General features: G+C 39.9%; 1 protein-coding gene and 1 long non-coding RNA gene across 4 annotated transcripts; both read left to right on the plus strand.

The window, feature by feature from the left end:
- Positions 1-7,649: 7,649 nt before the first annotated feature.
- On the plus strand, positions 7,650-19,172 carry LOC307002139 (piggyBac transposable element-derived protein 3-like). 3 transcript variants are annotated; one of them, XM_079619438.1, is made up of 5 exons: positions 7,650-7,761; positions 9,390-9,522; positions 14,006-15,073; positions 15,188-15,907; positions 17,220-19,172. In XM_079619438.1, the coding sequence occupies exons 2-4, from the start codon at positions 9,438-9,440 to the stop codon at positions 15,898-15,900; spliced, it is 1,866 nt and encodes a 621-aa protein (XP_079475564.1). In that variant the 5' UTR covers positions 7,650-7,761; positions 9,390-9,437; the 3' UTR covers positions 15,901-15,907; positions 17,220-19,172. The 3 variants fall into 3 exon arrangements, with proteins under 3 accessions (XP_079475564.1, XP_079475565.1, XP_079475566.1); XM_079619439.1 differs by lacking the exon at positions 7,650-7,761 and adding an exon at positions 8,484-8,541; XM_079619440.1 differs by lacking the exons at positions 7,650-7,761; positions 9,390-9,522 and adding an exon at positions 12,591-12,993.
- A 2,920-nt stretch (positions 19,173-22,092) lies between these two features.
- LOC307002162 lies at positions 22,093-28,803 on the plus strand. The gene is made up of 3 exons (XR_013798430.1): positions 22,093-22,149; positions 25,227-25,359; positions 28,694-28,803. It is a non-coding gene; the product is annotated as an uncharacterized lncRNA (long non-coding RNA).
- Positions 28,804-56,269: the final 27,466 nt, after the last annotated feature.

Raw genomic sequence — 56,269 nt, forward strand, 5'->3', positions numbered from 1 at the left:
GGGCAATAACGTAACTCCGCTTTGACTGTCGAGAAGAAGTCTGCTTTAGAGCTTGCATCAGTGTGGGTTCTGCAAAAGTGCACATCGAGGGCACATATAAACCACAAAGTATGCGTGAGCACCCTTCTGAAACCTAAAATGAAAAATTAGACACCCTACAGTCTCATGGACTTAACGGACACATGAAATCAGCAGCCATTGTAAGTACACAACACCGAAAATTCCTATGAAGTGTGGTATATATATTCATTAAAAAATTACTGTACTTTAAAACACTTGTTTAAAAGAAAAAAAACACATGTATACATAGTATAAAACACTAGATGGCACAATATACCTATTTTTAATAGAGTCTTTATGCCCCCCTCCCCACACACACAGACAGGGGAAGCTGTCTGTGTGTGTGCCCTGCCTCCCCTCCCACACACACACACACACACACACACACACACACACACACACACACACACACACACAGAATGGCAGGAGGAACTCTGGCAGAGAGAGACAAAACCACATTCAAACCAAAATATCTGACTTCCTGTTGGTCGGAGCTAATGACTGTAAATTAGAAAGTTGTCCAGCTCGATGTGCACAATATGCATACCAAGTTTTGTGACTGTAGGTAAAACTAACCCCCCCACTTTTGTCAAAAGTAATACACTTCCTGCTGCCAGTTGGTGGCGCTATAACTATGACTCACATTAGTTATATCCATGTGATCGACCTCTTACAACAAACACGCTACTGAAGTTTCATCAAGATCAATTAATGTATGAAGACGTTATAACACATCGTGTTTCTCTTTTCTCACCATAATTTCGTTTCCTCGCCACGGCCAAACCGTTCGAGATATCAAAAATCCGTCCACAATTTAGTATCCTCAATGTCTTGACTTCATGCTGACCGAGTTTGGTGGCGATAGGATCATTTTTCTAGGAGGAGTATATAAAATTCCAGGGACATGCGTTTTCATACAACCCATAATAGCCGACTTCCTGTTGGACTGGCGTAAAACTTAGAGCACGAAAGTTGTTCGGCCCGATGAGATCTATATGTGTACCGAGTTTCATATTATTACATGCAAGCGTTTTTGATATACGGACAAGTGTTCGAATCCCATTCCAGGGGGCGCTGTCGAGCCCCCCTGCCACGCCCGGGTACCAGCTTCAGCCTGGCCCTGATGGCCGCGGGTTCTGACCTGTGTGCAAAATTTCAAGAGTTTTCGAGCATGTTAAGGCCCTCAAAAGTGCCAGAGATTTTGTACACAGCAGAGAAAGGGTTAAACTAAAGCCCCCCCTCCTCTCACACACACACACAGAGACGCAGAGGGAAAATGCTCCGAAAAGTACACATTCAAACCAAAATATCTGACTTCCTGTTGGTCGGAGCTAATGACTGTAAATTAGAAAGTTGTCCGGATCGAAGAGAAGAATATACGTACCGAGTTTGGTTACTGTAGGTAAAACTAATACCCCATTTTTGACTAAAGGTGGCGCTACTGAGCCCCTTACCACGCCCGTTTCTGAAACTTTGCACAAGTGTACTAGGCAATAAATGTGATATGCATGTTGAGTTTCATTCAATTTGAAGCATGTTAAGAGCCTCAAATGCATCCAAAAAGAATATAAAAGTTTAAAGCGTTGCCATGGCGACAGTATTAAAGATATCAATAATCCTTTCCCAGGTCTACATCTGTCGTGTGTTTACATTATACAGATGAAGTTTGAAGCAAATCGGGTAAAAATAAGAGGGTGAATTCAAAGCATTTTGAAAGTGACACACTTCCTGCTGCCAGTTGGTGGCGCTATAACTTTGACTCACAATAGTCACATCCATGTGATGGGCCTCTTACAGCGAACACACTGCTGAAGTTTCATCAAGATCAGTTAATGTATGAGGATGTTATAACACACTTCCTGTTTTCAATATTCGCCATAAATTCGTTTCCTCACCACGGCCAAACCGTTCGAGATATCAAAAATCCCCTCGCAATTTATCATCCTCCATGTCTTGACTTCATGCACACCGAGTTTCGTGGCGAGTGGTTGAATCGTCTAGGAGGAGTATTTTAAATTCCATTGAATGCGTTTTTCTAACTACCCCAAATAGCCGACTTCCTGTTGGGCTGGGGTAAAAAGTCAGAGCATGAAGTATATATGAACCGGTGAGATCTATAAGTGTACCGAGTTTCATATTATTTCATGCAAGCGTGTTTGATTTATGGACCAAGTTTTCGGACCCCGTTCCAGGGGGCGCTGCCGAGCCCCCCTGCCACGCCCGGGTACCAGCTTTAGTCCGGCTCTAATGGCCGCGGGTTCTGACCCGTGTGCAAAGTTTCAAGAGTTTTTGAGCACGTTAAGGCCCCCAAAAGTGCCCGAATAGTCGTAAGAAAAATAATAATAAATATAGCTGCAAGCAGCGATTACGGGCCCAAGCCGGTGGCACCGCCACCCTGGTGCCTTTAGTTACAGTAAAGGCACCGGGCTGGCGCTGCCACCGGCTTGGGCCCTCCATCGCTGCTTGCAGCTATATTTATTTATATATATATATATATATATAAAAAGCCGCCACCCCCGTTGCCTTTCGGTTTCCTGTGCACGACGGGCAATAACGTAACCCCGCTTTGACTGTCGAGAAGAAGTCTGCTTTAGAGCTTGCATCAGTGTGAGTCTTTCTGCTCCCCTCCAAACACACACAGAAAAGGGGGGGGCTGTCTGTGTGTGTGCCCTCCCTCCGCAATTTAGCGTCCTCAATGTCTTGACTTCATGCTGACCGAGTTTGGTGGCGATAGGATAATTTTTCTTGGACGAGTATATCAAATTCCAGGGGCATGCATTTTCATACAGCCCATAATAGCCGACTTCCTGTTGGACTGGCGTAAAACTTAGAGCACGAAAGTTGTTCGGCCCGATTAAATCTATATGTGTACCGAGTTTCATATTATTACATGCAAACGTGTTTGATATATGGACCAAGTTTTTCGGACCACGTTCAAGGGGGCGCTGTTGAGCTCCCCTGCCACGCCCGGATACCAGCTTCAGCCCAGCCCTGATGGCCGCAGGTTCTGACCTGTGTGCAAAGTTTCAAGAGTTTTCGAGCACGTTAAGGGCCCCAAAAGTGCCCGAGAAGTCCCACACAGCAGAGAAAGGGTTAAAATAAAGCCCCCCTCCTCTCTCACACACACAGACACTGAGAGAGACTGGCAAAATTCCACATCAAATCACATTCAAACCAAAATATCTGACTTCCTGTTGGTCGGAGCTAATGACTGTAAATTAGAAAGTTGTCCGGCTCGGGGAGATAAATATAAATACCGATTTTTGTTACTGTAGGTAAAACTAATACCCCATTTTTGACTAAAGGTGGCGCTACTGAGCCCCTCCACCGCGCCCGTTTCTGAAACTTCACACATGCCTAGTACCTAATAAATCTGATATGCATGTTGAGTTTCATGCAATTTGAAGCATGTTAAGAGCCTCAAATGCACCCAAAAAGAATATAAAAGTTTAAAGCGTTGCCATGGCAACAGTATTTAAGATATCAATAATTCTTTCACATGTCTACATCTGCCGTGTGTTTACATTATACACATAAAGTTTGAAGCAAATCGGGTAAAAATAAGAGGGTGAATTCAAAGCATTTTGAAAGTGACACACTTCCTGCTGCCAGTTGGTGGCGCTATAACTTTGACTCACAATAGTCACATCCATGTGATCGGCCTCTTACAACGAACACACTGCTGAAGTTTCATCAAGATCAATTAATGTATGAGGATGTTATAACACACTTCCTGTTTCCAATATTCGCCATAAATTTGTTTCCTCGCCACGGCCAAAGCGTTCGAGATATCAAAAATCCCCTGGCAATTTTTCATCCTCCATGTCTTGACTTCATGACCACCGAGTTTCGTGGTGATTGGTTGAATCGTCTAGGAGGAGTATTTTAAATTCCATTGCATGTGTTTTTTAAACTACGCCAAATAGCCGACTTCCTGTTGGGCTGGGGTAAAAAGTCAGAGCACGAAGGATATATGAACCGATGAGATCTATAAGTGTACCGAGTTTCATATTATTCCACGCAAGCGTGTTTGATTTATGGACCAAGTTTTCGGACCGCGTTCCAGGGGGCGCTGTCGAGCCCCCCTGCCACGCCCGGGTCCCAGCTTCAGTCCGGCTCTAATGGCCGCGGGTTCTGACATTTGTGCAAAGTTTCAAGAGTTTTTGAGCACGTTAAGGCCCCCAAAAGTGCCCAAAAGGTAGTAATATAATAATAATAATAAATAATAAAATATAGCTGCAAGCAGCGATTACGGGCCCAAGCCGGTGGCACCGCCACCCTGGTGCCTTTAGTTACACTAAAGGCACCGGGCTGGCGCTGCCACCGGCTTGGGCCCTCCATCGCTGCTTGCAGCTATATTTATGTAATAAAGTCCCTTGTTTGTGGGTGTGAGAAGGAAGGAGACCGGGGTCGGCTGACTGAGGATCGTGGGTATTTATTAAATAAACTCAAATCACAATCGTGCCACATGCACGTCAAACTCAAAACTCAAAACTCAATACTCATTCCACTATTCAAATTACTCGGCAGCATTAGTCTTCCTTAAGCAGAGTTCTCTTTTCACGGTCCCACGAGTCCTCAGTCCTCTCTCCCTGTTGCATGTTCCAGTCTGGCTTAAATATGGTCTCCCCAAGCCAATTACTGTAACGAGACACAGGTGTAAGTCATTTTGCAATTAACCCACTTACCACCGCTCGTCTCTCCACTCTCTCTCCCGTCGCAGACCTCGCTAGACCACGCCTCCCCCGCCACAATTTATATATATATATATATATATATATATATATATATATATATATATATATCCCCCCCCCACCCCCCACCCCCCACACACACACACACAGAGAGAGACAAAACCACATTCAAACCAAAATATCTGACTTCCTGTTGGTCGGAGCTAATGACTGTAAATGAGAAAGTTGTCCGGATCGATAAGCACAATATACAGACCGAGTTTTGTGACTGTAGGTAAAAATAACCCCCCCACTTTAGTCAAAAGTATCTTGAAAGTGACACACTTCCTGCTGCCAGTTGGTGGCGCTATAACTTTGACTCACAATAGTCACATCCATGTGATCGCCCTCTTACAACAAACACACTGCTGAAGTTTCATCAAGATCAATAAATGTATGAAGACGTTATAACACATTGTGATTTTCTTTTCTCGCCATAACTTCGTTTCCTCGCCACGGCCAAACCGTTCGAGATATCAAAAATCCATCCGCAATTTAGCGTCCCTTAATGTCTTTACTTCATGTTGACCGAGTTTGGTGGCGATAGGATAATTTTTCTTGGAGGAGTATATAAAATTCCAGGGGGATTAGTTTTTAAACAACCCATAATAGCCGACTTCCTGTTGGACTGGCGTAAAACTTAGAGCACGAAAGTTGTTCGGCCCGATTAAATCTATATGTGTACCGAGTTTCATATTATTACATGCAAACGTGTTTGATATATGGACCAAGTTTTCGGACCACGTTCAAGGGGGCGCTGTTGAGCTCCCCTGCCACGCCCGGGTACCAGCTTCAGGCCGGCCCTGATGGCCGCAGGTTCTGACCTGTGTGCAAAGTTTCAAGAGTTTTCGAGCACGTTAAGGGCCCCAAAAGTGCCCAAGAAGTCCCACACAGCAGAGAAAGGGTTAAAATAAAGCCCCCCTCCTCTCTCACACACACAGACACTGAGAGAGACTGGCAAAATTCCCATCAAATCACATTCAAACCAAAATATCTGACTTCCTGTTGATCGGAGCTAATGACTGTAAATTAGAAAGTTGTCCGGCTCGTGGAGATAAATATAGATACCGATTTTTGTTACTGTAGGTAAAACTAATACCCCATTTTTGACTAAAGGTGGCGCTACTGAGCCCCTTACCACGCCCGTTTCTGAAACTTTGCACAAGTGTACTAGGCAATAAATGTAAAGTGTCTTTAGAGTTTCATGCAATTTCAAGTATGCTAAGAGTCTCAAAAACTTAAAAAAAGAATATTAAAGTTTGATGCGTTGCCATGGCAACAGTATTTAAGATATCAATAATCCTTTCACAGGTCTACATCTGCCGTGTGTTTACATTATACAGATGAAGTTTGAAGCAAATCGGGTAAAAATAAGAGGGTGATTTTAAAGCATTTTGAAAGTGACACACTTCCTGCTGCCAGTTGGTGGCGCTATAACTTTGACTCACAATAGTCACATCCATGTGATCGGCCTCTTACAGCGAACACACTGCTGAAGTTTCATCAAGATCAGTTAATGTATGAGGATGTTATAACACACTTCCTGTTTCCAATATTCGCCATAAATTCGTTTCCTCGCCACGGCCAAACCGTTCGAGATATCAAAAATCCCCTCGCAATTTATCATCCTCAATGTCTTGAGTTCATGCACACCGAGTTTCGTGGTGATTGGTTGAATTTTCTAGGAGGAGTATTTTAAATTCCATTGCATGTGTTTTTTAAACTACGCCAAATAGCCGACTTCCTGTTGGGCTGGGGTAAAAAGTCAGAGCACGAAGGATATATGAACCGATGAGATCTATAAGTGTACCGAGTTTCATATTATTACACGCAAGCGTGTTTGATTTATGGACCAAGTTTTCGGACCGCGTTCCAGGGGGCGCTGCCGAGCCCCCCTGTCACGCCCGGGTACCAGCTTCAGTCCGGCTCTAATGGCCGCGGGTTCTGACATTTGTGCAAAGTTTCAAGAGTTTTTGAGCACGTTAAGGCCCCCAAAAGTGCCCGAATAGTCGTAAGAAAAATAATAATAATAATAATAATAATAATAATAATAATAATAATAATCCGAAGGAAAACAATAGGGCCTTCGCCTTTTCAAGGCTTGGGCCCTAATAATCCGGAGGAAAACAATAGGGCCTTCGCCTTTTCAAGGCTTGGGCCCTAATAATAGAGAAGAATAATCCGGAGGAAAACAATAGGGCCTTCGCCTTTTCAAGGCTTGGGCCCTAATAAATACAGTAACAAATGTATTGCTCATTGTTAGTTTATGTTAGTTAGTAGGCCTACATTAACTAATGTTAACTAACGAACCTTATTGTAAAGTGTTACCGATAATATAGTAATGAAGTTAATTATGCTAATAACAACACATTATGCTTATGTTAGACTTTGATGTAATGTTGTGTTTAGCGTTCAGCAGATGTGTGATGACGTCATGAACCGCGTGTGTGTGTGCGTGTGTGTGTTCAGATGTATTGTTTGTTGCTAGGTTGCAAAGCTGTGTATGACAGTTGCAGAGACGGACTTGAACACGGTCTTTCTGTTTTCTGTGTTTGATGACTGGACTAGTAAAATGTTTTGAAATATGTCACTGGCTCTGTTCCTTCATATACTCTTGATTAAGATTGTTTATAATTTGTCATTTAAGAGCAAAAATATGCACTAACTAAATGCAGTGATGTTAACTGCTGAAATCAGGTAGTGCGGACTGATTTGACCTTTTCAAATAATAAACTTACATTAAACGATCAGTCTGTCTCTGTTTTATATTGTTATCATCAATGGACAGCATGTATTTAAACATATATTTCACGTCTTTACTTGTATGTGTTTTTGTATGTAGTCTAAATTTCTGGGCACTTCATAGTGATTTTAGCCTGTGACCAGGACTTTTATTTTGGTGTGCTGGTGTGACGTCATAAGGCCGCGCCGCGCTATGTTGCCTCTGGTGTGAATCTGCTGAAGAAAGGTTTGTGTTTTTTAAACATTTAATGTTTTCAAATAGATATAGTCCGTTTAGACCATTTTATTTATTTCAAAAGCACTGTGAATGTATTATTTAATGTAATATAATGCTTTATATGAAACTTGTATGAGCGTTATTTCTGTAAGTAAACACACACGAGTAACAGAAAAGGTGCGTCTCATTGGCGCTCTTTATTCGGTCTCTAGTAAAAGTTGTGATGGAGAAACTCAGTCAATTGAACCAAATGCACATCGAAATGATTCTCTGAGTGTTTCGCAGCTCTTGAAAAGAGTTCATGATCCTGCAATACCAGAGGCTGCAGTTTCAGGACCGCATCTGTAAAACACTATCAGTTGTATAGATTTACTGTTTCAATTGCTTAACCCTCCTGGTATATTTAACCTAATTTGTTTCGATATAATCTGTTTTTAAAGTGCTCATGGTTTATCTAATATCCCCTTTCCTGCAGTGTAATAGAGCTGTTAGTGAATGTAGCCTTTAAATGTCCTGCAAAGTTAAAGTCAAAAGTGCACGATAAATAAAGTTATTGTCTCCCAAAAGAAAGAATCGACTGAACCGTCTCAACGAGTCGTTTGTTTCTCGAATCACACTGCTTTGGGTTCTAAGTCACTAGAAAATACATTTGCATATAATGCCCACCTATGTTGTACGGTATCCGCCCATGAACAACTTGACCAGCCCACAACACGTCACATTACTGACGACGACAACTCGCATCTCGGAGTTCAACGCATTCGCAAAACGCTCGCTCTAGAATGATGGGTCAGTTCCCAGTTTATCTGGACCATCTTGCTCCTCCGAATCACAACCTGTGAGACTGTATTTCTACCGGGTGTTCAAAATATGTAGTTTTGTGTTTTACATCGTGTAGGTCTCCGGCTAACTCACGTTATCACTGTCTTACTGAAATACTTCTGATCAGCTGTGGGTCACTATTACATAAAACTGTGTTCAAAGTTCACTTTAGCCTACGCGAAGGTCTGCAGTCAGTGCATGTGAACTCCAGAACAATACTGTATCACGTGCCGCCCATTTGTAGAAATTTGTATCGCTCATAACTTCTGGAGAAAAATAGCGCAGACACTGGACAAAGATGAAACTCTCTAGAGCGCATGTGTCCGACCGCCTGTGTTCACACACACTATAAAATGCAGTATACTTTGAAAGACGATGCATTCGACTGTACATGTGAAAAACGAAGTATACTTTGGGCTTGATGTGGAAAGATAAAACTGAAACTGCAGCCTCTGGTATTGCAGGATTATATTATTGTGACCTTCATCTGCTGGTCAAATGAGTGTAAATGCAGCGGAAACACAAACACACTTTTTACAAACCAACTGCAATGTTTTCATGAAAGTTTTATCCATTTAATTTAGTCTATAAATCATATGTGTAAGTATGATTTCATTATTTTATAAAACTTTAGTTCTCAATGTTTTTTGTCTAATCAGTTGATGTAAGTCCATTGACTCTCAGTCTGACTGACTCCCTCACCAGTGCGCTGAACTACTGAACTAGAGCTGATTGAGACACACACTTTACTGTCGATTTATTTTTCTTTCTGTTAATTATTCTGATCTTAAACATGACTTTGTCCAAACTCACAGGAAAACTCCCGGAGAAACATCTGAGATCCACGTGACACTATTATAAAGATGGCGTTTATTAAAGAGGAGAGTGAAGATATAAAGATCGAAGAAGTGTTCAACGTGAAACATGAAGACACTGAGGAACAAACAGGTTAGTTTCATTCGGTCCTTATTCATACAATTCTACATGTGGACAGACATGTTTTTTGGGATCAAATGATCAGACAAATACTAATGCTGCTTCAAGAGCATCTGAGAAACTCCTACTTCCATGTTGGGCATTCATTACTATGACATGATGTAGCACATTAAATTAGGAAAATAATATGGAAGTAGCCTAAACAAAACGTCTCCGGTTACTATCGTAACCTCGGTTCCCTGAGAGGCGGGAACAAGACATTATGTCAGTTGAGACGTATATGGGAACTCCTCCCTTCTCCACTTTTGCTGAAATCTTATGGGCTAACGCCAGCTGGGGACAGCTGGCCAATGGACGCGAAGTATGCAAATACGGATTAGGGATGGCGAAAACTAAAAAAATTCTTGACCGACCACCGAGCCTCATTAGCCGGTTGTAACCGGTTAACCGATTAGTTGAAAATATGCTACGCTATTTGAAATAACAGCCATTTCGAGCCGCGCCTGCAATTTCGCAACTCTGTCGCATCTTCTCTGCCGCATCTTCTCTGCGATTTAAAATCCCCAACAGCGCGAAAGTCCCGCAAACGCGGCGCCGATGAGCTTGTATGTAATCGGCGGACAAATGGCTCCTTAGTTTCGAAATGGTTAGGGTACAAGCTGATCGCGTTGAAAATAAACGCCACATTTGAAACATTGCCGCGGCTCATTTAAGAAAATGACAGCTCTGAACCGAAGAGACGCCGCTTTAGTTTGAGGTAGTGCTAACAATAATAAAGAAAGATGATGATCATCATCACCTTATCTGTTACCACTGAAATGTAGATGTAATTTATTTTCATATTTAAGCGCTGTATCACACAACTTACATCTGTGTCATTCCGTTTGGTGAAATGGTCCCACACACTACTCTTCTCTGCACGCTTCCTCCTGTCGTCTGCCCTGGCTCTAACCTCGAGTGTGTTAGCCTGTAGCCTTTACTGTTCACAAACCTTGTGAGCGCGTGAACCCAAACGCTGTGACCTCGCGCCAAATGTTTTTATTGGTTTATTAAGTACAAACGGGCGAGTTATGAAAAATTGAGTGAGAGGGATTTGTTCACTTCACACAAAAATATCTTGGAATGAGATGGCTAACTGTAGTAGCGTTTAGTCCACTGTCTATAATAGACTAATTTAGAGTTTTTTTTTTTAACCGACTATCAACAACTTTGATCGGTTAACGTTGATACGGTCAACCATCGGTCAAACGGTCATCGGTTAACATCCCTAATACGGACAGGTTCGCGGGCAGTATAAATTGCATGGGCGCGACAATTACGTCAAAATCACGACTGAACGCTAGCACAGCTGATCAAACAGCGACCACAGCGGCTGACGTAATGTCTCGTTCCTGCCTCTCATACCCCTTTTCCACCAACAAGAACCAGGTGCTGGTTCAGAGCTAGAGCTATTGCCGGTTCGGAGTTGGTTCTACTGACGGGTCTTCTAAGAACCGGTTTGCCTTTCCACAGGCTAGAGAGCCACAACAGAGCCAGATCTTACGTCACTGTATACATCTCATGTTGCCCAGCAACGCTAGCGCGGCAGCGCCAAACACAAACACACCAGGCTTGTTCGAGATGGTTCGGCTTCTCGCAGACCGATCGCCGCGTGACATCAAAGCACTGCGACAGCGATCCAAAAGCACAAGGAGTCATATGCTCTCCAAACACTCCCGGAGCTCTGATCGGTCCGCGCCGCTCCGATGCATCTCGAACAAGCCTTACATCAACAATGGCGGTCGTTGCGTTACTATTGATGCTCAAGGCTTTGCGAAACTACATCGGCATCCAAACACGGCGAATCCAACGCGTTCGTGCAGCTTGCCGTGACGTGCATAGACGGAGATTACAATTAAGCTGCTAATATGCTAATAGCTCGATTAGCAGCTATTTAAAAAATGGCGGTCACAAGTTTCTTTTCGCCTTGTTGGTCACGGTAACCCCGCCCCCAGCCCCTGACGCAAGCGGTTCTTACTCTAGCCCAGCAATGTTTTGGTGCTACTTAAGAACCACTTTTACAGCTCAGCCTTGGTGGAAAAGGGGTATCAGGGAACCAAGGTTACGATAGTAACCGGACACGTTCCCTTTCAAGGCGGTAACTTCAACATTACATCAGCGTGACGTATATGGGAACTGTATTAAATCATGCCTTGAAAGCAGTGAAGATAAGCCCTGAACGGGGTCAAACCAGAACCTACGCGTAAGCAAGACAGTTCTAGCCGAAAGCTGCGTCGCTAAGAGTAGTCTCATCTGATAGGAGGAACTAGACCAATGAGACGCCTGCTCCGACGCTATCAAAATGTGCATATCTCAAAGCAGTGAAAGCGAAGGCTGCACTGAATAGGGCAGACACAACACAATAAGCATTCAAGCATGAGAGTTAAACGCTGTGTCGACGTCGATTTTGGCATCCACTTTATGAACCATAACACAGAGTTAGCAGCTATGGTAACTACTGCATAGCTGGTTAACAGATAACAATCAATTTTTAGTAAAACTCAACTCACCGAAAGTTTGTGACGCTACAGAGAGTACATCCAGCTTGTAAAACCTGGCGAATGTGTTCTGAGAAGACCAGCCAGCAGCAAGACATAAATCCTGGATAGACATACCTCTAGCCCAAGCCCGTGAGGAAGCATTCGCCCTCGTAGAATGAGCTCTGCTGTTAAGGGTTAAGGGTGTAGCGTGGCCACATAAGGAAAAGGGCCAAATTTGCCCAGTGGCCTCTGTCCATCATGGCCTCCTAATCATCCTCCTATATATACACTAATTGGCTTCATCACTGTCTCCTCTCCACCAGTAAGCTGGTGTGTGGTGGGCATCGCATCATCCAGGTGGATGCCGCACATTGGTGGTGGTTGAGGAGATTCCCCCCTTCTATGTAAAGCGCTTTGAGTGTCGAGAAAAGCGCTATATAAATGTAATTAATTATTATTATTATTAAAAGCTGATCTATATTAATTGACTGAGATTAAGTATGTCGTTGTCAATGATTTTAATAGCTTTTTCCTGTAGTCTGTATTTGCCATTAGTGATGTGTATTTGACCTCGACCCCTGTTATCGCGAGAATGGCTTGTGTCTTCACGTCACGTGAGGTCCGGTCACCCAAACAGGAAAGACTATGTGTTGTTCCATATAAGGAACCGGTCTTCGGGAGAGCGTACTCTCATTCACAAACTTTCCTGATTGATTGTGGATTACCATTTTTGCTTCGCTGACCTTTTTTCGCGGTCAAATTCCTGTAATTAAAACTCGCCAAACCCCATTTTTAGCTGTTTGTTCTTCCTCTCACTGAATCGAATGTGTAATGGCAATTATATCCACTGGGTGGCAATGTTGTAATAAAATATTTTGCTGCTGAGACGAGCTGAATCTGAACCGGAAGTGTATTGTCGTGACCTCTCTTCAAACAATGGCTGCCAGTGACGCTAAAATTTAAGGTAAGATATTTTTTTGGTTGGATTTCATGTTCTAGACTTCCTAATGATTATATTGTTGTTGAATGGAAGAAACGTGATGATAAAATGTATCTCTCTGTTACCTCAGAAAAGTTGTGTAACCGCTCGGTTGAGTTGCCCAGTTAGGGTAAACTGAACTGGACGCTAGCTAAATTAGCACAGCAGCGCGATCGTGACACAGAATAATACACCCTGCGGGATCATACGGCCTATTTCTTTTCTAGACTATATGTATTTTACCCTTATTTATACGGCCTGTGGTTTTACCTTCAGATTCTAAATTTAACACTGTTTACTCTTTAGGCTACACATTAGTCCTACTCATTATTTCTGCAATAGCCATCATAGCTGAGGCTTATTGACTAACACTACGTTATGCATTGAATAGCTACAACTACAGCTGTCTAGATGGGTATAAACATTACATTTTCTGTTCAATAATCTGACAAACATAACACGATAATGAGACTGTAATTGAATTGATGGTTGGACATTTTTGGCTTTATTTAGCACAGTAAACTTACCTTATCAGTCACACTTCAACATTTTCTGTCTCTTGTTATGTAATTTCATGGTTGTGTGTTATCCAAGTATTTATTAGCATATGCAATTTTTTTCTTAAAGGAGAACTCCAGCGCAAAATGAACCTTTGGTCTAATTACACATTGTTACCTAGTCAACCGTTATCTGAGATTTGTTTTCATGATGATCGAATGTAAATAGTTTTATCTCTAAAAACAGTTTAGCCTATAACGCTAGTATATAGGGCATTGAGTAATGACAAATAAAAATCGCTTGTTAATACCACTAACAAGGCTCAAAATAGCCCCACACTAACACGGCAGCATAATGAGGGTCCCTACATGCAAACCGAAGCATTGAGAACTTTTGTCATATTTATTATGGATAGATGTACCTGATGCACTGATTACTCAAGGCACAGTTTGCGACCCTACACTGTACAGTAATGTTTATTATGTTCCATCTTTTTCAGACATAATGGACTGCCGTACATTTGATGGACCGCCCAGATCTACCTCTAGCACTATTGCACTTTTACCCGCTGATCCATGTGACTCAGAAGTGGAAGAGCTCAGTGATCCAGACGATGGAGATAACAGGGATTTTGATATAGATTCACCGCCCCCTTCAAAGAAATTGAGGAATAGAAACCGGCTTGTTGAGGTATCTTCAGACCTCAATCAAACTCCCTCCCCTCCTGCAAGGTCCAGAAAGACCAAATGGGTCAAAAAGGACATTGCACTCTTCACTCTGCCCGAGCCCGTCTTCGAGCTCCCAGAGTTGGTCCAGACGCCGTTTGTGTATTTTAAGAAGCTCTTTACTGACCAGATGATTGTGCACATAGCTGAGCATACCAACCTGTACTCAGTTCAACAGACCGGGAGATCCATCAACACCACAGCTGCTGAAATTGAGGTTTTCTTGTCAGTTTTGCTCTACATGGGCGTTTTTGAATTTCCCTCTTTGGAAGATTACTGGGCCTGTGAGTCACGCTTCCCACCAGTGGCTGATACCATGTCAGTGAAGCGCTTCAAAATGCTCCGAAGATATGTCCACTTCAATGATAACCTCCAGGCGGAGGGCTGCCCTGACCGCTTCCATAAGATACGGCCTCTTTTTGACATGTTCAGAGAACAATGCCTCCTTATTCCACCTACCAACAGGCAGAGTGTTGATGAAGTTATGGTGGCTTACAAGGGCAGCCGAGCTGGCAAACTCAGGCAGTACATTCAGAACAAGCCGGATAAGTGGGGGTTTAAGATCTTCTGTCGGGGCAGCTGCTCTGGCATCATCCACGACTTCATATTGTACCAAGGGGCCACAACATTCTTCAACATTCAAGAGGAAGAGCATACACATCTGGGCTTGGAAGACCTCCTCATTGGCGCCAAGGTCGTCTCAATACTCTGCAACACTATCGTACACAAAGAGGCAACTGTGGTGTTCTACGACAACTTCTTTACCAGCTTCAACTTGGTGAAGACGCTGCACACCAACCTGGGACTGAGAAGTGTGGGTACCGTCAGGGTAAATCGCACAGGTAATGCACTTTCAGTAAATATGTTTTTCTTCTGATGCAGATATACTGTACACATGCCTTCCATTTGTTATAGACACTATATTAGTGTTATTGTGATACATACTGTACTTTCAGGTGGTGCAACACTGATGAGTGATAAGGAGATGGTGAAGCGAGGCCGAGGTGTTGTTGATTTCTGTTCATCAGAGGGAGTTGTTGCAGTAAAGTGGTTCGACAACAAGTGTGTCACCTTGCTAAGCAATGCTTATGGGGTGGAGCCACTGTCTTCAGTGAAGAGATACACAAAGGAGGCGCAACAGAAGGTCGACGTCCCCTGCCCATCCATCGTCCTGGCATACAATCAAGCCATGGGGGGCATTGATCTCTCCGATATGCTTGTGCACCGCTATAAAACACCAATGAAGTCCCGCCGCTGGTACCTGCCATTGTTTGGGTACATCATCGATGTGAGCATTGTGAATGCATGGCTTATCTACAAAAGGGACTGCAGCATTCTCAAGCAGAAGCCGATGCCCTTGAAGAAGTTCCGTCTGTCGGTGGCAGCTACGTTGAAGGGAGCTGATAAGGTACCTGCCAGGGTTGGCCAACCCCCAGATGCAAAGCACACGCCACAAGCCCGTCGCCCCAACCCCCGAGTTCTCCACCCCACCCAGGAAGTCCGCTATGATGCCGTTGGACACTGGCCTACATATGGCACTCAGAGAGGGAGGTGCAACTTGTGCAAAAGTGGAGTTTCGCGTTGGCGATGTTCCAAATGTGGAGATGGGAAGTTGTTCCTTTGTTTGAACAACAAAAACCAGTGCTTTGTTGCATATCACCAGAGATGAGTTAAGAGTAAGCCAGGGATGAGACCTATGCACGCACGCACACACACACACCCCCTTACTTGATATTATTACTACATTGACTAATATGATTATATATGATTTTACAAGTTGCATTTCAGATTTCACATTTATAGTATTTGAGAGTACACATTTCTTGATTTCTATTATGTTTACTGTTATAAAACTGTTATTTGATGTGTTATAATAAGAACATGTTTTTTAAAATAAATTGATGATATTGTTAACATATTCTACTGTCTGTAATGTTTGTATATGAAATAAAATTCAACTTCAGATGCACACAAGAAAAAAATCCATGAATGCCTAATACTAGTTACTTGATGCCGAGAATTACCCTAACTGGGCAAGTCAACCGGCGGGTTGGAGTGTGTATCTGCTTCCTGATTGGGTCATTAAAAAAAAAAAAAAAAACACTGAAAATTTGCTAAATGTGGACTAAGGAACACCATTTTATCAAAAGATGTGACACGCATACATCTGTGACACGCATACATCTGATACATATGTACACATACAGAGGATATCAGTTAGTCCAAACTCATCTCTACATTCATGCATCAAATCCAGAACTTCTCTTATCATTATACATGGTGGTTCGGCCCCGTTAACACACCTATTCGTCAAATCAGAACATGAATTTGCCAACCCTCTTATAAAGCACATTTGTTTCTTGAGATACTGGTACTACTGCCATCTTCTTAGACAGTCAAGTGTGCATCATTGATCATTATTCGCATGAAAATATTTTCTCAGAACATGAGATTTACTATTTAGAACACAATTTAAAGTGGAACTATCATGTTCTAGGAAATTCTTGCTGCAGTTAAAACATTAAAACGTACCATGCAACAGGAAAAGTGTTCAAAAGCAGAGCATCCACTACAAATATTTCTATTTAAATTCATTTAATGTTGTAACTTCTGGGTAATGATTTCATGATGATTTCAGTGCTTAACTCCATTAGTGAGAGTGGCATATTTCATCTCAATGTGTATATTAAATGTAAAACAGAGTTTAAATCATTGTTTACTTTATTTCTTCGCTCATACTTGTAAAAAAGTGCGTACACACAGTCTAGAGTGTTCGTATGGTACGGTATGTGGAAAATTGCGTACGCATGTACGTTTATACGTCAGGCCGCAGGTGTAAACTTGAACGTGTCTCTCTCATTTACTTCTGAACCGATTGACCAGTACACTTCTTAATACCAGGTGTAAACAAGGCTTTTGTTGGTTTTGGTGTTCTGCTTTGTGCCATTAAACTAGGGTTAACTTGTATTTGTTTTTGTTTTGCTTTAGACCGGATGCAGCTGAAAGAGGAGAGTCAAGAACTGGAGGAATTTGAAGTTAAAAACGAGTATGAGAAAGATCATGATTTCAAAACTGGAGAAAAATCTTTTAGTTCCTCACAAAAAAGAGCTCTGAAGACAAAACCTAGAAGTGATCTCACCTGCCAACAGTGTGGAAAAAGTTTCGCTCGAAAACCAAACCTTGATGTTCACATGAGAATTCACACTGGAGAGAAGCCGTTCAAATGCCAACAGTGTGGGAACGGTTTCATTCGTAAATCAAGCCTTGATGTCCACATGAGAGATCACACTGGAGAAACCCCATTCAAATGCCAACAGTGTGGAAAGAGTTTTAATCAAAAATCAAACCTTAACATTCACATGAAACTTCACACTGGAGAAAACTCCTTCACCTGCGATCTGTGTGGGAAGAGCTTCTCCCGAAAAGAAAACCTACAGATTCACATGAGAATTCACACCGGAGAGAAGCTGTCCACATGTGATAAGTGTGGAAAGAGTTTTTCACTGAAAGGACTCTTTAAGGACCACATGAGAATTCATTCATGTGCCTTTACTGTGGAGTGACTCAACATGAGCAAGCCTTGAGATCCACATGAAAATTCACACTGGAGAGGAGCCTGTGACGCCCATCAGAGAGACTCGAAACACCGTTTGCAAACCTTTTCTCTAAAAAAAACATTAATGTTCTAAGTCTGCCGAGAGATTTAGAAAAGAGAGCAATTTCAAAAATCACCTGTACATTTACTCTTGAGGGAAATTGATTTAATCTTGTTCAGTTTCAGAAAAAAAAAATATTTTGCCATCGTACTTGCAGATACCCTTGTCTTGGCAATTTTTAATGCCACCAGCAAATGTTTGCGAAATTAAATTAGCTTTCAATTGTTCAATACATCAGATAATCTTCTGTCTTGCTGTGAAATGCTACAACGTAAATGGAGAAATAACAAATACAAGAATGGTAACTGAATAAAATGATGAGCATTGCACTGGATTATTTGATTCCTCTTCAGTGAGAGAATGCACAGGTAAACATTGTGTCAGTCGTGACTTGAATATGCCTACGGTTGGAGTGGGTGATGACAGGTATGTGTCACATCACGCATGTGTCAGTGCGCCTGCTCTGGTGAGGTAGGGCATGTCTGTGAAACGCATGTGCCGTACTCGCTAAAAATAAGTTTTATTTGGTGTAAATGTGAGGCTGATGAGGTGCTTCCTTCATTGTCATCTTTTGCTTTCTAGATCCGGTTCTAGATTCAAGTCACTGTAAAGAGTGAAGTGAGAATTATGACAGTGCAGAGCAAACTTTGTTGCTGTGTGATTGTTCCTTGTTTCCTATCAGTGTGATCGTATGCTCATAATTCAGAAGATGGCTTGATCGAAATCTGTGTAAAATATATCGTATCCTTATTATAAGAAATCATGACTAAACTTTTTTATATGAGCAGGCAAAAGAGTTCAGATCAAGATCAGAAGAACTCGGGTTAAACAATTTATTTCAAGCCATCCATCTTCTCTCGTCTCACTATTCTTTTTCTTAGTTTCTTTTCTTTTCTGTTGAGAGTCTCGGTTCTAAGTTATGTTTTGCTGCCAAGTTTCGGTCACCGATTGGACAGCAAAGCCTGCTTCCAACTTCAAAGACTTTCCATCCATCCGCCAACACACCACGTGATTGGCCGCCCAAGACATCTATCCAGAGACGAGACCCCCTTTTCTAGCAAGCCAACAAAAGGAAATCCCCAAAGGAAAGACAAGCAAGTAGCCTCCAGACTTTTAGCTGAACTGGTGCTTTGATCTAAAATGTAATAACTCGCCTAAGAAACGACAGAAGGGTTAAATTAATGATTGATGGTTAGTTCGGTCATGTCTTATAAGTGCATATATTGTGAGAAACTTGGGATTTCACCATCTCCCTCTTAAAACTCATTCTTTCCTCACTCTCTTTCTTTCTAATTTTTTCTTTCTTTCTTTCTTTCAAATTTTGCAGTTATATTGTTTTGTTCAATTTGGTGCTCTTTACCACTTTTTAAGACTACTAAAGAAGATACAGAATCGAGGCGGAACTGAACGTTTAACCTTTTCCTCTACTGTGTCCAACTCGCGGGTTACACAGACATTAATAATCAAACACAGAGAGCATGGTACCAGTCCAAGTTAATGGAGCACAAACCCGCCGCCTCAAACACACAACAGCAATAAAGCGAGCACATGAAACTGCAGTTTGCAAACTCATGAGATTTAACAATAGGCACTGCAAAAGTGAACAAGATGAGGAAACTAGGGATGGGCTTTTTTAAAAAAAATATTGCATTTGAATATTCGGGCTCATAAAAATCAAATATTCGTTTATTTAAACAAAGTTTAACGAAAAAGACGTTATTTTGTACGTGTTTTTAATGTTTTTGTCACGATTTCTGAGCAAGCTTACAATTAGGCAATATGCACAACAAGCTAACAATATATGTAATATATGTAATAGTAATGTGTAAACAAATATAAAAAACAAAAGTATTTAAGCTCAAGCAGCGCGAACGGAAATAAAGGCCTAATAAAGCAGACTGTGCCAGTTATTGTACAGAACGTACATACACTCGAGTCAGCATATGGTTATTGTGTTTATATTGGTTCGCGTTCATGTTGAGAAAAACAATAATATCCACATGCAGGGGCGCCGCCAGTGGGATCCTCCACAGGGAGAGGCTAGTTGGCACTTCAGCGCTGCATTGTCATCGGGTCCAGGCGAAGGTCCTTCATCAGATCTGGATACGGCCTGGATCCGGCAGGCTGCGGGAAAACCTCGGGATAAACAAACACACTAAAATTAGCGTAGATGCCATTCTTCTTATGATGTAACGAGTACATCAGGATTTAAGGGAAGTGTTCCCGGTTCCGGCTGACCTAATCTATGCAGCCTAACATTGAGTTATAGAAGTCTATAATGTGTTATGTGAATGCTAGGCCGAAGAGATGTGTTTTTAGTCTAGATTTGAACTGACAGAGTGTGTCTGCTTCCCGGACAATGTTAGGAAGACTGTTCCAGAGTTTTGGTGCTAAATAGGAAAAGGATCTACCGCCAGCAGTCGATTTTGATATTCTATGTATTATTAACTGGCCGGAGTTTTGAGATCGCAGTAGACGTGAAGGACTATAATGCGTTAAGAGCTCCCTCAAGTACTGCGGAGCTAAACCATTTAGTGCTTTGTAAGTAATCAGCAATATTTTAAAATGTATATGATGTTTAATAGGCAGCCAATGCAGTGTTGACAGAACGGGGCTAATATGGTCATACTTCCTGGTTCTGGTAAGAACTCGAGCTGCTGCGTTTTGAACTAGCTGTAGTTTGTTTATTAAGCGTGCAGGGCAACCACCCAGTAGAGCATTACAATAATCTAGCCTTGAGGTCATAAACGCATGAACTAATTGTTCCGTATTTGTCAATGAGAGCATATGACGTAATTTAGATATATTTTAAGATGGAAAAATGCGGTTTTACAGATACTAGACACGTGACTTTCAAATGAAAGATTGGTATCAAAGAGCACACCCAGATTCCTAACCGACGACGAAGACTTAACAGAGCAGCCATCAAGTGTTAGACAGTACTCTAGGTTATTACGTGTGGAAGTTTTTTGTCCAATAATTAGAATCTCTGTTTTATCATAATTTAGTTGTAGGAAATTACTAGTCATCCAATTTTTTATATCAGCTATGCATTCCGTTAATTTTGTGAATTGGTAGGTTTCGTTAGGTTTTGAAGAAATATACAGCTGAGTATCGTCGGCATAACAGTGAAAGCTAATTCCATGTTTCCTAATGATATCTCCTAATGGTAGCATATACAGAGTGAACAGCAGCGGTCCTAGTACTGAGCCTTGTGGTACGCCATACTGAACTTGTGATCGATAAGACATCTCTTCATTTACTGCTACAAACTGATAACGGTCAGATAAGTATGATTTAAACCATGCTAGTGCAATTCCACTAAAGCCAACATAATGTTCGAGTCTATTTAAAAGGATGTTGTGGTCAATGGTGTCAAATGCAGCACTAAGATCAAGTAACACTAATAGAGAGATACACCTATTACAGATACAACTAACATAAAAGTTGTTTATTAAAAATAAACAACTTTTATTATGTCAAGATCACAAGAAGAAAACTTTTATTATGTCATGATCACGAGAAAACATTTATGTCGAGATCACAAGAAAATTAAATCGTGATTAAGAGAAAACAAAAGAAAAAAATAATCTATGGCCTTTTAGGGCTTCCATACTAAAATACTTCCAGTATAAATAATTAGTTAATTTTCCTGGTTGTTACATCTCTAATACCCAAACTTTACATATTGTTCCCTTATTCCTATATACGTTGTTTATAGGTACATTATAATTACTGAAATGTACATTTCACTGTACATTTGTTTTACTTATTGAGTACTTTGCGGGCTGTAATCTATAGTATTACCATTTTGTCTCGTAAATGTTTAAAGTTATTTACCCCAAACTTCACCAGAATAATTTTTTTCAACTATTTTACATCTCCCTATAGTGACTAAACAAGTTATTTAAAAACTGAGGTTGATTTTCTAAATGTTATGATGTTCAAAAGGATACCAGGAATTTGGGAAACACTGCTCTACTGTTACTGTGGACTGATTTGACCATACCAAATTAATTAATAAACTTACATTAAACGATCAGTCCTCAGTCTATCTCTGTTTTATATTGTTAGCATAATTGGACAGCAAGTATTTAAACATGAATTTAACTCATATTTCACGTCGTGTACATGTTTTTGTAGCCTAAATTTCTATGCACTGATTTTAGCCTGTGACCATGACTTTTATTTTGGTGTGGTGCTGTGACGTCATAAGGCTGCGCTGCGCTATGCTGCCTCTGTTGTGAATCTGCTGTAGGAAGGTTTGTGTTTTTAAACACTTAAAGTTTTTATATTATTTATAATATATATTATATTATACGTTATAGTGCTTTATCTAGCTTTTTAATGAGCTACTTTTTTTACAGTTACTACTTTTTTATACAGGTTTTGGTAAACACACGAGTAACAGAAAAGGTGCATCTCATTTCGTGCCCGTTAAAAGATGTGACGGAGAAACTCAATCAATTGAACCAAATGCATATGATTCACTGAGTGTTTAATTTGCTCATGAAAAGAGTTCATGATCCTGCAATACCAGAGGCTGCAGTTTCAGTTTCACACTATTTTAGTTTTTTACTAGCAGGTTTAAAGCACTTACTGTTCAATTATGTGTGTGTTGTTCTTTTTCAGTAGCAATTTACTGTTTTAATTGATAAAATGTAATTGATAACCTCCTAACCCTAAACATAACCGTTAGTCTGCGTGACGTACCTTCATTTTGATTTGATGAATCAGTTTTCATGGAAAGAAAGGCCTTATTTAAGTAGGGCTGGGTATTATTATCTTATTATTATTATTATATATGATTGTATATCGACTATGTCTTGCAAGTATTGCAATGTCGATTATAACAGTCAGTTACCAGACGATTATCAACAATATCAGGGGGAAGATGACAAATATATTTCACATATCCCCATAGTTACCATACACATATTTTTTCACATGCTATAGCATGAATAAAATATTTTCTATAGGCTAGTAGTTAGTATTAGCCTGGAAATCCAGACCTAAATCTGAAAGATTAAGGGTCTGGCGTCGACTAATGAAAATCAGCCAGCTCGAGGGGCGGCACCAAGCATGCGTTTGAAAATCTCACTGCACGCAATTGGATAACACTACGACCAATCACAACAACACACAGTCTAAGCCGCATACACTTAGCTACCAGCGGAGCTAACTGGTAGATTAGACTCTTGCCGTATCCGGTCGGCAAAACAGCAAAAACGTTCTTCATGCAAAGGACCGATTCGAGTGCCGTCTTCTGTTCCTCTTTTAGAGAAAAAGGCAAGTCTAAATCTTTCATTGTAGCGGCCACAGCCGTTTCTAACAACTGGTGTTCATCCACAGCCATCCTGCAATGTTTACTTCGACGTCACAGCGCTGTCGTCATCTCGCCTCTGGCCCGCCGATATCAGATAACCCGATGTGATTGGTGCAGCTCAGATAGAGGGGCATATTTAATGAGCATTAATACTCGACACCAGAGTAAGTCGCTGAGCAAATTTAACTTGTGCTCTCGCTAGAACTCTGGATTTCCAAGGTGAGTTAGTTAGGGCTGTCACTTTTGAGAAAAAAACGGATATCAAATATCAAGCAATGTATTCGAATATCTACAAGCAGCCACCCAAACCGGGGGTCCAGAAGGGCCGCTTTATTGAGAAGCATCCATTCAGTGTTGTTTTCACTGTAGCACGGTTTGAAATTATCGACCATCCTCGCTAAGAATGGTAATAAAATGAATGAATCAATTATTGTATCTGAAACTAATTGTTTTGTTTTTAGCTCGTGTTATTAACTGTCAATTTTCTATAATTTTCTAAAAAAAACTAAATTAGGGAAATTATAATTTCGACATTAACGAAATTAGGCCCTTAATGTTAAGCATTAGCCTGTGCTAAAAGGAATAGAAGGAAAAAGACAAGCCTACCTTTCATTTCTTTGATAGCTGCTCTCTGTGTTGCGTTATGAGTGCGTTATGAATAGCCCTCACTTCTAGTCCCTTGCGCACGGCTAGGTTTGGCGTGTGCGCCAAGCAAGGTACATGTATGAGGGCTAAATCACATATGGCTTTCACATAATTCTGCGCATTGTCTGTGGTGCTATTACTGCTTCACGGGATATATCCCAGTCGTCCAGGGTGTTGTTGATGCTCTCTGTGACATGGGCAGCTGTGTGACTTTCCCTACAAAGAACGAAATTCTCTAGGTCCCATGTGTCTGAAATGAAGTGAGCTGTGATTGTCACGTAAGCATGTGTGGCCAGTGATGTCCACCCGTCTCTAGTTAGAGCGAGTCTCTTGTCCTGCAGTGGTGCGACTGGAATTGTGTATCGTGGCTCTAGTTCCATTATGAGGTCCTGAAACCCGTCTCCCGAAATTACACCTATAGGTCTCATATCCCTGCAAATAAACCTTGCCATCTTATCGGTGATGGCCTTTACCCGTGCATCTGGCAAGGTGCCGACCGGTTGTGCAGGAAAGTATGCAGTCATACGATGTTGGACGCCTAGCGATGCTCTGGCCGTCTGCTGTGTCTCTGACGCCGCTGCCTCATTTGGATGGTAACTCGACAGGTGAGCGCGAAGATTGGATGTCGAGGATGCGTATGTAAACCGTTTTTTGCAAATTCGGCAAACTACCTTATCTGTAACGGTTACTTTACCATCTACGGTGTAGAACCCAATATGTTTCCATACACTACTTTTTAGGTGAGTTGGGGTCGTAATTGTCCGCTCATGTGCGTTCTGTGCGTTATCTTCCATTTTCAAAACAGGGTGGCTATGTATTCATAGAATGTATTGGCTTGGCTATTAGTCGCGCTTGATTTGGTCATGGGCCTACGCTACAATACGTTTAGAGCGCCCTCTACTGGATAATCATAGACTGTAAAAAAATGCACTACATGGCACTTTAAAAACCGGATAGTTTATTTATAGTTACGGATATTTCACGTCATGTTCGAATGCATATTCGAATATCGAATAAAAAGTGACAGCCCTAAAGTTAGTATAGGGTTAGGAATAGAATAGGGTTTTTTCCCTAATGTCTTTACAGTGTGTGTCTTTATTGAAAATAAGCTCAAAGTATACATTGGTTTTACGTGTACGCGAGGGTCCGCGTTCAGTGCGTGACAAGTTTGGTCAACACCAGAATAGTACGTACTGTACAATTTTTTTTGAGTCATTTTTATCGCTCATAACTTTTGGAGAAAAATAGCGCAGACACTGGACAAAGAAGAAACTCTCTAGAGCACATGTGTTCACGCACGCTATCAAATGAAGTTTGTTTCTCTTAATTATTCTCATCCTAAACATGACAATCTGTCCAAACACACAGGAAAACTCCTGGAGAAGCATCTGAGATCCACGTGACACTATTATAAAGATGGCGTTTATTAAAGAGGAGAGTGAAGACATAAAGATTGAAGAAGTGTTCAGCGTGAAACATGAAGATACTGAGAAACAAACAGGTTAGTTTCATTCAAATATCAGCCTCTACAGAAATTATATTGATAAATATATATGAATTTTTGAAGAATGTCATATGAGTGTCCTAATTAAAGCGTTTTATTTGACATGGTGCTAGTCAGGTTGGCGGGTACGGGCAATGTGCGATTGAACAGCATTCATATTGAGATGGCATATTTGGTGCCACCTCAAGTGCTTGTCCCCAACAGTCTCCTCCTTGGTACACTGCTCTTTTGAGGTGCTGCACTTTGTAAAGAAAGACTATGTGGCCACGCATTTACACATTCAAACGAGCATGCCTGTTGACTGAACACGTAATGCGCATGTGCATGCCGTCGCCGTTTTCACAGATTCACATTTTTCAAGTTTACGCAGAGATGAGAACGGTATCATTTTCATGAGCTTGCACTTTGAAACCTATTAAGGGGTTTGTGTTCTCTGGCCACTAGGGTGCCGTTGTTGTGTGGATGAACGGCTGGAGTGCATTGAGGGTTCTTTGCTTTCATTTGAGGGAAATAAATGAAGGTGACTTGACTTCACTGCACCAGTGAATTCTTAGTTGGGGGGGAATTGCTCCATTCCTCCTCCATTTCTTTGTGAACAATTCAAGACGAGTGATTGATGTTGAGTTCGCTGCTTGTGTGATTGTAGAGGAGAATGGTGAAGAGCTCCACAATGGACATGACCTCCTCTGGAATGCTTTTTGGAGCCTTTGACAGAGCCATGAAGGCTTGTGTTGGCATGTCATCTGCATTCCAGGTATCCCATGCGGTCTTCTTGCCCCTGGTTGAGACTGTCACAGCCAGTGAAGGCATGGAACACAGGAAGGGCCTTGAAATTGTCAGGACCCAGAGACTTGGCAATCTCATGGGCAGGTATGTATCTGAAGTACTTGCCAATCCCAAATGCCACCCATAACTCCTCAATGTCCAGCTCTGACACATGTGCAATGGCTAGAACCACAAGAGAAAATCCTTGTGTTTTGTGTTTTAAAATCCTTTTGTTGCAGCATCCACCAGATGGAGTAGTATCCTTGTATGTGCCTCTTCATGTGTGCAAGGGGCAATCTAATCTGATTCTTGTGGGTGAGATGATTGGGTCTGCATGTCTAAACAACTTGTTTGGTAGTCGGCATTTCCACATTTCCTGGCCAAAAAGTAAAAGAGGAAAACTCTCAGGAAGCCTTTCCAGTTTGTTAACTTGTTTTTTTTCCAACCACTCTTGTTCTTGTCCCCTTTCCCCTTTTCTTGGACTTTAAGCTGTTCATTTCATAGCAGTCCCATACAACATCTACAATATCTAACCTTTTCAAGTTTTTCTTTAATATAAGGTATGAAGATCTTGCTGGAAAAGTCATTAAAAGTTTTGGCTACGCCTGGTTTCAGCATGTTGATGACTGCTCACCCAACTAGTATTTAGACCTCACGGTCTGGGGCAGTGTTTCGTGAGGCACTGTATAAGGGCACTACTTATACTGTTTTCTAGGCAGATCAGCCTTGTATCCCAAGTATAGTCCACCATGAAGTGCGATTGATGGAGTGTAGGCCTGATTTTCGTTTTTGAAGATTTCCCATCACAGGTCTGACAGGCAATATAGAGTCTGGAAAAGTCATTTTTCAGCGAGTTTTGTCTTGGACTCTCTGTCCTCTTATTGGAGCTGTTTTAAAAAGAGGGCGCTTGTTCCTCTTCAAAGGGCGGTGATGCGTTTTGTGTCCTGCATCCTCACTGCAACAAAGAGTTTGTACTGCTCTTGGTCCATCCTCTCTGCATCCCGAACACCAATTTCTCCCCTGAAATGTCAATGTCCCAATTATCTTGATGGTTCTCCAGATTATTTTAGCAGATTTTCCTGTGGTGTGAGCTGTGTTAAGATTGACCGAATCTGCTCGGAAGAACGTTGGAACCGCCCTGATATCGAATCAGAAATCCTGTTGTGTGGGGGGAACCCCCAACATTCGTCCGCCATGTTTGTTTACTTTAAAGTTACGTTTGATTCAAGATATTTTACGAGATTTTCCTGTGTTCACAGGAGGGACTCTGTTGTCTGTGCTTTCCTGGTAAAATCGTGGCACTCCACACACTAGAGGAACAATATTTATCCATTTATAATTTTTTATTATGTTTTTGGTCTCTCACATTTAGAAAATATTATAAGATTTAAAAAAAAATTTAGTGTGGCCCCAGCTTCAGATAATATCATTGTTATCCTTGACCATAAAAACATTAGGGCTGTAATCAACCGAAGAAAATGTTGGTCGACTGAAGTCCTGAAATTTTCGACTAAAAATTACGTTAGGGAAAAAAAAAAATGGAAGGACATTTTGCACCGCTGCCCCAACTCTCCATTCCACAACACATCCGCTATCTCTCATCACTACATGACTTCAAAACCAACATTAAAACATTTTTGTCACTTGTTTCCCCGACCCCTGACTCCATGTTCTGATTCTATATGTACCTCTTTCTACTATGTTATCATCACAGTTTATATGTATCGTTTCTATGTCATGTCTCTATGTCATGTGTTTTTGTAATTTATTGTAAAGCGACCTTGAGTCTTCTGAAAGGCGCTAAATAAAATAAACATATTATTAATCCTTTTTTCCCGTTTTCAATTTTTTTTTAAATGCTGCCACACTGCCGATGTCTTTGTTGACATGGTAGAAGAGGACTGACTATGAATTAAACTCTCTCACAATTAAATAAATAATATTCAGAAAACCTAGTAGCTTACTTTCCTCAATATGTCTCTCTTCTCCGGTGGGTTGGGCTAATCCAAAAGAAGTGAAAACAAGGGGGGTGTTTTGAAGACAGACTGTTACCTGTGGAACAGGTGTGCTCTGAAAACACCCCCATTAGCAATTAGTGCTTTCCACCTGATGAAATGAACGCATCGACCAATAATCAACTGGGAGATTATAGCCCTACAAAACATAGGGGTAGGCATCACATTTTCCATGTTATCATGTTTGGTTCAGGATACAAAATACTAAATTCAGTTATGGTGGAAAGCAAAATGGCCGCCATGGTCGCCACAAGGTGTTTTTGCAATGGCTCCATTTCTGAAAATGTTCAGGCCCCCAAACTGTATATGTGTACCAATTTTCATGCTTTTATGAAAAAGTTAACATAAGTTTCACATATCACCTGAACTATTTTGTTTAGTTGCATGTAATTATGCATAATTTATAGTTATTACTATAGTAACTACATGTAACATATGTAACAATGACACTGTAAAATTAAGTGTTACCACAGGGCCTTTGTTGGGTTTGATGTTTTGCTTTGTGCCATTAAACTAGGGTTAACTTGTATTTGTTTTTTGTTTTGCTTTAGACCGGATGCAGCTGAAAGAGGAGAGTCAAGAACTGGAGGAATTTGAAGTTAAAAACGAGTATGAGAAAGATCATGATTTCAAAACTGGAGAAAAAACTTTTTGTTGCTCAATGACAAAAAAGGTTTCCTCACAAAATAGAGCTCTAAAGACAGAAACTAGAAGTGATATCAACTGCCAACAGTGTGGAAAAAGTTTCACTCGAAAATCAAGCCTTAATGTTCACATGAGAATTCACACTGGAGAGAAGCCGTTCACCTGTCAACAGTGTGGGAATATTTTTAGTCATAAATCAAGCCTTAATGCCCACATGAGACTTCACACTGGAGAAAACCCATTCACCTGCCAACAGTGTGGAAAGATTTTCAGTCAAAAACGAAACCTTAAAATCCACATGAGAATTCACACTGGAGAGAAGCCGTTCACATGCCAAAACTGTGGGAAAAGTTTCACTCAAAAATCAGGCCTTAATGTCCACATGAGAATTCACACCGGAGAGGCCCCATTTACCTGCCAACAGTGTGGGAACAGTTTCAGTCATAAATCAAGCCTTAATGTCCACATAAGAGTGCACACAGGAGAAAACTTTCACCTGCGATCTGTGTGGAAAGAGCTTCTCACTAAAAGGAAATCTACAGATTCACATGAGAATTCACACCGGAGAGAAGCCGTTCACATTTGATCACATTTGTGGAACTCTTTGTAGTGGCGGTTTTATGATATTCATTGATCTTTAGTAAAATATAGATGATTCAAAGAATGTCACATGTGGGGAGGCAGAAGGGAGAGACACTCCAGAGAACAGACGAACAAGGACCTCTGACCTAGATGTCAGAAGGCCATTTGGTGAAGGAGGGCTTAGGAGTTGGCTCTAGTGACGAATCGAAACTAGTGTTATGGCTTCCTTGTCTATGGAAAATTACTGAATGGAAAACTACTGTGGGGGGAAGGCTTTGCGGAGAAGGCCTTGAAGATTAGGATAAAAAGCTAGTTCAGTCTGTCTGGGGGTGTGTCACTCTTCTGCACAGGGTAACAGCTGTGTATTAGACTGCTCCTTCTTGCAAGAATAAATACTTTTAATTTTATAATTTGACTCTGAGTCTCCCTTACGCAGTGATGTTTGTTTGATGAATTTTTGCCACAACAATTTGGTGTCAGAATAGTGAGATTCCTTGGACGATGCCTCCTGGACCTGAGATCGGACGGTGTTTGGCCACCTGGACTGAGTAAGTTCCAGCTCTACCTCGTAAACTTGAGAGAGAGAGGCCGGCCGATGTCAGAGCCCCGGGAGGATCGACCACTGGAATCAAAGAACTCAGGTGGCTCCGAACAACATATCTCTGGGTAAGGTAATTAAATTCAGTTTAATTGGGGGAAGAGTGAAATTGAACCATATTGGCTGGGGACTGTTTTCTGTGGTAAGGATCTGAAATTAATTGAGGTCTGTGACAGAACAAGATATTTCAAGCAGATAAATAATCTGGAATTAATTGAGAACTGTGGCAGACCAAGACATTTCATACAGATAGGTACCTGAAATTAATTGTTCCACCACGGAGCAAGTTATTTTTGGGTGCTGAGACTAATTAGGGGAGCCAAGAAAACCGTAACAGATTTTTGCTAAACCATAATTAGGAGAAGCACTAATAGTGCGAACCCAACCGACTTGGGTTAAAAGAAAAGATCGGGTTTGTTTCAGAGACGTCTGACAAATAAAGAGAACGCGCGCAAAGGAAAATCCACAGAAGACAGTGAAACAGCCAAAGTATGGGGATGTTTTAAAAGCAAGCTTGCGAAATTTGGTACACCGGTGTTTTTGTCAAATGAGGGGAAAAAATTAAGGGCAGAAATGTATGATATTGAGCGCCACAAGATGGTGCGGGAATCAGTTGAACAGGGCAGTGAGAAACAGAAAGGTTGTTGTGTCTGCGTTCAACATGTGTAAAAGTGTGAAAAGACAATGAGTTGTTGGCTTGAAGCAGATAAAAGAGAACGGAATCGATGTAGAATGTATTGCCATATAGTAAGATTGAATATAACTGATAAAAGGTTTTATTTTTTTCATCCATTAGATGGATGCATGACATTAGATGTCAGAAGATTTTGTTTGTAACAAAAGTTGAAGTAGCAAGCAGCAATAAGGCTGTCTTTGTGAAGGATTGAGATTTGAGTAATATGATATTTTGGTTTCTGTAAAAACAGTAAGTAGGATAAGTGGGACTGAGACAATAATGATAATAGTTGTTGAATCGGCAGACTAACCATTTTGAGAAGAAAACAACTGTAGAAAATGTATGTTATGAAAATAACATTTCTGATAAAATGTATGGAACTATTTATGAACGCCTGTTAAGTCAGATTAAGAAATGGTATGAAAAGTGAGGTTCAGATTAATAATAATAGTAATAAGGTATTGAGTATGATTAACAGGGATTAACATCAGTGTTTCCGCTACATTCATTCAGCCGTGGTGGGCCGCCACACCAAAAATCCTCCCGCCACGGCTGCAGCTTCTCAGTGAGGTCCGTCCGATATTGTGCATACTATTGTGTTTAAGCCCCACTAAAGGCATAAAAAACATTGTAAAGCACCATAAAGTTTTCGTGCACTATATTCCAAGACTTCTAAAGTCATTCGATAGCATAATGTGAGGTAAAAAATAATATTGAAGTCGTTAAGTTAAAGTTAATGAAAACTCATCTCTCCTCAGTCATTCTCCATTCAGAACTCAAACATCGCGTCACCTTCGGTTACGAGTAACACGATGACACTCTCCAAGATCAATGTTCACATTATTATACTTTATTTGTAGATAAAGGTCTATGGTTTGCATAAAATGACTTTATCTTACTGTTACTGGAGTTTATTGCGTTAGTTCTGTTAGATTACAGCACTGAGCGCTCTGAATTCGAATTGTTCTTCATGCGCACTGTAAGTGAAATGTAAAACTGTTAAAAGAAAAGGCTAAATAAACTGTTGCATAGATATAATACAGTAAGCATCAAATATCTCTTCGCTTTGTGCTTTTAAATAAAGTGTGCCAGACAGAGAGACTGGTAGTTGTGAAACAGTATTTCGTGTGTTGTCTGTGTACTCTGCTAACACTTTTCAATGCGACGCGCTGCACGCTGTGACTTCGAGTTGCTTCAAGTGCATCATTCGGCGCACGGGATGCGCATAATCGCTTTGCCGCTGTAAATTGGAACCTTTCATATTATAACTAGAAAAACTATTTTTCGATTAATCGTTTTTTTAAATTGTGGTTACTTCAATATCGATTCTCAAAGGCTATGAATCGATTTTTTCCCCCCATATTTATTTATATATCACCCAAAAGCCAGTAGTTTTCCACTTCATAGGCTTGCAGCCTCCATGTTATTCTAATGCAGTGAGATTTTATGTTTGTTTTATCTTAAACATAAAATAACCTGATCCTGTTTGATCAAGGCATGAGACTGTTCTGACTTTTTCAATAATCAATTTTTCATCTTGCATCAAAATCCTGTCTATTCATTGTATGCATTTGATATATGCTGTTTTAATGTACCCAAGTGTACCTAAAATAATAAGAGTTTAATATACTGACTCTTAATTTCTTTTTATTAATTAACCACTCGTAAACTTATGTTCACTGTTCTTTTTTATAAATATAGGTTTTGTGTTAAATCTACAGTATATTCATTGAGTGGAATCGAGAATCGAAATTGAATCGAATTGAGAGCTTGCGAATTGAAATCGAATCGGAACATCTGAATCGATACCCATCCCTAATTATAATACTTAGGGGAGGTTTAACACCTGGGGCAAGGGGGCGTGGCCCATGGAAATATCACGCATGGGCGACGCCCCCTCCCCCTGGGGAAATGGGCCTGCCACCACAGCTGGAAAAAATCCTAGAGGAAACACTGAACATGATATAAAGATAATGAATGTTTCATTAAGCAAAATGGGGAACAATTCTATATTTTAATGGTAAAATAAAGAGTGAAATTATGTTTATTTTTGGTTTGACAACCATTATCTTTTGAACCTAAAGACTCCAGCTGGGAGTACAGCAACAGCGCGTGCTTATTCAGCCCGGCTTCCGGATGTTAAATGTGTACTTGCTATTGTAATCAGTGTTGTTGATGATAATAACGAATTAGAGAAATGTAAAGACATATTTTGGAATTCAATAATGTAAAATGTCGGATATTTTGTTGATATTAAGTCATTGAAGGGAAAAAAGACATTGGCTGTTTTATAAAGGAAATTATGGGTCGGGGATAATTTTCCCTGGACAAGTGTTAAAGTTAAACAGAAACTTTGTGAAAACTGCTTAGAAAATAATTTATGCATTTCTGTGCAGAAAATTAATGTTCTACCAAAAATAATGATAAAATAATGATTTGGCTATTGATTGAGTCCGCCACTGGTGGACTGTTAGAAGAATACAGAGGATGGCTTATCAGCTCTGTTTACATTCCTGTGGAACACACTGCTTCAAGTGTGTGCAGTAAGTTGGAGCTGCTAGAAGGGGACAGAGAGATCGAGCTATATGAGAAGGGGACAGAGAATGTTTTAATTGTGGTCAGTGGGGTCATTTAGCAGCAACTGTAAATGACCACTCAGAAAGGTGTAAAAGAAAGTTGATGGAATGTGAAAGTGACGTGGATTAATGTGGGTTTGAAAGTAGAACAGGATTTGAATGACGATATTAAAGTTTTCGTCTGAGAAAGAACCAAGGATGTGAATGCAGGGCTAAGGAAAGTGAAAAGTGCAAGTAAATGAAAAGAAAGGTGTAAAAGAAAGTTGATAGATGGAAGTCATAAGTAGATTGAAAGAAAAAAAGAAAGTTGATAGATGGAAGTCGTAAGTAGATTGAAAGAAAAAAGAAAGTTGATAGATGGAAGTCGTAAGGAAATTCTTTTAAAAGGAAAATAACTAAAGTACCAGTAAATGTAAAATTACGGATAATAATTTTTTTTTTGTAAAATACTGGTAACTAAAAAGATGATTGTTTTTTAATGAAACGCTTAAAAAAAAAGGGGGTTTGGAAGACCCTAATTGCAGATTGTAATTGAGAATCTGACAACTAAAATTTAGATGTTATAATTAAACGTTATTGAGAACTAGAATATCTATTTGTATTTAAGATCAAATAAGTAGCACTGGGTTGCTAAATGTAAAAACAATTTTGTAGAAATGGATCTGATTAAACAAACAGCTTGGAAATTGACCATGAAGGAAGAAGCTGATGTTTTGGTTTCAAAAGATAAGATTGGGACTTGACTGAAACTGCCAGTATGACAGTCTCAATATGAGTGGAAATTTGTAATGTCGAAATTTCCTGATATAAGAGTAAAAGACAACTATAAAATTATTTTGATATTGAAAACGTATTTAATTTCTAGCAAAGGTGCCTTTAAACTGGGCTAGAATTAAAAGATAAAGTAGATAAAGTAGAGAATGTTTAGTATGACAAAAAGTGTACCAAGTCCTGAAGGCCTCAGAGTCTCGGTCTCATTCAATGTCAGAAGGCTGTTATCTTAGCCTGTCATGACAATAAGCTATTTAGTAAAGCACAGTGTTTCAGTTGAAAATTATAGACACAGATGTTAAAAGAAATCATGTTAAAGGAAATCATTGCCATTCAGAGGGCAATTTGTACTTAAATATTTTAGATTCGTAAAACTGAATGACTTTAAAGAAGTCTTTAAAATAATAATGTAAACCTGAATTGAGAAGTACTTGTTATTTTAGGACCAGTAACGTCTTTGTCTGATCTTAGCCTTCACCATGACACAGGACCTATGACCATGGCTATAGATGTACATTGAATAGACGATGTGAATTTTGTTCACTGAGATTTTGTTGATTCGGACAGGTCTAACAGATTTGTTAATAAATACTGTTGTTATTAACCTGTCTCCCTTAACACTAGAGGCAGTCCAGATGGAGGTGACTCTTGAATGTGCCTTTCCTAAGCTCCAGAAAACAGCTGAGTTCTGTTGAAGAAAACTGATTGTGTGAGCGGGTCACCAGTGGGTACGTGACTACTCAAAGACGGGATGATTTTCCTGGCCAGGAAACAGCCTAACGCAGGGGGTCCCGGACACTGTGCATCTCCGGATGGAGGTGTTAATATGTGAGAAAGGTATGAGAGTTGAGCGCTGACTACTAGAGGCCAACTGGGGTCAGCAGAGCATTGGGAGGTCAGATGCTGTGTGAGGAATCGTGACGGTCTGACCCGAGAGAATGTAAGTTCCTCTATATCACTCACCAGAGAAAACCTCGCAATTCACTGTATGGCTTGTTTTCAATTGTGACAAGTCTGATGGAAATTATAGATAAAGAGCTAATGTGAATGTGCTTTCAAGAGCCAGCTGAGACCATGAGGTGATTGTCCTTATTTGTTGGGGAGACAGTAACATAACTTATTAATTTATATCAGGAACATGATGTTGCCTTATGGGCAAGGAAAATTATAGAAGTGTTGATTTTGAACTAATATGTCTATAAGATGGTTTTAACTCCTGAAGATCATGAGACATGGTGGGTGGCTAAAGATTAAGACAGTTTTTTAGTAGAGTTTGGATAACAAAAGTTAGGTGAATTGAGAATTTATACAAGTATTCAAACTAAAGATAACCTAAGAAAATGATAGCATAATGTATTTTAGATTATTGTAATGGTTCTAATTTGAGTTAAACATTTGTATATTAACATTTATGAACTATTAAGGGTTCTATGATTAATTAAGTTTCAGTCTTAGGAGGCTGTTTGAAAAGATTATTTGTGTAAGAGAGACTGCTGAGTGGAGGAAGGGATTGGGACGCTGTTTGTCTTTCTGTTATCAGGCCTGGTAAGGCAAGTTTAAACAAAATAATGATAATAAACCAAAACAACCCAGTTGACTTTTCTAAAGAAAAATGAATAATGAACAGATAGAACATTTGAAACGGTTTTAGAGGCCATGTAAAATTATATAAAAGCTACAGAAAGATGTGAAGTTTAAATCTTATTTAAACCTTAAATATTATACTTTTAGAGTTAATATAAAAAAAAGCGAACATTGTAAATGAGCAGTTAACATGCTGTATGTGTGTCTAGCATGAGTGTGTGTGATGGTAGGTGTTAGTTAGGGCAGCTATTCGGCCTGAAGAAGGCAAATGCTGAGTGAATCTGATGAGAAGATGATAGAGAACATGGGACGAGCTTTAAGATCACGCTCCGTCTGGTAGTAATTACCTTTGTCATTCATGATGTGGATTTGAATTACTTTTGGATAAGTTTAGGTATTTATGTAAATTGGAATTGTGGAGTGGGTTGAAATAAAAGAAGATGTTATAGATTTGACGGCAATAACAAAGTGAGACATTGGCTAAGTCGATATCAAATTATGCAGAGAGCCATTTATGATTATCGTAAACAAGAGGAGAATGTTTTTGTTGTTTGACTGACATTGACCAAGTCTGTACAGCACGACCTGACCTCTTAACGAAACGATTGATGACTTTAAAAATGGTTGTAGAGGACTGAGTTGTGAGACCAAACAACAGGCCTGAAAAAGCAGGATACGCTGTGAGATGGGCTGTTGCCCTTCAAATACTTCGATAAGGAAATGAGATTGTGGCTTTAAGTTTCAGAGACAGAGAAAGATGTCTGGAGGAAATTTGTCTGAAGACACTATGTTAAATGTTATGTTAAATAGATGATCGAGTTGTGTCGACCATCAAAAGGGGGATGATTTATGTTTTATATTCTTTATGGAATAAATGTTGGGAGAACACTAGGGGTAATTGGGTAAAAGCCCTGAAAGAAGCCAGTCTTCTGCCTAACAAAATTGCTGTCTGGATTGTTTCAACAGGACGTTTCCAAGGGCATCGAAGGCCGTGGCAGAATAGTAGACAAAAGAAAATACGTACTTTACTATCTGATGATAACCTCGAAATTTGTTTTGCTTTACAGAGAGCATGCAGAATTGGGAGACAGGGCAAAATGTGTTGAATAATGGCTATGAATGAATTTTGCTAACTGTCCTGGCCTGATTGTTATTATTGTGGCAGAAAGGTGCTACACCTTGTACAGAGCATAACCTAAAATTTTTCTTTTGCAGAATGTCAGGATGGATTGCATCAAGCTGAACTGATTCTTTTTCCAAATGTATGAATATTGACTTGTTAACGTAAGCAAAGTGTTTTTCAGGGGAAAAGGACTCTGACTTTATTAAGCAAGAAATGTCTAATGATAATATGTTTCAGTTTGTAAACAGATGGTGAAAATTCCACAGGTCACACCAAAAGGGACGAGGGAAAGACAAGCAGTCACTAACAAAATACTTAAAGTCTCCATTCACAGGTGACAGCAAGCAGGAAGTGGTTCATTCCAGTGGGGGTGTGGTGGTGATCTCAGGAGTCCATGGGGCGAACGAGATGATCAACATGCCTGGAGGATGTGGACCAACTAATGAATTAAGAATGTGGTTTTGTGATGATTTTGAGGATTTTATCTGATTATATTGAAATAGGCCTTAGTATTGATATTGGTATATGACAAATGATTTGATTGGTTACTGATTTATTAGAGAATATTTAAGGCAAATGTTTTCAGGAAGAGAAGATCTATTAATTAATGTAAATTATAGGGATTATTATTGAAGCTTATTAAGTAGAACCACTGCCTGATTGAATTAAAAGTTAAAGGTAAAAGAACAAAATATGGGGAAAATGTTGAATGTGTATGAGTTATGATTGTATGTTATTCTGATCATTTTGTTATTCATGGGTGAATATGAGAAAACTGGAATGTCTGTTCAATTGGTGAAAATGACAGTCTATCTGAATGATGATGGGGATGAACAAAATTATGCAGATGATTCAAGTAGAGATTACAGTTAAATGGGTTGATGTTTTCTTTTCTTTTTGAGAACGATTGATATGTAAAGGAGGTTTTTTAAATTTTTTTTAATTTTTTAATGCTTTTACCATTTGCATTTTATTGCATTGTTTGTTTTCCTACTGTGTTATAACTATTTATTCCTTACTAGTGTGACTGAGGGTTCGAAGTTTCGAGAGCGCGAAAACAGAGATTTTCCGTTCAGCCCGGCATTAGTAAATTGTTTACTTGCTTGCTAAATAATTAATGGGGCTTTCCCCCACAAAAAAACAGCCTTATGCTTCTTCATTCTAAACTTTTTCTTCACAGGTTCAAGGAGACTGATTTTTATGATGTGATGTAATGACTTGAACTTGCATTTATTATTGTTGTTATTATTATTATTATGTTTGATTAATAATGATAAAAAGTGAGGAGTTGTAGTGGCGGTTTTATGATATTCATTGATCTTTAGTAAAATATAGATGATTCAAAGAATGTCACATGTGGGGAGGCAGAAGGCAGAGACACTCCAGAGAACAGACGAACAAGGACCTCTGACCTAGATGTCAGAAGGCCATTTGGTGAAGGAGGGCTTAGGAGTTGGCTCTAGTGACGAATCGAAACTAGTGTTATGGCTTCCTTGTCTATGGAAAATTACTGAATGGAAAACTACTGTGGGGGGAAGGCTTTGCGGAGAAGGCCTTGAAGATTAGGATAAAAAGCTAGTTCAGTCTGTCTGGGGGTGTGTCACTCTTCTGCACAGGGTAACAGCTGTGTATTAGACTGCTCCTTCTTGCAAGAATAAATACTTTTAATTTTATAATTTGACTCTGAGTCTCCCTTACGCAGTGATGTTTGTTTGATGAATTTTTGCCACAACATCTTAAAGGGGTTTGGGTATAATGCCCTTTTCACAAGATGTAAAATAAATCTCTGATGTCCCCAGAGTGTGTGTGTGAAGTTTTAGCTCAAAATACCTCACAGATATTTTTATACAGCATGTTAAAGTGTCACTTTTTGAGGGTGAGCAAAAACGCACCGTTTTGTGCCTGGCCCTTTAAATGCAAATGAGCTGCGCAGAGGGTGGGGTTTCAAGAGCTTGTGTGTGTTAGCAGCTCCAATTACCTCACGCAGTACGCTAACATGACAGAAACTGTTCTGCCTTTAATGTTTAAACGGAGTCAGACAAAGATGAATAGACTCAAGAAGAAGTGACAACATGAAGAAGAACAGGACGTCTCTGAATGTTTAGTTGATGAATTAATGTTGCTGATGTGGCGTTAACTATCTTCAATTAGCATATTCTCTCATGGTAATCTATAAATCACTCGTATAGAAACTGTTGTGAGATGCACACTGTAGACCTTATGCTTCGGACTCCTGGGTCCGTATGAATTAGCTCAAATGATCTATAGGGAATTTTAATAACTAATCATGAATATGATTAATATTTTGCATATTACAGTTACATTAAATTATCGAAATTGAAAATGTATAGATTATATGAATATATGAATAATCGATCACAACGTCTTATAATTCCTCATTCATATATCAATAATCTTATTTAACTTCGATTATGAGACAACCTTTAAGGGAAATTCATGTAATGATCAAAGAGGTGTTTGTCCTGCAAAACCATCAAAGATCAATCCATCAATCTCTCAATAAAGTTATCCCTTATCATAAACTCCAAGAAATATTAACTTTCTGGTCGTGAACATTAATTTTCCGGTGTTTATAAAATTAAACTACTTAATGTAGTTAATATTGAGCGCGGTAGCTCTTAGATCGTAAACCTCATTGACTCGTATTTATTAACTTTCAACATTCAGAAACAGTCATATAATATATGGTTTTAATAAATGCACAACTACAGAATATATGGACTACACATATTGATTATACACCGATTATATCTATGTACATAATTTACAGTAAACAATACAAGACAACGAATAACAGATGAGAGAGAGAAGGTGAGAGAGATAAAGTTCTGAGAATGTGAGAGCGAGGTCAGGGGCGCGCGCTCGCTTTGAGTGCGGGAGAGAGAGAGAGGGAGAGAGAATCATCATAGAATAACGAAATCACAGACCTTTGAGAGAACCAACAATCGAAACAAACCTTAAAACATTAAACTCGTTAGAGTTTGATACTTGCAAAGTTCGTTTGTGTGCACGAGCTGTGTCCAGCCTGCGCGTGTTCTCGGAGCAGAGTGCGTGCGCTCGTGTTTGCGGAGCGCGCTTCTCGTGCTGATGCGCGTTCTCTCATGGAGCTTCGGAGCAGGGCGCGTGCTCGTTGCCAGAGCACGTTTTCGCGGGAGCTTTGAAGGCTGGTTGAAAGTGAAGTTGCTGAAGGAATTCAGGCTTCGTTCGTTTCACTCTTGGGTAGAAGTGAACAAAGTGGAATTTGAAAATGAAACAAAAACTGAGATAAAGAAAATAAAAGCAGACGGACTCCAGAGAGGAGTCGATCGCGGACTTTCACATGCTGACGACGGCAGGAAGAGCAGGGGGCGAGAGAGCAGGAAGAGCTTTGTCTCTCTTTTTAAAGGAATGTAAGGATAACGCCTTCTCATGGCGGATCATCCAATCACCTTCAGTGATCGGGGAGTGGGAGAATCCCTTTTGTCCTGTCGAAGACCCCAGTCTGTGTAGTTTATGACAGAACTTTGGCTTAGTCATTTCTATGACTGGAAAGGATTCATATAGTAATAATCATATCATTGCAGTCTATTATCGAGATTCAACTCCGTTAGGTCTCAAGATTTAAAATGATATGAAACACATCAGGTTACGGTTAGGAATACAACGTTTGATTATTATGCATTAGTATAGACATTTAAAGTTCGATTAATGTTACACTTGGACATATATATGCTTTCCTATGGTTTATACACACATCTTAACACAAAAAGGGATATATTTATTACATTTAAAAGTGACTATTTAGCAGTCCTTTTTCTCTGTGTGAGGACACGTGGGTGTCTTGGTGTGTGTGTGTGGAAGACCAGATGTTGTTGTGAGGAATGTGTGGTGTCCGGTTACATGTTGGTGTGAGCCATGTTGGTGTCCTGTCCTGTTGAAGTGTGTGTGAGGATCACGATTCATTAATTTGACCAGATGTCAATAGTCAATGTTGCTACAACACAATAACTTTCTATTGCATGTGAAAAGCTGACTCACAAATGTGCTCGACTTCAACAACTCTCCCTCTTCTTAACATGGACTGTGTGTTCCAGGGGGCGGGGTTTATGTAAATTTTAGGGTTGGTGATGTCACTAACCCGTGAGGAATGTTGTGTAGTCCCTACCAGCCGTTTGTTGTAGTCCTTAAAAAACTATTTCTTTAAAAGCAAAATTAGGGCAAAATTCTCCCTTTGCTTTGAACTTTTAGCATTGTAACTTTGCAGATGTTGTTTATGCTCAAACAGCAACATTACACACTAACTAAAGCTAGAAATCACACTCAACCACCTCTTTAAAACCTACATGAGGACTCACTCGAGAGAACTGTTTGTCATTGGTGTGGAAGGTGCTTCATAGACAATAGACAGTAACACCTTAAGAATAATGTAATAACACACACCGGAGAGAAGCCTCACATGTGCCTTCACTGTGGAGTGACTCGCACAAGAAGTCTTGAGATTCACATAAGAAGTCACACGGGAGATAAGCCTTTCATGTACCTTCAATGAGTCACAAGTTTCACATATCAACGAGACTTGAAACATCCTTTGCAAACTCATTCTGGAAAAAAACTTAAATGTTTTGTAAGAGTACAAGTAAATGTCACCTCTACATTTACTCTGGGGGAAAGTGATTCAATCTTGTTAAAATTATTTTGCCATCATGCTTGCAGTTACACTTGGCTTGGCAATTTGAATGCCACTAGCAAATCTTGAATTTGAAAATTTATTTGAAATGAATATTGCTTTATTCTTGCTGTGAAATGCTACAAGGTAAATGGAGAAATAAGAAATAAAAGGGCATTAACTGAATAAAATAATGAACATTGCACTGAATTATTTGATTCCTCTTCAGTGAGAGAATGCACAAGTAAACATTGTTTCAGTCGTGACTTGAATATGCCTATGTTTAGAGTGGGTGATGACATCCGATATTTGTCACATCATGCATGTGCCGTACTTGCGTACACTATTAAGAGTGAAGTGAGAATGATGACATTGCTGAGCTTCTTCTGTGTGGCTTGTAATGTCTTAGTCCTGTATCAAATGTAGTTTTTATCACATTTAGCCAACCATGTCCTGATTTTATTTAATCAAGTTGAATCTGGTCATTTTAGTTTAGTTTTAATCAATGAAAACTTGAAGTTGCTCTGAGATTGTGAGTCTTTGTGAACCCGAATGGGCCACTATAATCCACAAGGGGACCTGAAATAGTTAAACAATTGGGAAGTGAGAAAAATGATGGCTCAACCGCAACAGCATGTTTGTGTGATGGTAGTATTTACAGTGCAAAAAAGTAAATACTTACAGAATCCACTCATGAAAATATATACAAGTGCACAAAACAGTCCCAAAGTACAAAGAAACAACAAAAAGGCAAAATAAAATTGCCAAACAGAGAGCATCCACAAGATACGCTTTAACAGTCACTTGTAAAAATTGATCATGGCACTACAGTAGCTCGCTCGCAGACTTGCCAAAAGATGACTTCATAACCGGATGCCTTCTTCTCCAGCCGGAAGACCAACTCAATACAAATAAACATAAATGTATGAAGTGTCCGGAATGTAAACTGTATGGGAGTGTGTTGATGGAATGGTGTCCATGTACGGCCGGGATCACGTGTGCACCTGCTTCTCCTAAACATGGAGATATTATAACGTGCATGAAGTAAGTGTATGTATGATTCCAGTACTGCCACGCTCATTGGGGACGACTACTTCATCACATCACCTTCCCCCTCTCCTAGCCGCATAGTGTTGGCAACCCTCGACAGGTAGTCGTCCACAATATTTAACTTCTTAAGCCTGTGCCGAATCTTGAAGGAGTAGGGCTGTAGGGACAAGTACCACTTAGTCACCCTGGAATTGTTATCTTTCATATTCTAAGTTTAGGTCAGCGCCCAATGTTCGGTCTCCAAATCAAACTCTCGGCCCAAGAGGTATTATTTATTATTGGAGGGCTTCCAAGGACCACTTGATTGCCAGACATTTTATTTAAATGGTGGCACACTTGGTTTATCTGGGCAATGCCTTCCCTACTGAGGTAGATGACTGTTTTCTCCTTCACGTCTCTGGTCCAGTACTGCCCCTATTCCTTTATCTGAGGCATCGACTTGCACCAGGAATCGTTTGGAGAATCCTGGACTCTGAAGGACTGGACTGGAGCACATCTTTTCTTTTAGCAAAGTCTTCTCACAGTCTTCGGTCCACTAAACTGGATTATTTTCTGTCTTAGCCATTAAACTGGTTATTGGTGTAGCTATGGTGGTGAAGTTTGTGATACATCATCGGTGCCAGCCTGCAAGACCCCTGGAAAACCAAACTCTTTCTTGGTCCTTAGTTGCGAACTTCATCTAATCACCTCTAATTTGTCTACTTGAGACCTCAATTAGAGAGATTAGAGAGTTAGAGATTGTCTGCCAAGTTTGGCTGTAAACAACATCATCAAGATATGCAGCAGACCACTCTTCACATCCCTGGAGAACAGTGTCCTTTAAACTTGTATAGTCCTAATGGAGTCCTAAAGGTGGTGTAGGTCCTGTCAGGAAGGTCCTGCAAGTACCCCTTGTACAGGTCCAGTGTGGTGATAATTGGGTGCTGTCATGGATTCGGCTTTGTTGTTAGATGAACAGGTCACTAGTGTTGTTAACCCTCTGGGGACCAAAAACGCGTCGGCGCGTTTTCCTAGTTTTTTTTTTACATCGTAGCAAAATAGACTTAAAATACTCCCGTCATTTTTTTTCATACAGGCTTAAGAAATATGAAAAAATAAACTGTTAAATGTCTTCTTATTTATGGGTTCACTTAAAATCGAAATAAAACATTGTGCTTTTGTAACATAAAGAAAGTAAACAGGGTGTGCTTTCTGCCTCTCCGTCTCCGTGAACTTTTTTTCTGAAGCACGTCTCTAAACTTAAACAAAACTCAGCGAATACTATTCACTCAGACATGAGCTATATATCTCTATAATCATATAAGTGTGTAGTTTTAAATTATCTAATTCAAAACTAAAACAAATATTCTCTGTTTATGTAATTATATAAAAAGAGCGAGAGATCAGCCGTTCTCATTATCGTTCTGGCAGCTCATTATCTGCTAATGTGACACGCCCATGGAGAGCGCGCGCTATTCAAACGCAGATTATCTGAAGCAACACATGCAAACCAGTCAACGCCCACAACAGCTGGACAACATACTCGCTGTGAGGAATAATAATATCGTGATAATCCTGGAAATTTTACCTCAAACGTGCTGGAGTAGCCTAACAATGGATCCAGCTGCAGATCATCAGTAAGTGCTTTGTTCTAATCGCGATATGAAATGGTGTCTGTAATCCGCAAAAGACTGTTTAAATTTGAATCGCGTTTCTGTGTTTGAATGAATGAACGTGCATGCTGTTGTTTACTACAGCTCGCGCGTCTGTGTGTGAATGAATTTAGCTTTTAGCAAACTATCTATATTGCCTACTGAGATGAGTAAAAATCGACTGAATACGTTGAAATAAAATGTCTTTGTATAAGCAACATATTAAACTGCAAATTAACATTTATGCCCTAATCTATATTATAAAAGACGATATGTTACAGACGAAATATGAAAGACAACATTTCGTTTTGGATAGATTATAAAGTTTTTACTGCCACATCAAAACCTAATTTAAAAAAAAAATGGCTTGTGGAGAAGCTGTGTGAACAGCGATAAGCAAGGATGGCCCAGTTAAAGAGTTGCTTGCGAGCTATCTCTCCCCAAGCGCTGCACCTTTTCTCTCTCGCCTTGCCAATGAAGCAAGCAAATTTGGCTCTCATGGGAGCTGAACGTGCTCACTGTGATGAGCCATGGTCAGGGGACTCCCTTCACGCTTGACCTTTTCCCTGTAAAAAAAGATGTTTCCACCTCTTGATTTAGGCTCTGTGTCTGATGAAGCAGCACTGCAGCTTTGATTGTGGGATCGCTGGTGGGCGGAGTAGAGGCAGATGTTATTAAATGAGTCAGCTTCATCTCCTTACCACTTTGCGGCTCATGGCAAGGCATATGCGGAGGCAAGAGAGGCCTGTGGGGCCCTACACACCATGAATTCCTCTTGGCTCTGTTGCAACTTGCCAGAAGGTGGTGTGTACCAGCATGCTCCATCGTAATTTTACTTATTTTTTACTCACGTATCAGCAAATGCCTATAGTCTGACAGGTTATTTCCAAACAATGCTGTTGCAAGCATGTGGTGAGTCCCTGTGCAAGCTAGAGGGCTGGGGGGGGAACCTACTGGGACGATCCTGGATAGGTTTATGTTAAATAGTAAAAAACAATTAGGTCACATTTTAGCCAAATATTTAATAAAGTCTATGTTGAATCATTTTTTATTATTATTTCTATTGCTACTTTTTGTAATGTTTATTCAATGCTTTTCTCATCTAACACAATGACTTCAATGATCTTTTAGGGGGTAATTTCTCAACTAAAATGGATGTGGGATTAATTCAATTAATCTGCACGTCGTGTAATTAATTTGTTTAAACATTTTTAAACCTCTTTCAGTAGCTTGGTGCATCTATGATGTAGTATACTTGTTGCTGGTGTTGATGCTTTAATGCTTTTATGTTGGGTTTGATGTGTGTTACTTTGTGCCTTTAAAATAGGGTTAAGTTGTATTTGTTTTTCCTTTTCTTTAGACCGGATGCAGCTGAAAGAGGAGAGTCAAGAACTGATGGAAATGGACAACGCATTCTCATCCTTGGGCGTCATATACTGACACTTTTGACAAATCGTCTACATCCAACGCACATGGCACCCTTTAGCGTCAATATGACACGCACAGAGCTTTGTTCGGTTATGGTTGGGTTTAGGTCTGGGGTAGGGTTAGGGTTAGACCGCTAGGAGGCGCCTTCTGGCCCATATCTATCTGCGTCTCATATTGACGCTAAAGGGAGGCATGTGCGTTGGATGTAGACGATTTGTCAAAAGCGTCAGTATATGACGCCTTGGGATGAGATCGGGCTGAAATGGAAGAGAAAATGCAGCACAAGTAAGATAATGATTACAAACTGGAGAAAAATCTTTTAGTTGCTCAATGACAAAAAAGGTTTCCACACGAAAAAGAGCTCTGAAGACAAAAACTAGAAGTGATCTCACCTGCCAACAGTGTGGGAAAAAAATCACTCACAAAGGAAACTAATGTCCACATGAAAGCTCATACTGGAGAGAAGCCTTTCACCTTCGATCTGTGTGGGAAAAGCTTCTCACGAAAAGAACATTTTTAAACTCACATGAGAATTCACACCGGAGAGAATCCGTTTACATGTAATCAGTGTGGAAAGAGTTATTCACACAAAGGACACTTTTAAGGACCACAAAATAATTCATACTGGAGAGAAGCCTTTCGTATGTGGTCAGTGTGGGAAGAGTTTCAGATGTGAAGTAACTCTTAAAACCCACATGAGTCTGGCGGCTCTTTCCGTGGAGGACATTGAAGATATCTACCTATTCGGAACCATGATAACAGGTCTTTTGCTGACTGGATTAGGCATTGCCCTGGTTTATCAAGAAATTAAGAAGACGGTGGCAGCTGTCCAAAGACCCACAATGCTGCCCGGCATGATTGAAGCAGTGGGCAGAGCGGTCAGCACTCAGGCGGGGACTATTAACCGCATTATGGATAACAACAGGGAGATGACCCGTAAAATGGATAACATCATTGAGAAGCTCACGGCTTTGCAAAAGCTGATGGACCAGAATGGACTAAGAGAGTAGTCGTGCAAAGGAATGCGGCTACTCGCCCCAAGACCAAATAATCCCAATCTTATCTGCTTTCGGCCTCCCTCAACCAGCACTGGCCTCGGCCAAGGCCGCTGTTGGAACAACAACTCCCCCGGAAGAGCACTGCAGTGAGCCGCTCTTGCGTTCCTCCCCCCATCTCTCACGGACACCTGCTGATTGTTGACTCTGTTTGGGACCTAATCAAGGTTGTCTCCATGGCAACTTGCTGTGCTAACGCTATGACACCCTGCGGACTGAGGCACCGAGATTTGGATGCCAGGCGGAGCGAATCTCCAGGCCTACACATACACAAACTCTTACATATATATACAGATATGCAATCACCCCCCCACCCCGAATCCCTCGCCTTCGCCGCTTTGTACCCCCCAGCCTGGCGGGCGGGTCTGTGACCAGCGCCGAAAGGCTGCAGGACGGATGGCTGCTTGCCTGTGCTGGGTCACCTCCATCCCCCACTCCCCTCCCCTGTTGCGAGTCTTGTGGGTTCATGTACTGATTATGTGCTAATGTTGCTGAGGTGTTTTTTTCCTGTTCCCAGACTGCACTCCTCACAGGAGCATAGTCTGGGAGTTGCCTTTTTTTTCCCCTCACCTATCCTCATGTCATGCTGTATTATTTTCCTCAATGCTCTGTCTTCCTGTCTTGTCTACCCCATTGTCACATTGTATGTATGTTTGTGTATGGACAGGTTGATGGCTAATTTCACTGGTACTTGTGACTAGCGACAATAAAGGCTACTACTACTATGAGGATTCCCTCGAGAACTGTTTTACATGTTATAAGTGTGGAAGGAGCTTCACAGACAGTAAACACCTGAAGAATCATGTAATAACTCACACCAAAGATAAGTTTTTCACCTGCCCTCATTGTGGAAAGAGTTTCGCAACTAAGGGAAACCTGAAGATTCACATAAGAAGTCACACTGGAGAGAAGCCTTACAAATGTCTTCAATGTGACGCGAGTTTCACATATCAAAGAGACATGAAACATAATTTAAAAAGTCAAGAGACTGCACATTCACTCTGAAAGAAAGTGATTTAATTTTGTTTAGTCTTTTTTGCCATCACACTTGCAGATGGACCTTAAAAGTAATGCAGATGTGAGTCACTGTTTTTGTGTGGAAAGAGTTTAATGGCTCAGCCATTTTAAATGCCACCAGCAACTCTTTGTGAAATAAATTTTGATTTCAAGTTCAGTACTTCAAAATCAAAATGTTAGATATACTTCTGTCTTGCTGTGAAAAGCCTAAATGTAAAAGAAAAAATACAAATAAAAGGATATTAACTGAATAAAATAATTAACACTGCACTGTATTATACACGGGTTTCTGTGCAACGTCATCACGTAGATGCGCGCGCATCTAAGAGGCAGAAAGCAACAGTCTTTACGGCTATATCTAGCAGAAGCAGAGATGACGCGGAGCTGTTGTGCTGTAAACTAACCTAAATGCATAGGGTATGTCAGGTTTTTATGATTCGCAAACTTAGTTGGACAATTTCATACTAGTCAACTAACTAACTTTTTACATAATGTTATATTAATATGCAAATGAAACACAAGCAAACAGATCCAACTCTGAAATTGCAGTTTATTATTGAGTCAACAAGAATTTACAAACAATGCGAAATCTACGTTAATTACAATGTTATTTTACAGAACTCGGCATAACATATAGCGGTCTTGCCTCTTGGATGCGCGCGCATCCGGTATTGTTTGTATACAAGAAACCTATGTATTAGTTCCTCAATAAAGTGAGTGATCACGTTAGAGTAATGTGAGTTTTATGGACACTTGAATGAGTTTCTTTCTTTATTTTATTTGATAGGGACAAAGCATGTTGATGTACATTTGTTCAAAATACAAAATGTAAACAAGCCGGATTATAGCAGTACTGCTAATTTACGTCCGTAGTCACTAGGCAGGACTCAGGGCCGGCCCTGGGCATAGGCGGAATAGGCAAATGCTAAGGGCGCCGCCCACCCCAATTATTATTTTTATGAATATATTTTAAAAATTTTATTACCAATACTACTTAAATATTATGGATTAAAAAAAGCGATCGTCCGATAAGACAAAACTACTATGTCAAAAAGACCGAAGCCATCAGGGGCCTGTTTCAGAAAGGAGGTTAAGTGAAAACTCTGAGTATGTTAACCCTGAAATGAGGGAAACTCTGGGTTTTCCGTTTCAGAATGGGAGGTATATCAAACCCGAGAAAGCAGAGTAAGTCAAGCCCGTTTCTGAAAGAGGGGTAACTTAAACTCAGAGTCAGTTACCATGGCAACTTACTCTGTGAACCTAACCTGGTCGGGAGCAGGTTTTCTTCGGTAAACCCAGAGTTTCTTGCGGTCTCCTCCCCTTTTTTAAAGAGGAAGCGGTGTTTAAACACTTAATTCATTCTTTCTGTACATTTATTTATTGCTGTTTTTTTCACTGTTTTAAAAAAGAAATTAATAAGATGAAGTATATATAACTCCTTAACTGGCAACTGAAAATACAGTACATTAGAGTTACATCATGTAGTTCTAAACAAATTCTACAGAATTAAACTGTGGAATTTACTGAAAATCACTTGGGGGATAAGAATGTCCGTTTATACTTAGATATAAACTTCGATTCTATAGGCTACGCCACATACAAATGTCAATGTGTAGATTGTCTGATGTGTAGACACATAATATTAACATTCCCCTGTAGGCCTCTCTGTGGCGCAGAAACTGTTTCTTCATACCAATTATCCTGTGAAGATGAGCATTTGTACACTTTATAACACTATTTGTCATCATTTCTGGTGTATTGAGTAGGCAACTTACAACTGTCTGGGGTTCTGTTGGGACAGGAGGCTCCAAAAGACAGATATTAGTCTCTAGATAGATATTAGTCCCAATAGATATCAGAATCTATTGGGACCAACGAAAAACCCAACCCAAAGTAAAATAAATGGAAATATCAAAAATACCCTATATAAAAAATAACACATAGACCTCTTAGTCAGTGAACAGTGTAATTAGGTTAATGTAATAATTACTATCTTTAGAAAGTATTGGTCTACTTATTATTAATTACTAAGTCCCATCAACCTCAACCACTTGAACAATACAATGAGGAGAGACAAGAAACTGCACTTTTAATGCTTTCAAAATGAACAATATACAATTGCATGAATTATTCTTGAATTGACCAAAGTGTGTAGAGGGAGAAGGTTACATTCAAAATATACCTTTTAAAAATGTATGTTAAATCCACTATTGTATTATACAGAATTGTTCTATAGTCTAGTAGCCTATTTAATGTAATTACATCATATTTTATTTTAAATTACAGAAGAATTAGAAGATCCCTTTAATTAAATTACAATATTTAGATTACTTGGTAATTAATTACACCCAACACTGTATAACAGTAATTCCTCTTTGTGTCTGGCGCTGTTGCCATGGTGACTCATAATATCTGCGCTCCATTGATAATGGCTTTCTATAGTTGTGGTGCACGCGCTCAACTCAGACTCAGGCCACATTTACACATAGCCGGGTATTTAGAGAAACGAATATTTCTCCCCCTCCGTTTTCAATAATAACATCGTGCACACAACCCGCATAAATACGCCGTAGAGCGCCTTTATAACTATGCTAAACCTATGGGCGGCAGTGTAGGGAGAAGGATAAAGCCATGCAAGCCAATCAGAATCCTCAGAATCGACAAGAGAGAACCTAAAACCCCGTTTCTCCCAGTTGACACGACAACATATAACCGGCGTTTTCAGAAATCTCCACTTTGGCCGGAGTTTTTAGAAATAATCGTTTTCTGGGATAAAAATGGCGTTTTCGTGTAAATGACAGGCCAAAACGCAGAGAAATATCTGCGTTTTCCCATCGTGTAAACGGGGCCTCAGTCAACTTAGAGTTGATTGAACTAACTAATTTCAGCTGATCTGTAACCGAAAACTCAGAGTTTCCCATCTCAGGGTAAGTCAACTCAGAGTTCAAGTTTAAACTCAGAGTTGGTTGAACCTCTTTATTGAAACAGGCCCCTGGTGCCCAGGGAAGAAAAAAAAGAAGAGAAGAGGAAGAAAAACGCAAAAAAGACAGAGGTAGGTAATGATGATCAGTTTATCTATGTTGCATTAAGTTAGTTCAACGATCCCTGTAACGTTCGCTAATTTGAATTAGCTTATGACATAGTTAGTTGAACTTGTGTAGTATTTTATGGTATTTTTATTTTAATTGGCTAAATTAGTAATGTTTATGTTATATGTATTATTTTTTCAGGAGATATTTTACTTTAACTTCACTACATTTGAAAGACAAATATCGTACTTTTTACTCCACTACAATTCTGTCAAGGTCCTTGAGTAGAAAGTATTGACATAAATCTTTATTTAAAATGAGTTCTGCATAAAATTTTGCTATATAAACGTAAATCTTTATTTAAAATGAGTCCTACATAAAATGTTGTTATATATATGTATTATATATATGGATTTATTAAAAATAGCAACATTAAAATTCAATTTAAAGGGCACCTATTATGACATTTAAAATGTTCCTAATGTTGTTTAGGGAGTCCCCAACAACAGTTTTACATGCATGCAATGACAAAAAACACTTTAGTTGTCGTATAATATGCATTTATTTTTACCTGATTTGCTCACCGACTCCCAAATGATTCGTTCAACGACTCGTTTTCCAAACCCCTCCTTTGCGCGACGCTAATCTGCGATTGGTCAGATGACCCAGCAGTGTTTACAGAGATAATACTTATTGTTTAACACGGAGTACAATGATGCTTTTATCAATTAAATCGTGTTATAATAATGATTATAGTCCACTGCTTTGTAGTTTGTAGTAAAAAACTAAAAATAAGATAAAGAATTTAATGTTATGTTAGTGAGCATAGCCCAGAGTTCATATTGTAAAAGCACAATCAGTCTTTGTTTGCGTTAGCCCGATGCATAAACATAACGTTTTTATAATAAAAAATAATAATAAAAAATGCAGTTACGTTACTACGAGGTATTACTCTATTCTTTAAGACAACTCCGAAAACAACGACAAACACTTCACATATCTCAATACAATTGTCATTGAAGACCTAGAAGCTAAACGGTGCTTACACAACAAACAAAATAATTATTAAGCACGCTACATAAAACATAAAAGCAACAATTATTAATAACACTTACAGGTTGTGATACGGAGGAGGAAGCTGATGCAAATACACTTGGAACTGAACCTTCCTTCAATATCAGCCGGCTCGCGAACAAAGCACAAGGCTCGGACTATACTTCTGTGGTATAGTTGTATATATGAATTGTAGCCACTTAGTCTTCAAATGCTCCTCCTTGGGCAGATGAAAAAAGTTGGCTTTTGAGTCGCACTTCAGAACACAGCGTCTCGTCGCCATGATGTTTCCCTGCTGGCCTTGGAGCGCAATAAGTGGGCGTATCGTATTCAAATAACTTGACAAGTTGACGTCATCTAGTCAGAGAAAAAGCTTCCGTCTTCTAACGATTCATAAAAATGACTCGGAGTCGACTCTTACTTTTGAAAGACAATAACTTTATATACGGTGCACTTTCATATTTCCAACTTTGCAGGATGTTTTTGTTCACTTAGATCTATGTTACACACTACATGAAAGGTAAATTTCAAAATTCCATAATAGGTGCCCTTTAAATAAAGATTTACGTTTCTCCTCTGTTTCATGGTAATAACATCATAAAGTGTAGTTAGTAGGACATTGCTGCCATGCCAGATATACTGGAAAACAAACACTTTCAAAATTAATTTTGAAAATGTAACTACTGTATGCTAGAGAAGTGCTCAATGAATAGAATTTTGTCCATGAATACCAGATGTAATTATTCTTGCTGTTTGTGTGTTTAAGCTATAATGTGGTTTAGGTTGTTACGATCCTCGGTATCTGTTTTTGTGTAGGTTGTGTTTTTTTGTATGTGTGTGCAGGGATTGGCTGCTGTTGGAGGAGTCTGATTGGTGGATCCATTGATGACGCTATAAAAGGGCTGTGCTAAACGAAGACTGGGAGCTCATTCTGGCGTTAGCCTGATGGCGTGAAGAGCTCCGGATTCCTCCTTCCGTCAGCAGATCCCAAAACTCTTCAGTTGATTATGTTTGCTTGTTTGTAATGATTTAACTCATTTCTTCTGGCTTATGGTTTAGGAGTGTAGGGTTATGTTGACATTGTTTGTGATTTGTTTATTTTTAGGGAGTTAGGGAAGTTCTTTGTAATTTTATTTATTCCTTGATCAGGTAATTTATATATGTTTATTTGTAAGTCAATTTTGTTTGATATTTTGGCCTTGGGGCACCCTGAACCCATTGCTCCTTAATTTAATAATCTTTTCACTATAAATAAATTATACTTTTGTATAATTTGAAACTTTGTCTTTGGTGATCTGTCGGCTGGCGCTGGTTTCCTAACTTTTATTACCAACAAAAGTTCACGTCAGGCCGTCCTCAAAACGGGCCGTAACAAGGTGCTGCCATATTTTTATAGTTTCACTATCATCAGCTTTTTAATAATAAAATGTAACACCCAATGGTCACATATAATCCTCCTCTTCTCTCTTCAGATGCACTTTTGAAATATCTGAACCCCGTCCCTGCAAATCCTGGGCCCCCTGTTGCAGACATCTCCATCTCAGCACCGCCCAGTGATTCAGCATCAGTTTACAAAAAGGCTGCACCATTAGACCCTGCTGACTGGCCATCTGTTTTAATTGAGAAGGTAAGAACAGAGTTTATCCTCAGAGGACCATATCATATAAAAAGCAATTTCACATTTCCGAAACAAAAAGATGGGAGAAGATGTCAGCATGACTATTTTAATAGAGTCTTAGTCAATGGAGAAAAAATCAAAAGAAGCTGGCTAATGTACTCAAAAAAGAAGGACAGTTTGTACTGCTTCTGCTGCAAAATCTTTTCTCAGAAAGATTTCAAATTGATTAAAGGAGGACTAAAGGACTGGAAAAATGCAAGCCACTAGCTCAAGGTCCATGAGGATAGCCATGAGCACAATACAAACATGGCAACATGGAAGGAATTAGAGGTTCGTCTTGCAAAAGGGTTGACCATAGATAAGCAAGAGATGGCACTCGCTGAGGCAGAGAGAAACAGGTGGCGAGAGGTGCTTACTAGACTAGTGGCAATAATTCAGTCCTTAGCTGAACGAAACATTGCTTTAAGGGGATCCACAGACACATTAAACAAACCAGACAATGGCAATTTTCTTAGAGAGGTGGAGCTAATGGCCAAATTTGACCCAATAATGAAGCAGCATGTTGGTAGGGTGGAAAGTGGAGCTGGAAGTCACACACATTACCTGGGCAAAATAATCCAAAATGAACTCATAGACTCAATAAGCACAACAATACTGGAAAAATATTGGAAGAGATCAAGACCTCAAAGTATTTCTCCATCATTTTAGATTGCACCCCTGATCTGAGTCATAAAGAACAGCTCTCTGTCATTGTCAGGATTGTTTCACTGGAAGAAGAATTGCCACAAATTAAAGAACATTTCATGGGCTTTCTTGTGGCAGAGGAGTCAACCGGGGAAAGTTTGTCTGCTCTCATCCTCAAAAGACTAGAGGAGCTGAACATCCCCTTGAGGACTGCAGAGGACAATCCTACGATAATGGTGCCAACATGAAGGGAAAGAATAAAGGTGTTCAGGCTAGGCTGCTTCAACTGAACTCAAGGGCCTTTTTTGTCCCATGTGGTGCCCACTCCTTAAATTTGGTGGTAGCTGATGCTGCTAAGAGCTCACCAGATGCCATTGGCTACTTTGGATATGTAGCAAATTGTTCAAACTCTTCTCAGCCTCCACCCATAGATGGGATATCCTCCTGAAACACGTCAAAACCACCCTGAAATCATGGTCAGAGACCAGGTGGGAAAGCAGGATAGACAGCATCCAGGCAGTAAGGTACCAGGCTGGGCAAGTCAGAGATGCTCTTCTGGAGGTGAGGGAAACTATTCAAGACCCTGTTGTGAAAGTTGAAGCCCAGTCTTTGGCTGAGGAGATTGGATCCTACCGCTTCTCTATTTGCACAGTCATTTGGTATGATATTCTCAACAAGATCCAGCATGTGAGTAAACAGATGCAATCACCCTCCATGCAGCTAGATGTGGCAGTTGACATGCTGAAAAAAAACAGGGAATCTCTTGACGGCTACAGAAATACTGGATTTTCTAGTGCACAGGCAACAGCCAAGGAAATGTGTGAGGAGATGAACGTGGAAGCTGTAATCAAACAAAAGCGGTTGAGAACCACAAAAAGGCACTTTGGTTACGAGGCTCCAGATGAGCCTATTGGTGATGCACTTAAAAAATTTTAAACAAATTTTTTTAATGTAGTCGTGGATACAGCCCTCTCTTCACTAGATGAGAGATTTCAGACCCTGGGGGAGGTGAATGACAAATTTGGAGTTCTCCTCAACTTTCCCAACATGTCCAAAGATGAGTTGTTAGAGCACTGTCAAACCCTGAGCACAGCTTTAAGCCATGATGGACAGCCAGACATTGATGGCAGAGAACTTGTATTAGAAATGCAAAACTTTCCACATCTGCCATCAAAAAATATGACAAACATTGAGCTCCTGACTTTTCTGCACGAGAAGAAGCTGATGGAAATTTTCTCCAATATGTGGGTCGCTCTGAGAATCTCTGCCACTCTACCTGTGACAGTCGCTGCTGCTGAAAGGAGCTTCTCTAAGCTCAAACTGATTAAAAACTACCTGAGATCTACAATGGCTCAAGAACGTCTCAGTGGACTTTCAGTCATTAGCATAAATCATGTAGTCTCACAACAGCTGTCTTATGATGATATCATAGATGACTTTGCTGCTAGAAAGGCAAGGCGAGTAAGACTGTAGAAAATTTGCTATACATTTGCATAGTTCATTCAAGTTTGTATATAGTTATTTATTTTTTGTGCAGCACTCTTATTTATAATTTCTGGAATGTTACATATGCTGTAAGAAAGGCAAGGAAAGCAAAGGAAAGCAATGTTTCTGTAATATGGGCACCAGGTGAAATCTTGCCTAGGGCAGCAAATTGGCCAGGGCCGGCCCTGAGAAAGGTACACACAATAACAAATACTACTCAATATACACAAAACTCTACTAAAACACCATACATAAAACACATCACAAAAATTACTATGGAGAATGTTTACACACTTGATTTTTCATAAGCCACTTCTTAAGATGTTCTTTAAAAGTGTGATAAGTAGAACATTGTCGTATGGACTGTGGCAAACTATTTAAATATTTACTCCCTATCACGATAAAACTTTCTGGCCAAAAGATGTTCGCCTATTTGGTACTTCCCAATCCCCTCTACTGACAGATCTGGTACCAATACCACAATCTGCCCTCTGTTTAATGAACTCCTTTAACGGAGGTGGAGCAAGCCCATGCCAGACCTTATAAACAAAGCACGCGTAATTAAAATTTAAAAAAAATTCTAAACTCAATAGATACTTTTATCGCCTTATTATACAGTGTTTCTATTGACTTAAGAATTGAGTCACTCGTGAATGACCAACTACTGAAACAGTACTGCATATGTGAAAGAATCATTGAATATAAATATAACCTCGCAGCACCAACTGTCAAGAACGACCTAATATACCTTAAAAAAAGTAATTAAATTTCACAATATTAGACAACTTTTTTACATGGCTTTTAAAAGTGAGGGTAGCATCCAAAGTAACTCCAAGATACGTAAACTTTTTCACAA

Source organism: Phoxinus phoxinus (genome assembly GCF_949152265.1).
Source record: "Phoxinus phoxinus genome assembly, chromosome: 7".
In the NCBI taxonomy this organism is placed as follows: domain Eukaryota; kingdom Metazoa; phylum Chordata; class Actinopteri; order Cypriniformes; family Leuciscidae; genus Phoxinus; species Phoxinus phoxinus.

Coding starts and splice junctions, on each gene's coding strand:
- LOC307002139 (XM_079619438.1), top strand. CDS start 9,438: ATGGCGTTTATTAAAGAGGAGAGTGAAGATATAAAGATCGAAGAAGTG. Junction 9,523..14,005: donor AGACACTGAGGAACAAACAG/GTTAGTTTCATT, acceptor CATCTTTTTCAG/ACATAATGGACTGCCGTACA. Junction 15,074..15,187: donor CGTCAGGGTAAATCGCACAG/GTAATGCACTTT, acceptor CTGTACTTTCAG/GTGGTGCAACACTGATGAGT.